Source organism: Oncorhynchus gorbuscha, linkage group LG12 (genome assembly GCF_021184085.1).
Source record: "Oncorhynchus gorbuscha isolate QuinsamMale2020 ecotype Even-year linkage group LG12, OgorEven_v1.0, whole genome shotgun sequence".
Classification (NCBI taxonomy): Eukaryota; Metazoa; Chordata; class Actinopteri; order Salmoniformes; family Salmonidae; genus Oncorhynchus; species Oncorhynchus gorbuscha.
In genome coordinates this window covers 10239209-10304546 of record NC_060184.1, presented here as the reverse complement: position 1 = coordinate 10304546, position 65338 = coordinate 10239209, and the positions used below count along the sequence as shown (strand labels likewise).

The 65338-nt window shown below is 44.2% G+C and overlaps 2 protein-coding genes across 4 annotated transcripts; both read right to left on the bottom strand.

The window, feature by feature from the left end:
- Positions 1–10350: 10350 nt before the first annotated feature.
- Positions 10351–29884, bottom strand: papola (poly(A) polymerase alpha). 2 transcript variants are annotated; one of them, XM_046291069.1, is made up of 20 exons: positions 29671–29884; positions 28218–28388; positions 25771–25837; positions 25225–25306; positions 24764–24873; positions 23398–23451; positions 23155–23266; positions 22518–22607; positions 21116–21254; positions 19536–19608; positions 18284–18404; positions 17831–17915; positions 15334–15387; positions 15040–15159; positions 14853–14962; positions 14576–14697; positions 14157–14411; positions 13084–13290; positions 12807–12878; positions 10351–12627 (listed from the first exon to the last, which is right to left on the bottom strand). In XM_046291069.1, exons 1-20 carry the CDS (start codon positions 29676–29678, stop codon positions 12532–12534), a joined length of 2148 nt encoding a protein of 715 aa, XP_046147025.1. In that variant the 5' UTR covers positions 29679–29884; the 3' UTR covers positions 10351–12531. The 2 variants fall into 2 exon arrangements, with proteins under 2 accessions (XP_046147025.1, XP_046147024.1); XM_046291068.1 differs by lacking the exon at positions 29671–29884 and adding an exon at positions 29531–29662.
- A 14826-nt stretch (positions 29885–44710) lies between these two features.
- Positions 44711–53396, bottom strand: ak7a (adenylate kinase 7a). Of its 2 annotated transcripts, XM_046293169.1 has the most exons (18): positions 53273–53396; positions 53005–53163; positions 52520–52634; positions 50404–50498; positions 50185–50295; positions 50017–50100; positions 49830–49918; positions 49610–49700; positions 49402–49479; positions 48787–48936; positions 48371–48499; positions 48065–48170; positions 47786–47914; positions 47597–47653; positions 47316–47513; positions 46902–47122; positions 45397–45555; positions 44711–44987 (listed from the first exon to the last, which is right to left on the bottom strand). In XM_046293169.1, the coding sequence occupies exons 1-18, from the start codon at positions 53357–53359 to the stop codon at positions 44952–44954; spliced, it is 2094 nt and encodes a 697-aa protein (XP_046149125.1). In that variant the 5' UTR covers positions 53360–53396; the 3' UTR covers positions 44711–44951. The 2 variants fall into 2 exon arrangements, with proteins under 2 accessions (XP_046149125.1, XP_046149126.1); XM_046293170.1 differs by lacking the exon at positions 50017–50100.
- Between the last annotated feature and the right edge of the window lie 11942 nt (positions 53397–65338).

Here is a 65338-nt window from a genome sequence, read left to right as displayed (position 1 = left end):
ACTCAGCCAGTGAGAGAGAGCAAGCGAGAGAGAGAGAGGCCTCCATCTCAGCCCCAGCCTCCTCCTCTCCTTGTCACCAACACTTCGAGCCCCATCGTCGCCCTCCTGACAAACCCCCAGAGGCGGAGCTGCCAGGCTGTGTGCCAGCAGCTGTGGAGACACTCATTTGCATATGAAGGCCTTAATTAGGCTCTGTGTAGTGCAAGCACCCGTGAGAGAGAGCACCCGTGAGAGAGAGCACCCGTGAGAGAGAGCACTCGTGAGAGAGAGCACTCGTGTAGGGAGAGTGTGACCAGCGGGTGTGAGGTGGCACACGACTAGGGGGTGGGATGGCAACTGGGCGGTGGTATAGGGACTGGGGCTGGGGGTGGGGGTATTGGTACTGAGGGATAGGGACAGTACCAGGGAGGAAGTAAGTACAGGGATAAGATGCAGGGCTATATGTATATATATATATATATGGGCTAGGTGCAGAGCAGGGGTTGATATGGGCTTGCCAAATCAACAACTCAAGGTAGGAGCTCAATATATTGTCCTGCTAACAAATAAACACACAACTTTGATAAAATATCATAATTTACCTTGACATGATGTTGGAATAATACTGTGAAATTGTGAAAATTATGATAATGCCCCTTTAGTGTAAGAGCTCTTTGAAAAGAGAGAGTCTGTAATGACTGCCTGTTTTGGTGAGATGTATTTTTGGTGACATCCCCAGGCGATAAATGAGACCAATAACAGAGTTCCAAACCTCTCGGCCAATAACAGCCAGTTTTCCCCTCCCTACTCAGACCGCTCCCAGACAGTCCTAGCAAAATTCTTGTTTGAGAAATTGTTCTTTGTTAAGAAGATATTTTTGTTTCTTTTTTAAAATTGAAAACAGTACTACAAAACAGCCCTCTGCATCCTCCTCTACATCCTCCTCTACAACCTCCTCTACATCCTCCTCCACATCCTCCTCTACATCCTCCTCTACAGCCTCCTCTACAACCTCCTCTACATCCTCCTCCACATCCTCCTCTAAAACCTCCTCCACATCCTCCTCCACATCCTCCTCTACATCCTCCTCTACATCCTCCTCCACATCCTCCTCTACATCCTCCTCTACATCCTCCTCTACAACCTCCTCTACATCCTCCTCTACAACCTCCTCTACAACCTCCTCTACATCCTCCTCCACATCCTCCTCTACATCCTTCTCTACATCCTCCTCCACATCCTCCTCCACATCCTCCTCTACATCCTCCTCTACATCCTCCTCCACATCCTCCTCTACATCCTCCTCTACATCCTCCTCTACAACCTCCTCTACATCCTCCTCCACATCCTCCTCTACATCCTCCTCTACATCCTCCTCCACATCCTCCTCTACATCCTCCTCCACATCCTCCTCTACATCCTCCTCTACATCCTCCTCCACATCCTCCTCTACATGCTCCTCCACATCCTCCTCTACATCCTCCACATCCTCCTCTACATCCTCCTCCACATCCTCCTCTACATGCTCCTCCACATCCTCCTCTACAACCTCCTCTACATCCTCCTCTACAACCTCCTCTACAACCTCCTCTACATCCTCCTCTACATCCTCCTCTACAACCTCCTCTACATCCTCCTCTACAACCTCCTCTACAACCTCCTCTACATCCTCCTCCACAACCTCCTCTACAACCTCCTCACCATCACACCATACATTATGGTGTTTCTCTTCCTGTCTCCCAACAGACATTATGGTGTTTCTCTTCCTGTCTCCCAACAGACATTATGGTGTTTCCCTTCCTGTCTCCCAACAGACATTATGGTGTTTCTCTTCCTGTCTCCCAACAGTCTGACATTATGGTGTTTCTCTTCCTGTCTCCCAACAGACATTATGGTGTTTCTCTTCCTGTCTCCCAACAGTCTGACATTATGGTGTTTCTCTTCCTGTCTCCCAACAGACATTATGGTGTTTCTCTTCCTGTCTCCCAACAGACATTATGGTGTTTCTCTTCCTGTCTCCCAACAGACATTATGGTGTTTCTCTTCCTGTCTCCCAACAGACATTATGGTGTTTCTCTTCCTGTCTCCCAACAGACATTATGGTGTTTCTCTTCCTGTCTCCCAACAGACATTATGGTGTTTCTCTTCCTGTCTCCCAACAGACATTATGGTGTTTCTCTTCCTGTCTCCCAACAGACATTATGGTGTTTCTCTTCCTGTCTCCCAACAGACATTATGGTGTTTCTCTTCCTGTCTCCCAACAGTCATTATGGTGTTTCTCTTCCTGTCTCCCAACAGACATTATGGTGTTTCTCTTCCTGTCTCCCAACAGTCTGACATTATGGTGTTTCTCTTCCTGTCTCCCAACAGACATTATGGTGTTTCCCCTCCTGTCTCCCAACAGACATTATGGTGTTTCTCTTCCTGTCTCCCAACAGACATTATGGTGTTTCCCAACAGACATTATGGTGTTTCCCTTCCTGTCTCCCAACAGACATTATGGTGTTTCCCAACAGACATTATGGTGTTTCTCTTCCTGTCTCCCAACAGACATTATGGTGTTTCCCTTCCTGTCTCCCAACAGACATTATGGTGTTTCCCAACAGACATTCAGACATTATGGTGTTTCCCTTCCTGTCTCCCAACAGACATTATGGTGTTTCCCTTCCTGTCTCCCAACAGACATTATGGTGTTTCCCTTCCTGTCTCCCAACAGACATTATGGTGTTTCCCTTCCTGTCTCCCAACAGACATTATGGTGTTTCCCTTCCTGTCTCCCAACAGACATTATGGTGTTTCCCTTCCTGTCTCCCAACAGACATTCAGACATTATGGTGTTTCCCTTCCTGTCTCCCAACAGACATTATGGTGTTTCCCTTCCTGTCTCCCAACAGACATTATGGTGTTTCCCTTCCTGTCTCCCAACAGACATTATGGTGTTTCTCTTCCTGTCTCCCAACAGACATTATGGTGTTTCTCTTCCTGTCTCCCAACAGACATTATGGTGTTTCTCTTCCTGTCTCCCAACAGACATTATGGTGTTTCCCTTCCTGTCTCCCAACAGACATTATGGTGTTTCTATTCCTGTCTCCCAACAGACATTATGGTGTTTCCCTTCCTGTCTCCCAACAGACATTATGGTGTTTCCCAACAGACATTATGGTGTTTCTCTTCCTGTCTCCCAACAGACATTATGGTGTTTCCCTTCCTGTCTCCCAACAGACATTATGGTGTTTCCCAACAGACATTATGGTGTTTCTCTTCCTGTCTCCCAACAGACATTATGGTGTTTCCCTACTTTTCTTTTGAAGGTATACAGTACAGTAGCATCCATCGTTTCATTGTTTTCACCTCTCAGTTTGTGAAAGACGTTCCCGCTTTAATCACCTGTTTGCCAAGTGGAGACGCTTGAAAACAGTCAGGAGAGATGTCTTTTCAATTTGGACAATGACAGTCAGGCAGATATAGCAGGGTAAGGAGGATAGCATCAATAGCAGGTATAGCATGGTAAAGAGGATATCATCAATAACAGGTAGAACATGTACATCATGGTAAAGAGGATAGCATCAATAGCTGGTATAGCATGGTAAAGAGGATAGCATCAATAGCTGGTATAACAGGTATAGCATGGTAAAGAGGATAGCATCAATAGCTGGTATAACAGGTATAGCATGGTAAAGAGGATAGCATTAATAGCTGGTATAACAGGTATAGCATGGTAAAGAGGATAGCATCAATAGCTGGTATAGCATGGTAAAGAGGATAGCATCAATAGCAGATATAGCATGGTAAAGAGGATAGCATCAATAGCAGGTATAACAAGTATAGCATGGTAAAGAGGATAGCATCAATAGCAGGTATAACAGGTATAGCATGGTAAAGAGGATAGCATCAATAGCAGGTATAACAGGTATAGCATGGTAAAGAGGATAGCATCAATAACAGATATAACAGGTCTAACATTGTAAAGAGGATAGCATTAATAACAGATATAACATGGTAAAGAGGATAGCATCAATAGCAGGTATAACATGGTAAAGAGGATAGCATCAATAGCAGGTATAACAGGTATAACATGGTAAAGAGGATAGCATCAATAGCTGGTATAACATGGTAAAGAGGATAGCATCAATAGCAGGTATAACATGGTAAAGAGGATAGCATCAATAGCAGGTATAACATGGTAAAGAGGATAGTAATATAATAATAATAATAATATATGCCATTTAGCAGATGCTTTTATCCAAAGCGACTTACAGTCATGTGTGCATACATTCTACGTATGGGTGGTCCCGGGAATCGAACCCACTACCCTGGCGTTACAAGCGCCATGCTCTACCAACTGAGCTACAGAAGGACCAGGATAGCATAAATAACAGGTATAGCATGGTAAATATGATAGAATCAATAGCAGGTATAACAGGTATAGCATGGTAAAGAGGATAGCATCAATAGCTGGTATAATATGGTAAAGAGGATAGCATCAATAACAGGTATAACATGGTAAAGAGGATAGCATCAATAGCTGGTATAACATGGTAAAGATGATAGCATCAATAACAGGTATAACATGGTAAAGAGCAGGGCATCTAAAAGTAAAGAATTAACTGGGAGGGAAACTTTAAGTAGTCAGGATACCAGAACATTTAACAGACTTCACAGACAGCAACTCAGAGAGGAAGAGGAGGAAGCAGGGAAGGAGAAGGCAGGGTGGGAGGAGAAGGCAGGGTGGGAAGAGAAGGCAGGGTGGGAGGAGAAGGCAGGTGGGAGGAGAAGGCAGGGTAGGAGGAGAAGGCAGGGTAGGAGGAGAAGGCAGGCTGGGAGGAGAAGGCAGGGTAGGAGGAGAAGGCAGGGTAGGAGGAGAAGGCAGGGTGGGAGGAGAAGGCAGGGTGGGAGGAGAAGGCAGGGTAGGAGGAGAAGGCAGGGTAGGAGGAGAAGGCAGGGTAGAAGGAGAAGGCATCCAAGGCAAAGGAAAGTCAGGTCTATATGTCTGTGTGTCTGTGTGTTTGTCTGTGTAGATATACAGTGGGGCAAAAAAGCATTTAGTCAGCCACCAATTGTGCAAGTTCTCCCAATTAAAAAGATGAGGCCTGTAATTTTCATCATAGTTACACTTCAACTATGACAGACAAAATTAGAAAAAAAATAACCAGAAAATCACATTGTAGGATTTTTAATGAATTTATTTGCAAATTATGGTGGAAAATAAGTATTTGGTCAATAACAAAAGTTTATCTCAATACTTTGTTATATACCCTTTGTTGGCAATGACAGAGGTCAAACGTTTTCTGTAAATCTTCACAAGGTTTTCACACACTGTTTCTGGTATTTTGGCCCATACCTCCATGCAGATCTCCTCTAGAGCAGTGATGTTTTCGGGCTGTTGCTGGGCAACACGGACTTTCAACTCCCTCCAAAGATTTTCTATGGGGTTGAGATCTGGAGACAAGCTAGGCCACTCCAGGACCTTGAAATGCTTCTTACGAAGCCACTCCTTCGTTGCTGGCGGTGTGTTTGGGATCATTGTCATGCTGAAAGACACAGCCACGTTTCACCTTCAATTCCCTTGCTGATGGAAGGATGTTTTCACTCAAAATCTCACGATACAAGGCCCCATTCATTCTTTCCTTTACACGGATCAGTCATCCTGGTCCCTTTGCAGAAAAACATCCCCAAAGCATGATGTTTCCACCCCCATGCTTCACAGTAGGTATGGTGTTCTTTGGATGCAACTCAGCATTCTTTGTCCTCCAAACACGACGAGTTGAGTTTTTACCAAAAAGTTATATTTTGCTTTCATCTGACCATATGACATTCTCCCAATCTTCTTCTGGATCATCCAAATACTCTCTAGCAAACTTCAGACAGGCCTGGACATGTACTGGCTTGTGGACAGGTGTCTTTTATACTCATAACAAGTTCAAACAGGTGCCATTAATACAGGTAACGAGTGGAGGACAGAGGAGCCTCTTAAAGAAGAAGTTACAGGTCTGTGAGAGCCAGAAATCTTGCTTGTTTGTAGGTGACCGAATACTTATTGACCACTATAATTTTCATGTGATTTTCTGGATTTTTTCCTCATTTTGTCTGTCATAGTTGAAGTGTACCTATGATGAAAATTACAGGCCTCTCATATTTTTAAGTGGGAGAACTTGCACAATTGGTGGCTGACAAAATACTTTTTTGCCCCACTGTACATAGCACTCTCCTGGGTACCACTTAGAGGAGAGGTTATTAAGGTCACTCTAAACCGGCAGGGTAGCCTAGTGGTTAGAGCGTTGGACGAGTAACCGAAAGGTTGCAAGTTTGAATCGCCGAGCTGACAAATCTGTCGTTCTGCCCCTGAACAGGCAGTTAACCCACTGTTCCTAGGCCGTCATTGAAAATAAGAATTTGTTCTTAACTGACTTGCCTAGTTAAATAAAGATTTAAAAAAAAAAAAAACCTAAGTCAATTCATAATATCACTATGGCCCTATGTCAACTCATAATATCATTATGGCCCTATGTCAACTCATAATATCATTATGGCCCTATGTCAACTCATAATATCACTATGGCCCAATGTCAACCCATAATATCCCTATGGTCCTATGTCAACTCATAATATCACTATGGCCCTATGTCAACTCAGAATATCACTATGGCCCTATGTCAACTCATAATATCACTATGGCCCTATGTCAACTCATAATATCACTATGGCCCTATGTCAACTCATAATATCACTATGGCCCTATGTCAACTCATAATATCACTATGGCCCTATGTCAACTCATAATATCACTATGGCCCTATGTCAACTCATAATATCACTATGGCCCTATGTCAACTCATAATATCACTATGGCCCTATGTCAACTCATAATATCACTATGGCCCTATGTCAACTCAGAATATCACTATGGCCCTATGTCAACTCATAATATCACTATGGCCCTATGTCAACTCATAATATCACTATGGCCCTATGTCAACTCATAATATCACTATGGCCCTATGTCAACTCATAATATCACTATGGCCCTATGTCAACTCATAATATCACTATGGCCCTATGTCAACTCATAATATCACTATGGCCCTATGTCAACTCATAATATCACTATGGCCCTATGTCAACTCATAATATCACTATGGCCCTATGTCAACTCATAATATCACTATGGACCTATGTCAACTCATAATATCACTATGGCCCTATGTCAACTCATAATATCACAATGGCCCAATGTCAACTCATAATATCACAATGGCCCAATGTCAACTCATAATATCATTATGGCCCTATGTCAACTCATAATATCCCTATGGCCCTATGTCAACTCATAATATCACTGTGGCCCTATGTCAACCCATAATATCCCTATGGCCCTATGTTAACTCATAATATCACTATGGCCCTATGTCAACTCATAATATCACTATGGCCCTATGTCAACTCATAATATCCCTATGGCCCTATGTCAACTCATAATATCACTGTGGCCCTATGTCAACCCATAATATCCCTATGGCCCTATGTCAACCCATAATATCACTATGGCACTATGTCAACTCATAATATCACTATGGCCCTATGTCAACTCATAATATCAATATGGCCCTATGTCAACTCATTATATCACTATGGCCCTATGTCAACTCATAATATCACTATGGCCCTATGTCAACTATGTTTTGAAAAGTCAACGTGGAAAATAAAATGTTCTATTCATTCACTGATAGAATCCAGGCGTGCCAATAAACCAGACGACCTAAAGACAGTACTGTACTTTCAAAATGAGCTGTCCTGAACTAAAAATACAAGTCCCAGTATGCATTTGCAGACTATTCCCTCCTGGTAACCATAGTGTGTGGTCATGGCAACATAGACGTGTGCCAGTAGGTGGTACAGAGCCACTCTGTCATTCTCATGGTACACGTGTCACTTCCTCCTTGTCCCGTCAATCTGGTGGTCTAACAACCTCCAGCAGATGGAGGCCCAGCAGGAGGACATGGGGCAATGCCCTGGGCCTGTACCCCACACAGAGAACACTCTGCTGGGCTAAGAGGGGCCACAACACCAGGGGTAACCCATGGCCCGGCACATTTCTCTCCCACAGAGCAGACACACCTCTGGATGAAGACTTAAGCTAGGGGATGATTTATGAGAATAGCATATAATTAAATACAACAGTAATTCAATGTGTTTCTATGGAGAACGGTATGGACGGATATCCACGCATATAGAAGTAGAATCACTAGAATGGACATACCCACCTACGCTCTATGGTGCAGTGTCACTGCTGTGGTTGAAACGTACACAGTGGGTTATAATGACGATCCATCTGAATCAGACCAGCTGGAGCACCACTGAGTCTACATGTGATCACGACGCCAGCAGAGACAGTCATACAAACTACCAAGTTTAGTATTTCTCATGTACCTCTGCCTCTTTATCTAAGGGATTGCTGACTGAGAAGCTGTGTGCCACATATACAGTTCGCTGTAAATACATAGGACCTATAGAGTCTAAGTTAGGCCCTGTGTAAAGCAGAGACATGAACACAGTACCATATTGAAGCAATAAATTAAAGGAGTGATACAGATGATCTGGGAGTGAATGAGGTGGTATGTGTGTGTGTGTGTGTGTGTGTGTGTGTGTGTGTGTGTGTGTGTGTGTGTGTGTGTGTGTGTGTGTGTGTGTGTGTGTGTGTGCCATAATGATATTCAAAAGGAAACAGACCACCTGCTGAGCCAGGAGGAAGACTGTTCCTAAGCAACAGGAAACTCTTGTAAGATCCGTATAACGTCTTGGGAAATTCGGACCAAATCGGGATGCAGACAGGAATAACAACAGACTACAGACACCTTTAACTAGGCCGAGTTATGAGCCTGCTCTCTGGGTAGCCAGTTTCCAGTCTTTTACATTTCCTTTGTGATATTTTAGAAACTATTGTCTCACTTGTGATTCTACTCTCTGGGTAGAAGTCTCCTCGTCTTCTAGGAGTTGAAACTTTTTCTACAATTTACTTTCTTCCCATCTCAGATTTTTAGGATTTCTTCTGTGAATTCACTGAAATGTTTTAACCACATTTTAAATAATGAAAACTACCAGCAATTATTCAAAAATGTGATGAAACATTGATGTAAGCACTGCCAAAGTAATCTCCTACAGCACCATGAGTCTCCTACAGCACCATGAGACTCCTACAGCACCATGAGTCTTCTAAAGCACCATGACTCCTAGAGCACAGCCCAATGAGACACCTACAACACCATGAGTCTCCTACAGCACCATGAGTCTCCTACAGCACCATGAGACTCCTACAGCACCATGAGACTCCTACAGCACCATGAGTCTCCTACAGCACCATGAGTCTCCTACAGCACCATGAGACTCCTACAGCACCATGAGTCTCCTAGAGCACAGCACCACAAGTCTCCTGCAGCACCACGAGTCTCCTGCAGCACCATGAGTCTCCTACAGCACCATGAGTCTGACAGCACCATGAGTCTCCTACAGACTCCTACAGCACCACGAGACCCCTACAGCACCACAAGACTTCTACAGCACCATGAGTCTCCGACAGCACCCATGAGTCTCCTACAGACTCCTACAGCACCATGAGACTCCTACAGCACCATGAGTCTCCTACAGACTCCTACAGCACCATGAGACTCCTACAGCACCATGAGTCTCCTACAGCACCATGAGACTCCGACAGCACCATGAGTCTCCGACAGCACCATGAGTCTCCACGAGACCCCTACAGCACCACGAGACACCTACAGCACAAATGAAAGAAAGAAAACCGATGAGTCGTGGTATTGGGAAACCGCAGCGGTGGGTAAGAGTCTGATGTGGCGTTATGTCATGGTGTTGGGTGGGTAAGAGTCTGATGTGGCGTTATGTCATGGTGTTGGGTGGGTAAGAGTCTGATGTGGAGTTATGTCATGGTGTTGGGTGGGTAAGAGTCTGATGTGGAGTTATGGTGCGGTGTTGGGTGGGTAAGAGTCTGAAGTGGAGTTATGTCATGGTGTTGGGTGGGTAAGAGTCTGAAGTGGAGTTATGTCGCTGTGTTGGGTGGGTAAGAGTCTGAAGTGGAGTTATGTCATGGTGTTGGGTGGGTAAGAGTCTGAAGTGGAGTTATGTCATGGTGTTGGGTGGGTAAGAGTCTGAAGTGGAGTTATGTCATGGTGTTGGGTGGGTAAGAGTCTGAAGTGGAGTTATGTCGCTGTGTTGGGTGGGTAAGAGTCTGAAGTGGAGTTATGGTGCGGTGTTGGGTGGGTAAGAGTCTGAAGTGGAGTTATGTCGCTGTGTTGGAAGCGATCACTATTTTTGTTCATGGTGGTGGGGTACTTTGAACAAGAACACAAGACCAACGAATATTTTTGCAACGTAGAGCTTTATTTTTGATGGGGGAAAAAAAAGTACAATACCTCATCCTTACAAATACACCTAAGAAACCATTTTGAACTGAAAAAGAGCATTGTAAGAACGGGAAATAATGTTTTGTCATTGAAGGAAATTATCTATTCATGTAGATTAACGTACTCTATGTTGACAGCGGTCTAAATTCAGATTCATCGTTAACATACGAGTCCCACACAATTAGCGCAAAACAACCGAGACAAAGCTACATTTTGCTAAGACATCAACAAAATATTGAGTAAGTGAAAATTCAGTACACATCGTTTTAAAACTTTTTAAAAAAAGAAATAAAAAAAAGAAGTGAAACCAAAAATAACTGTGGTCCTCTAACAATACTATCGAGTATTCAACCTGGCAACTATTCTGGCAAATTCCAATTATGTTATGACCTAGTAAATCAGAAATTAATAGCCAACAAAGAATATTTGTGCTCTTAACCTTCTGCGTGATAGTTGAGTAATTATATTTCTATTCAAATAGTCCAACAATGAGAAAGCTCAAGTCTTACATGTTCCACGCAAAAGAAAAAAAAGCTTTGTTTTTCATCATTTATGTTTTTGGTACATGACACTAACAGTTACTGTACAATGCATGTATACATAGAATCAGAATGAATAGAATAGTCAGAGGTACTACACCCACTCTATTCATTCAAACTCTATGCATATATATATATATATAACTAAATGGTCTACTCAAGACACCAGACCACTTCTCCACTCAACATGCCACAGCCCTCTAAAACCATATTTTCCTCCGATATAATCTGAACATAACCTGTAGAACTCAACACCCCGTCATCTCTAGACGATAGACCTGTATCACTATTGACTATTCTCCTCTGTCCAAATATTGTACTAGAAATTGTTACTTTCTGTTATTATACTAAAAGGTTTATTCTATTCTACTGTGACATCTACTTCATGTTCCTATTGTTATATTTTATTAAGTCTTATTATTGTTGCATTGTCCAGAAGGAACCAGTTAGCATTTCGTCAGACGATGTTTTCCATGTGTACCCTGTACATACGACTACCGTAATAAAAACACTAAACTATCCTGAAGAGACTAAGCTATTCTTTTTCCACAGAAGTTGAGCTTTTTTTTTTTTGGTCAAAGTTATTGTGTTGTGTATGTACTCGAACCTGAGCTAGTTCCTTTAGCAAGCGTTGTGTCCATGTCTTTTTGATGCATACCAAACACCCTCATACCCTTTTCTATACATCTCCTTACAGCCCCAAAGGCCACCTCACATCCCAACAGTTGACTGACTGACAGTGATTAGCTTTGGGCGTCCCAAATGGCACCCAATTCCCTTGATAGTGTACTACCTTTGGCGCAGCCGTAACCTGTCATCTGTTACACACATCGGTAGATCACAACGGTAACAGGAAGACATCTAACACCACTGACCCAATCTTCATTTTCCGTTCTGCTCTTCTTTATTACTCAAAGTACGTTTTGACATCATACCAAGGTACTTCACACACACACACACACACACACACACACACACACACACACACAGTAAACCACTGGGACAAAGAAATCCCAAAATCATTAGTCAACAGAACTTGTTCCGTCATCATCTGGACAACACAATGAGGAGAGAAGAAGAGAACCAACCAATGAGCATCCACGTCCACACACAGCACACACGTCTGCATGCACAGGAAAGATGATGTCTTTATGTCACGTTGTTTATTCCTGGTAACCAGCAGCTCTGGAAGGAGTAGGATGAAGATGCCGACATGTTGATCTAGGGTCCGTTTTGTGTTTTACTAAGACTCAGGGGAAGGTGTGCTGATCCTAGATCTGTGTCTATGGGACAACTTCTACCCTTTAACCAGTAAGGTATAGGTTGGAAGTAACCTAGGAGAATTCAGCAGAAGAGCAACATCGCCCTCTTGTGGAGACAGTTTCAGCTACGTCCTTCATGTCAACTGACAATGTCCCTGGTTGAAAAGAGATGACGGTCTGTCTAGTCGCCTGTGTTGTCGGTCTGTGTCTTTATCTGCAGCACTGTGGGCATTCCGTGGCAGAGGACTGAGAATGTCTTAGGACACCCACAGTAGAATTCAGGGTATAGGGGCCGGGGCCTGGGAGGCGAGTAGATGCGTCGGTCTGTCCTCTCTCCTACCTGCTGAGGCGAAGCTTTATAGAGTTCTTCACCACTGGAATGGGGTTGGCTGGCAGGAGGGGCACATCAGACAGATCTGCACTGACCATTCGCTGAGGGAAGAGAAGGATAATCAAGTTGTAGTTTGGCTGCCAAACTAACAACAGACAGACCAAAGTGGAAATATAGACCATTTAGAAAATTATCTGTACACTTTTCAGACATGAATTATGAAAGTGAGAGGCAGAGAGAGAGAAAGAGAGGCAGACAAAAAAATAGAGTGCATTGATACCTTAATATCTGCCTCCATCTTGCCTTCCCCTTCAGAAGCAGGCATCTCCTCGCACATACTGTCCTCATTGACCTGGGAACAGCAAGGCCCACAGAACAGTTCATCACAACTATCTAACCATGTTTACCTGACTCTTCTAATGCTAGCATTAATTAAAAATATATGCTTCTTATAATATCATCAAGATGTAGCCAAACATATTCTGAAAAGATAGACTACAACAATGAATATATTTATACATGATGATGTGACACTATGGATAAGCTTGTTTACTTACCTGTTCCTCCACAGTGGTGCACTCCTCTCCGGCAGCTGCCCCATTCTCTGTTGTCCTAGTCTCTGGGACTGGGGAGGGGTTCTCCTCCTCCAGCATTTCCTGGCGAGAGGTGTGGGGGGCCGCTGGGGGGCCCATGGTGGGTGGAGGAGAGGGGGTCAGGCTTGTGGGGACTGTGTCTCCTGAAGGCTTTTTCTCAACAGCTGAATCCTACAAAGGAAAAGAAGGTTAACTGCCTTGTTAAGGGGAAGAATGACATTTGTTTTTCTTTGTCAGCTCACGGATTCGATCTAGCAACCTTTCGGTTACTGGCCCAACGCTCTAACCGCTAGGCCACCCGCTCTAACCGCTAGGCCACCCGCTCTAACCGCTAGGCCACCCGCTCTAACCGCTAGGCCACCCGCTCTAACCGCTAGGCCACCCGCTCTAACCGCTAGGCCACCCGCTCTAACCGCTAGGCCACCCGCTCTAACCGCTAGGCCACCCGCTCTAACCACTAGGCCACCCGCTCTAACCACTAGGCCACCTGCTCTAACCACTAGGCCACCTGCTCTAACCACTAGGCCACCTGCTCTAACCACTAGGCCACCTGCTCTAACCACTAGGCCACCTGCTCTAACCACTAGGCCACCTGCTCTAACCACTAGGCTACCTGCTCTAACCACTAGGCTACCTGTCTCTAACCACTAGGCCACCTGCTCTAACCACTAGGCTACCTGCTCTAACCACTAGGCTACCTGCTCTAACCACTAGGCTACCTGCTCTAACCACTAGGCTACCTGCTCTAACCACTAGGCTACCTGCCGCCTAGTAAGTAGACTATCTTCGGTGGCTCGTCCTTGCTTTTCGACAGTCAAACAAACAGATTTCTTTAATGAAAGTAACGCAAGATAATATATAGTGTTACTTTATTTTTTATCCCAACACTGCCCACTACTATGCCCGAAATAAGAGACAAATCTGTAGACAGAAGAGGGGCGTCTCAAAATGACAGTAAAAAGCTAGAATAAAACATAAGGATACACACATTACAGTATTATCTGTAAACTCCTGGCTACACAATGAAGATGGAATACCTCAGCATCTGATTTGAACCGCTTCCTCTCTTCCTGCATAGGGGAGCCAGGTCTCTTCACAGCTGGGGCCTCAGGCTGGCCGGCTGCAGCCGCAAGGGGACTTGGAGGGGGACCCAGTGGGCCACACTTCACTGGGGTTGACGTGGGCACAGTGGCTGGCATGGCCGTGGGGGATGGCACAGACATACTGTTGTCACTGTCTAACGATAAGTCCAGACTGCTGTCATTCATCTGACGAAGCCCCTCTGTAGAGTGCTGGAGGACAGAACAGAACTACACTGGTTACAACTCAATACCGCAAGCAAGCAATCAGTCAGCTAAGAGACTGTGTGAAAAGCAGAATATAAAACTCTAGAAATGAGTGTTACACCTCTATTGTTAACAAGGAGCAGACTAAATAATTAAATGACATGTCGTACCTTCCTGCGTTTGGGCATGACCAGGTCGGGCAGTAGCTGGTGAAGTTGTCTCCTCTTCACATGCATGGCCTGGATCTTCATGTCCGCCTCAAACATCTTGCTGTTCATCGCCTGCCGGTACACTGCAGGAAGCATTTAGAAAATATAACTTTTTAATATAACATTAGCATGCTAGTTTGTGTCAAATAATAGAACTAGATACAAGTGCAGAAAACACGACAAATATCGTTTTCAAATTCTACATTCCTGAGTTGAATTGAGTAAGGTGAATTTATACCCGTGTCAGTAAAGGACTGGATGTCAATAGTCAGGTCAACGTTGAGGTTCTCTGATGCCTCCATCTTCTTAAAGATAACCCCTATCACCCACATGGTGCTGACCTCCTCTCTGGAAAACACAAGACAGGTGAGAAATAGTCCATTAAGAGCGTACTACAACCTTGCATAAGAGTATAATAAACTCACTTCTCCATGCTTTCCTTGGGTCCAGGGAATGACTGGGGGTTGACATGGGCCAACGTTATGAACTCATTCTTCTCCAGGTTTCCCACAAGGATCCTGATCTTAGACTCAACCAGACCAACCCTGGCAGGACAGAGAGAAACAGCACTTTTCCTAATGTATTCCCTAACAGTAGGTGAATAAAGGCTTTAAAAGAGTAACATTGAAATTGATTCACATGTAATACATCATGTCTCCACCCTCATTCATTCAGTCAGTCATAATCTCACCCAAAGGCCCCCCCCAGTCAGTACTCACCACTCCAGGTGCTGCTTCTCGGTGGGGGCGCTTGCTAGCAACACAATATAATGCCTTGGAACATAAGAGACAGAACATTACCATTACACGCTAAAGACAGCAGCCAGGAAACGAACCCAGGCTAGGAACCCCTAAAGACAGCAGCCAGGAAACAAACCCAGGCTAGGAACCCCTAAAGACAGCAACTAGACAACAAACCCAGGCTAGGAACCCCTAAAGACAGCAACCAGACAACAAACCCAGGCTAGGAGAGTCCCAGGCTAGGAGAGCCCCAGGCTAGGAACCCCTAAAGACAGCAGCCAGGCAACAAACCCAGGCTAGGAGAGCCCCAGGCTAGGAGAGCCCCAGGCACAGAGGGGCCCGACCAGATCACCCAGTCCTCGCCACCACCCTACAGCAGGTCATGGAAATATGTTCATTTCTAAAAACACACTTTATCAAACTAAAACAGCTAAAAAAAAAACTAAAATGAATTACCAACAGTCTGTGTTTTAAAAGGCAAGAAACTACACTGTCCTAAACTGAACATGTCTTTTACACAAACATGTCACAGTAACAGCTACAAACGCTCCATAACAAATCCAAATAGCCAGAGGAAAACCCAATCGCACTACCAAGATAATTCATTCACCAAACCCTCTTCACGTCAACTTGAGAACAAACCTAATTGTCAAATATATCTTATTGTCAGATATTCAAGTATACTGAAAGTCACTATTATTACACTAACTGCACAAACATATTCACTTACATGTCTTGTCTGCCTACATGTACAATCTCCATGCAGTTATCACAGTAGCACCAAGCATAGTCATTTGCTACAGTATACTCTGCTTTGCACCGGTTGAAAACCACACTACCTCACTGTTAGTCCAATCACAGGAGCTCGTTCCGATCAGTTCCCACGAGGTTAGAATATTATAAAATAGGATTACATTACCAAGCAGATGAATGGAAAAAGATAAGATATTTCATTTTCAGGCCATGTTGAAAATAAAAGGTCTGAGCCCAGGACAAATGATTGATTTATTCAAACAACAAGAGTACAGAGAAACGGGTGTAGTAATCAGCAGGGTGCGAGCCAGACCAGCAGGATGGTCTGGTTATGAAATATGTTCATCAAGCCTGATGTGGAAACAGTCTAACCTGGATAACAATCAACATCCGTCTCCTCTAATGTGCCAGTCCAATCCACGGGCTGGATATATACAGTCTCCTCTAATGCGCCAGTCCAACCACAGGCTGGATTTATTTTTTAAATCACTTTTAAATTGTATCCATGTTTTCAGGCTCTCCAGTGCTGTCAAATGACTGTCCAGAATGTGCTGGTGCATTTTGTCCATTCCTCTGTCAGCAACTCAAAGGATGAGAAGAGGTGCTTAAGCCAGGGTGTGCTTAAGGCAATTACACAGCAACATGTTCTGACACTTCTCTGTCAAAGAAAGGGTTGCTGGATCAAACTGATTTCCCAAAAGACTTGAGGGGATTTCATTTCAAATAGAGAGCCTCGGGAATAGAAGATGTTGGTAAAAGAAATTGGATTGGAACAAGTCAATCTACAACACTTAAAAGGAGGGGACTGGGCAACAAAAATATCAGCCTTCTGTAAATAGGTCTACATGTTGATTGGGGCTGCAAGAGGAGGAATGTCTCCTCCGCCAAGGACAAGGCCTCTTCAGTAACATCATTGTTGCCACTGTACAAGGCTAGCTTCATGCTCTTTGCATATTACTGATAAAACAATTAACAAAATGATCTTTTCATCTTTACCCCCCCCCCCCCACTTCAGATTTCAACATTCAAGTACATTTCTCCAGATTAAGCAGAACTGATAAGTGAAAGAGGATGTGGTACCCACATGTATAGAATGAAACAAAGATCCAATTACTTAAATCTTGTATTCTTCACATGGCTTCCTGCTAATGTTGTGCTGCTACAACTTACGGATTTGTCATGATCAAAACTTAAGGAACAAAAACATATCTACAAAATGAAGACTAACAAGAAATACATAGTGCAAATGTTTAACTAAAGCATTTTATTTGGGAAGTAGATGTACAGTATAATAAGAACCTTACAGCTGAAGTACCTACCTTTAGTAAGATATTAAAATATACAAACATCAAATATTGAGTTGTGCTTACATTAGAGAGCACAGTCTATAGGTAATAGCAGGGATTATACTGGACTTCAGGCTCTGCATAACATTAACATTGTATTTGTCGTTACGATCATCGTTTTGAGAATCAGAGAGGCTGCTTAGGGCAGAAGAAAGCATCTTTTGAGTCTTGTCTAAGCCTGAAGTGTTTATTTAATAACACAAATAAATCAAACTGAATGAGTGGGTTACATATACAGAGAGGAACAAGAGAACTTCACATTTACTGAAAAAGGTGAGAGTGAGGTGGTTGGTGTATTTTGAAAATCAAAATCTTTATTGAAATAGTTGGTTTGTCTCACCATGCGTGTCCCACAGGATAAGCTGCTTAATACATACTTGTATTTCTGAAAGAAGTTTGGTGCTTCAAATAGTTTGGACCACTCTGCTTTACTCTGCAAAATGTCATCTGTGATGGCCAGACCTGTAGAGGGAAGGAAAACGCGTTGACCAAAACGGAAGGAGAACCAAAAGGAAAAACTACAGATGAGGCAACGTAGCTAAAGGCTACAATGAAGACAGCCGTTAGGGAACCCCTTGAGAAAAGACACCCGAAGGAGGCGGAATTTACTTGACATAGGCATAAACAACTTACATTTGATGCAACCTCCCTTTTTGGCACTAATGGATCATTTATGTGAATGTTGGGAGTATGTCTCTTGCTCAAGTCTCTGAAATTAGGACTCTGGCCTGAAGGGTTTTGTATTAAGAGCATCCAGTTTCAGAGAGACTGGACCTAAGAGTGGATGCAAGTTTGTGTGTAAAGTTAGAATTTGAGACGGCTTTACGGACCCTGTTTGAACTCGTCCACCATGACGGCACGCGTAGAGGCAGAGACGTTGTAGGTAGAGTTCTGCTGGGGGTAGGCTGGTGTGATGATGGGCATCAGGTGGTACCGGTCACTGGGGGTCACCTGGAACAGCAGTTAGGACACTCAGAGCCAATCAAAACCCTCCACTACATGCAGAAGGGGTCACTTGGTACGATAGAACTCTGAGAATGTGTGTAACTATCTTGATAATAGTGTTACGAAGCACCTAAATGCGTTTGTACTGGAACGGATGAAAGAAGTGGGACTGACAGATGTTACAGGGAAAAAGCCCATGGCTCTAGACTTTACACGGTTAACACCATGGGATACGTCCTGGAGGAACAGGGTTAATTAACCACCTGTTTTTATTGGATATCCCTTAACTTGGCAGCTCTGCAGGTAAAATGCTTGAGGTAGTTAAGTTCATGACCGTCCTTGACATAGTCAGTGTTGCTCAGGACCGGACTAGTAACAGTTTGACTACGACATAACTACCGACACCCCGGGGTCCCAGACTGGCAGGTTCAACATTACCCCGGGGTCCCAGACTGGCAGGTTCAACATTATGATCAGCCCAGGGTCCCAGACTGGCAGGTTCAACATTATGATCAGCATTACCCTGGGGTCCCAGACTGGCAGGTTCAACACCCCGAGGTCCCAGATGATCAACATTACCCTGGGGTCCCAGACTGGCAGGTTCAACATTACCCCGAGGTCCCAGACTGGCAGGTTCAACATTACCCTGGGGTCCCAGACTGGCAGGTTCAACATTATGATCAGCATTACCCTGGGGTCCCAGACTGGCAGGTTCAACATTATGATCAGCATTACCCTGGGGTCCCAGACTGGCAGGTTCAACATTATGATCAGCATTACCCTGGGGTCCCAGACTGGCAGGTTCAACATTACCCCGGGGTCCCAGACTGGCAGGTTCAACATTATGATCAGCATTACCCTGGGGTCCCAGACTGGCAGGTTCAACATTACCCTGGGGTCCCAGACTGGCAGGTTCAACATTACCCTGGGGTCCCAGACTGGCAGGTTCAACATTATGATCAACATTACCCTGGGGTCCCAGACTGGCAGGTTCAACATTATGATCAGCATTACCCTGGGGTCCCAGACTGGCAGGTTCAACGTTATGATCAACATTACCCTGGGGTCCCAGACTGGCAGGTTCAACATTACCCTGGGGTCCCAGACTGGCAGGTTCAACATTATGATCAACATTACCCTGGGGTCCCAGACTGGCAGGTTCATGTTGCAGTCCTCTGGCTGCTTCAGGAGAACAGGGTTGGGCCATTCCCTGCATTAATACAACTCCAGTTTAGTGTGATGATACAGACCAGGAAATACCAGTAGGTCAGTCACCCCTTTAGACACACATCATCTTGTGTTCCTAAGGAAAACAGCAGTAATAGAGCTGCCACAAGCACCAAGGAGTGAGAAAAATGTGTTCACGGTTCATACACACTTCAGACTAGAGGTCGACCGATTATGATTTTTCAACGCCGATACCGATTAATCGGTCGATACATTTTGTTTTTAAATAATGACAATTACAACAATACTGAATGAACACTTATTTTAACTTAATATAATATATCAATAAAATCAATTTAGCCTCAAATAAATAATGAAACATGTTCAATTTGGTTTAAATAATGCAAAAACAAAATGTTGGAGAAGAAAGTAAAAGTGCAATATGTGCAATGTAAAAAAAGCTAACATTTCAGTTCCTTGCTCAGAACATGAGAACATATGAAAGCTGGTGGTTCCTTTTAACATGAGTCTTCAATATTCCCAGGTAAGAAGTTTTAGGTTGTAGTTATTATAGGAATTATAGGACTATTTCCCTCTATACCATTTGTATTTCATTAACCTTTGACTATTGGGATGTTCTTATAGGCTCTTTAGTATTGCCAGTGTAACAGTATAGCTTCCGCCCATCTCCTCGCTCCTCCCTGGGCTCGAACCAGCAACAAAACAACAATTAGCACGTGCTAACTAGCTAGCCATTTCACTTCGGTTACACAAGCCTCATCTCGGGAGTTGATAAGCTTGAAGTCATAAACAGCGCAATGCTTGACGTACAGGACGAGCTGCTGGCAAAACTCACGAAAGTGCTGTTTGAATGAATGTTTACACGCCTGCTTCTGCCTACCACCGCTCAGTCAGATTATATGCAACGCAGGACATGCTAGATAATATCTAGTAATATCATCAACCATGTGTAGTTAACTAGTGATTATGATTATTTTTTATAAGATCAGTTTAATGCTAGCTAGCAACTTACCTAGGCTTACTGCATTCGCGTAACAGGCAGTAGTCTCCTTGTGGAGTGCAACGAGAGAGAGGTAGATCGTTATTGCGTTAGACTAGTTAACTGTAAGGTTGCAAGTTTTGATCCCCCGAGCTGACAAGGTGAAAATCTGTCGTTCTGCCTCTGAACAAGGCAGTTAACCCACTGTTCCTAGGCCGTCGTTGAAAATAAGAATGTGTTCTTAACTGACTTGCCTAGTTAAATAAAGATTAAATAAAAGGTGAATATATATATATATATATATATTTTTTTTATATATTAAAAAATACAATTTAAATAAATAAAATCGTCAAATCGGCGCCCAAAAATACTGATTTCCGGCTGTTATGAAAACTTGAAATCGACCCTAATTAAATCGGTCATTCCGATTAATCGGTCGACCTCTACTTCAGACTAAAGAGAAACAAAGAAATCTCCTTCAAAAAGACAGAACTCAACGGCTATGAGAAACAGGTCAGAGAGCACATCCGAATGGAGAGCCACTGCTTACCATTTGGAGAATACGAGGAAGAACTTGTGTACAAGGGTGGAGGCCACGGCGTTGGGGTAGAGCTGGCAGGTCCTGGCTACCAGCATGGCCCAGGAGACTCCACCCAGGAAGCCCAGGATATTACTGTAGATGTTATGACCTGGGGGAGGAGGTGTATAGCACTGTAGATGTTATGACCTGGGGGGAGGAGGTGTATAGTACTGTAGATGTTATGACCTGGGGGAGGAGGTGTATAGTACTGTAGATGTTATGACCTGGGGGGGAGGTGTATAGCACTGTAGATGTTATGACCTGGGGGAGGAGGTGTATAGCACTGTAGATGTTATGACCTGGGGGAGGAGGTGTATAGCACTGTAGATGTTATGACCTGGGGGAGGAGGTGTATAGCACTGTAGATGTTATGACCTGGGGGGAGGAGGTGTATAGCACTGTAGATGTTATGACCTGGGGGAGGAGGTGTATAGCACTGTAGATGTTATGACCTGGGGGAGGAGGTGTATAGTACTGTAGATGTTATGACCTGGGGGAGGAGGTGTATAGTACTGTAGATGTTATGACCTGGGGGAGGAGGTGTATAGTACTGTAGATGTTATGACCTGGGGGAGGAGGTGTATAGTACTGTAGATGTTATGACCTGGGGGAGGACGTGTCCATCACTGTAGATGGCGTAGATTTAGTTATGTTGTTGTTGCCCTACATGCCAGTAAGCAGGATAGAGGCAAGCGAGTCTAGAGACATTTTCTGGTAAAGTATACCAGTAGATTCACATGTGATGGTAATTGAGCCATTTGGTACAGGTGAGAGAAACACACAGACCTAATAAGGGCATTACGTCAATGACCACAAGGCACCAGTGTAATTTTTCTGATTTTGTCATTCAAAAAGGCAATTCCTTGATGGTTCTGCCTTGCCTCCCAATAAACTTGGAAATGCTTATGCCATATAGCTTACATTTATCTAGTTTCTAAAGATCACCAAAGGGTTGGGGGGGCTGGGGATGTTTTGAATTGGGCTTAGTTATGCACCTGGCCTATTATACAAGCCAGTGAGTGACTCCACGGCAGTTGATCCCACAAGACAAAACATGATTGGACAGTTGGTTGCCAGGCAGCGTATGCAAGCCAAACAAATTCACCATGGCCACGAGGGGTGTGGTCTGTCCTGTGTAAAAAAATGCCATGACTCTGTTTATTTTAGAAGAGATAATCCCACCTGCCTGGCCACAACAGTGTTACACAGCAAGACGTACAAACTGATATAGTACAGGGACCGATTCAAAACACACAAGTACAGACACATACACACGCTTACAGGCGATGCCAACTCAACAGTTGTTTCCACCAAGGCAAATGTTTGTACTCCTATGCTTGACGCTACGCAACACTACACAGATCCAACTCACGTTTAGCCCACAGCTTGATGGTCCTCAGTGTCAGTCTGAAGTTCTCAATGTTGGGCACAAGATGGAGGATTTCATCTGTAACTCTACAACCTGACAACAACAAAAACGTCCAAGTCATTATCACTCACAATAGACAGAGGGGGATAACATAGACAATGCAGATTTACTTGAAATTCTACAACACAGTGGATGCTTTCAACTAAGTGTAGGTAGGGTCAGAGGTGAGCCAACAACCTACCACATCCAAACAAACCACAGCAAGCAACGTAGCTATGTAAATCAGCATAGAAATAAGCTAAAAGCACACCGTACGAGCAGCAGTTGTAGCTCACTATGTGCTTTTTGAGAACCTGTACAAAAAGGGTTCCATGGTATCGGGTGTATATTTTTTTATTGATATTCAAATCCTTTATTTTTTAAAATGTTTTTAACATGGATCCGATATCAACATCAGTGAAGTGGAGAAACCCCGCAGCAGATAATGATTTTATCCAAAGCGACATACATTTTACCATGTGACCCCATGTGACCCCAGCGATAATATTGAACCCACAACACCGTTGACGACGGCGGCACCCTTTTTACTAACTGAACCACATCAGGACCGGAGCTCAGGAAATATAAAGAGCTGTGTTACCATTGAGACTCCTAATGCAGCGGATGTCAAGGTTCTTCAGCAACCCGTCATCTCGGAGGTCCAGATTCTCTGGGATGGTTTGCAACGCTAACCGAGCAAACAGGATGTCGATCTGGAAATACACAAAAATCATTGGACATTTAAAAAAGCCGCAAATCTCAATTCACATTGAATGACCTGAACCAACTTCACATTTAGGCCTATAATGAAATCTTAAACAATAAATAATTTCAAATGTCATACCTCAATGCTGTCGAAAGACAGCTTTATCACGGGGACAAATGCCTCCTCAACAGCCTGGGGGAAAAAGAAGAGTTGATGAACAGTCTGCACCTCAACTTTTGGGAACACATCTTCCCCTCTTAGTCTACCAACACCAGAATTGCAAATACATTGCCTTAATTCCTCTCGTCTTCTTCTCACCCCCTTCTTAAAACCCATTGGATACGAAGGTCAGAGGGGCGAGGCCTCTTACCTTCTCATCAAATGGTATTTGTCATGTGCCATATACAGGGGGCGCCACAGAGTCAAACCAGGGGGTACAGAGTCAATGTGGACCATACCACAGAGTCAATGGAGGCTTTACAGGGGGTTACAGAGTCCGTGGAGGCTATATAACCAAGTCAATGCTATATACAGTACACAGAGTCAATGTGGAGGCTATATACAGGGGTTACAGAGTCAAATGGAGGCTATATACAGGGGGTACCGGTACAGAGTCAATGTGGAGGCTAAAATAACAGAGTCAACGTGGAGGCTATATACAGGGGTACTGGTACAGAGTCAATGTGGAGGCTATATACAGGGGGTACTGGTACAGAGTCAATGTGGAGGCTTTATACAGGGGTACCGGTACAGAGTCAATGTGGAGGCTATATACAGGGGTACTGGTACAGAGTCAATGTGGAGGCTATATACAGGGGTACCGGTACAGAGTCAATGTGGAGGCTATATACAGGGGTACCGGTACAGAGTCAATGTGGAGGCTATATACAGGGGTACTGGTACAGAGTCAATGTGGAGGCTATATACAGGGGTACTGGTACAGAGTCAATGTGGAGGCTATAACAGGGGGTACCGGTACAGAGTCAATGTAGGCTATATACAGGGGGTACCGGTACAGAGTCAATGTGGAGGCTATATACAGGGGTACCGGTACAGAGTCAATGTGGAGGCAACAGGGGTACTGGTACAGAGTCAATGGAGGCTATATACAGGGGTACCGGTACAGAGTCAACGTGGAGGCTATATACAGGGGTACTGGTACAGAGTCAATGTGGAGGCTATATACAGGGGGTACCGGTACAGAGTCAATGTGGAGGCTATATACAGGGGGTACCGGTACAGAGTCAACGTGGAGGCTATATACAGGGGTACTGGTACAGAGTCAATGTGGAGGCTATATACAGGGGGTACTGGTACAGAGTCAATGTGGAGGCTTTATACAGGGGGTACCGGTACAGAGTCAATGTGGAGGCTATATACAGGGGGTACCGGTACAGTCAATGTGCGGGGGTACAAGTTAGTCTATGTACAAAATGGGGTTTGAGAAGAGGAAAGAAGACTCAAGGAATGAAGGCAATGTAATTGAGATAGTCCAGATACCCACCCTCAAATCTTTGACCTCCTCCTGCTCCTTCAGCTTGTCCAGGAACGAGGAGAAGAAGTCTGTTCTCTCCACATGCCGAGGAGCCACACACAGGGCATCAATGTCAGCACCTACACAAGGACAGGGACAGGGACGAGGCACAACAATTCAAAGTTCATTGTGATAAAGAGTTGAGTGAAAATGTTTTACCTATGCAGTGCACCCAGGCTGTGTTTAATAAGTATATTATATAGCGTATTCTATAGTATATTAGAGAATGTCAAAGGAACCTTAAAAACCAAACCGGAGAAAATGTTGCTATTGGACAATTCCTCCTAAGATTAGAGGACAACATCAAAATGGAAAGGTTGACCGTACCAATAGTGCCGCCTACCTTCAGTGTGAACTCCTGACCAGTAGGTTCCCAAATGTGTTAACCACAACTCAACAACCTGTATCCCTCCTGAAGATGACATAATTACCTTTAGTGTGGACTCCTAACCTGTAGGACCCAAATGTGAAGATCTTCCCTCCAACCGTTTCAATCACTGAGGCAGGCAGATTCTAGGAGGACAAAAAAATAAAATTATAATCATTATAACCTGCTGCATTATGGTAGGCAAGGGCAACACTGCATTATGGTATGGCAACACTGCATTATGGTATGGCAACACTGCATTATGGTATGGCAACACTGCATTATGGTATGGCAACACTGCATTATGGTATGGCAACACTGCATTATGGTATGGCAACACTGCATTATGGTAGGCAAGGGCAACACTGCATTATGGTATGGCAAGGGCAACACTGCATTATGGTATTGCAACACTGCATTATGGTATGGCAACACTGCCTTGTTGTTGTAATATCATCCATGTCCCAAATGGCACCCATTTCCATTCATAGTGCAAAACCCTGGTCAAAAGTAGTACACTAGAAAGGGAACATTTGGGACACATCCATTGATCACCAGAGCCCTGCTGGTGAGCAGAGAGAACCGCCAGGAGGAGGAAGTAAAATCATACCTTTGTCTCACTGACATCACGGATCCATTCCTTCACCAGTGTGTTCAGTTTTCCCAACACATGTATTCTATGGAAAACAAGGCATGATTTAGAGGAAGTCTTTGGTATTTTGACAATAAAAAAATTAATCATAACTAAACTAGTATGGCACTTTATAACCACAAATACAGTCTACTTAGTACTGACCAAAACACCAACCTAAGAAGTTCCTTATTTTTTTATTGATTTAACTATGCAAGTCAGTTAAGAACAAATTCTTATTTTCAATGACAGCCTAGGAACAGTGGGTTAACTGCCTGTTCAGGGGCAGAACGACAGATTTTTACCTTGTCAGCTTGGGGATTCGATCTTGCAAACTTTCGGTTACTAGTCCAACACTCTACCCACTAGGCTACCTGCCGCCTCACCAGCCAAGAATAACTGGCTGATGTACTGACAAGATATCGGATCCAGTTATTATCCTCATCCTACCACCACCACCCCTCCTAATAGGCCTCATCCTACCACCCCTCCTAATAGGCCTCATCCTACCACCCCTCCTAATAGGCCTCATCCTACCACTTCTCCTAATAGGCCTCATCCTACCACTTCTCCTAATAGGCCTCATCCTACCACTTCTCCTAATAGGCCTCATCCTACCACTTCTCCTAATAGGCCTCATCCTACCACTTCTCCTAATAGGCCTCATCCTACCACTTCTCCTAATAGGCCTCATCCTACCACTTCTCCTAATAGGCCTCAAACTACCACCACCACCCCTCCAAATAGGCCTCAACCTACCACCACCACCCCTCCAAATAGGCCTCAACCTACCACCACCACCCCTCCAAATAGGCCTCAACCTACCACCACCACCCCTCATCCTACCACCACCACCCCTCCAAATTCAACCTACCACCACCACCCCTCCAAATAGGCCTCCAAATAGGCCTCAACCTACCACCACCACCCCTCCAAATAGGCCTCAACCTACCACCACCACCCCTCCAAATAGGCCTCAACCTACCACCACCACCCCTCCAGGCCTCAACCTACCACCACCACCCCTCCAAATAGGCCTCAACCTACCACCACCACCCCTCCAAATAGGCCTCAACCTACCACCACCACCCCTCCAAATAGGCCTCAACCTACCACCACCACCCCTCCAAATAGGCCTCAACCTACCACCACCACCCCTCCAAATAGGCCTCAACCTACCACCACCACCACCCCTCCAAATAGGCCTCAACCTACCACCACCAGCCCTCCAAATAGGCCTCAACCTACCACCACCACCACCCCTCCAAATAGGCCTCAACCTACCACCACCACCAGCCCTCCAAATAGGCCTCAACCTACCACCACCACCAGCCCTCCAAATAGGCCTCAACCTACCACCAGCCCTCCAAATAGGCCTCAACCTACCACCAGCCCTCCAAATAGGCCTCAACCTACCACCAGCCCTCCAAATAGGCCTCCAAATAGGCCTCAACCTACCACCAGCCCTCCAAATAGGCCTCAACCTACCACCAGCCCTCCAAATAGGCCTCAACCTACCACCAGCCCTCCAAATAGGCCTCAACCTACCACCAGCCCTCCAAATAGGCCTCAACCTACCACCAGCCCTCCAAATAGGCCTCAACCTACCACCAGCCCTCCAAATAGGCCTCAACCTACCACCAGCCCTCCAAATAGGCCTCAACCTACCACCAGCCCTCCAAATAGGCCTCAACCTACCACCAGCCCTCCAAATAGGCCTCAACCTACACCACCAGCCCTCCAAATAGGCCTCAACCTACCACCAGCCCTCCAACCTACCACCAGCCCTCCAAATAGGCCTCAACCTACCACCAGCCCTCAAATAGGCCTCAACCTACCACCAGCCCTCCAAATAGGCCTCAACCTACCACCAGCCCTCCAAATAGGCCTCAACCTACCACCAGCCCTCATAGGCCTCAACCTACCACCAGCCCTCAACCTACCACCAGCCCTCAACCTACCACCAGCCCTCAACCTACCACCAGCCCTCAACCTACCACCAGCCCTCAACCTACCACCAGCCCTCAACCTACCACCAGCCCTCAACCTACCACCAGCCCTCATAGGCCTCAACCTACCACCAGCCCTCATAGGCCTCAACCTACCACCAGCCCTCATAGGCCTCACCTACCACCAGCCCTCATAGGCCTCCACCTACCACCAGCCCTCATAGGCCTCCACCTACCACCAGCCCTCATAGGCCTCCACCTACCACCAGCCCTCATAGGCCTCCACCTACCACCAGCCCTCATAGGCCTCCACCTACCACCAGCCCTTATAGGCCTCAACCTACCACCAGCCCTTATAGGCCTCAACCTACCACCAGCCCTTATAGGCCTCAACCTACCACCACCCCTAATAGGACTTGATGAAACTTGTGCCCATTCTAACATGACAATTTAGCCTACTAGTGACAACCAGCTTACCTGCGCTGTAGTTCCAGCTCCTCTTCAAACACCCCGTATGGTTTCAGGGCCTCAGTCAGCCTGTGTGTGAGGACCAGGTCAGCCTCCTTGGCTTGGGCCAGGCTGATAGGAGAAGTGATCCCATAGTGCTTGGGTGTTTCCCGACCCAACAACACCTGGTTTGTAGACGGACTGAAAACAGGACAGATGTGGTTGTGATCAGAATAAGAAGACTTCATAGCCATGCAACAAAATGTTACTAGGAATTTCTCCTGGTGTTGTGCAAAGAAACACATTTTAAAAAAATAAAGGATTTGAATATCAATTTTAAAAAATATACACCTGATAACCTGTACTAAAAGGGTTCCATGGTATCAAAAAGCACATAGTGAGCTACAACTGCTGCTCGTACTGTGTGCTTTTAGCTTATTTCTATGCTGATTTACATAGCTACGTTGCTTGCTGTGGTTTATGTGGATGTGGTAGAAGGTATACGTCTAAAATGTTGGCCTCTGGGTAAAAACATGTACGTGTATTCTTCTCATTCAGCATACGTTTATATTCAAAGGTCTTTTGACAGTGTTTGGGTGTAAAGCACCAATAAGGAAATTATCATCAACTTGGTAACCTATCGTACAGTTTCATGTTAACATGACGTTGTAAAGGCGAAATATGATGTTTTGCATGTCTTATTGTGTCCCATTACAATGAACAACAACAACAAAAAGTAGGTACTCAAGACTCCCAAAACGTGATTTGTCCTCTGCTATAGCTTCGTGTCAGAGACAACAAAAACAAAAACGATGTGACTTAATTAAGTAGTCTACCAGACAAATATGATCATGTTTAGTTTGAGAACATGATTATAAAACTAGTAAACGTTACATCTTACAGACAACATGCAATATTGCAAATGTTCACGTACACGGATGACTATTTAACTAAGTTAACTACTTCTGCGGATATTCATTAACACTTCAACATCATGGACACTAGTAAAAACAGGTAGTTAGCAGTCAATTGTGATTTGGTAACTAGTTAGGTGGCACATGTGACCACAAAATAGCACATTTACTGCCGCAACTAAACGGTAGCTAACGTTGCTATGCTAACTAGCTAAACGTTAACATGACTAAACTACAACATGTAGCTAACTGACTATAAAGGTTAACATTAATAAACTGCATGTAGCTAACTAGCTTGATACCGTTTGCAACTTTTCAAGACCTCTTTAAAATGTCTAGCCTATAATGTCAGACCTAAGTAGCTTTAGCCAATAGTCTAAAAACAAAATGTGCTCCATCTTGTTTCAAAGCCATTTCCCACTACACAACCTGCTAGCTCTTCCCTTCTTTCTTTCTTTCTCTTTTTCTTTATTTTTGTTGCAAACATGGGACTGGCAACCTCGCATCGGTAGGCCCAATCAATCCCCTTTCCAAACACACTCAGTACAGTGTCCAAGGGAGATACTTACAAGGGCATTGTAACAACTTCCAGCAATTTTCCAATCAGCCCCCCGCCCCCAAAAAATAATCCCTTCTCATACTCGTTTTATCATTTTTTTTTTCATTAAATTTAGCTAACTAACCAGCGATGTTATTTCTTTACCCGGCAACCAATCAGTGGAAACTTGGCCCTTTTGTTTCCACTGAACATGGCGTGTGCCGCTTTGCTGTCACCGCAAAAAAAACGCAACCTTGACAGGGTGGGCGTGTTGCGTGCTGCGTGCTGCGTGTTGCGTGACCGTCATGACGTAAAGCACAATTTTACTTTTAGCACATGGGAACTGTAGTCCTTTAAATGTCCAACCATTCTTTATTTATTTATTTAGTTATTTATTTATTTATTTTAATTACATTTTATTTTTTAAATATTCGAATATGATTATTTACTTCTACCGCCTGTAATTCAATCGAGATCTATATCTAGCCTCATGTCATGAATATGCATAGCCATCTCCAGACTCTAATGTAAATGTAATATAAACTTATTTTTTCTCTCAAAGTTGCCGGATGTCACGAGTCCTACATAAATCAGTACACTCCTAACAATTTAAGCATTACACAACTTATATTTGATTAATAAACGGTCACGTAGCAAATAAGCCATTCATGTTTTTGTTGAACAAATTCTACATGCACTATTTGACCTCCATTCAAAAATGATTTGCTTGATGGTCAAAACAACGAAAAACCGCAACCTGCTGGAGGGAAACAGATTTTCCGCAGAGTTGGGCCTCTCTTCCTCTTTAGCCACAGTGGCCAAAAGTGAATTTTAGCATGGGCACGCTCGGATGGCACAGATATGAAGATGAATCGTCTATCTATCGCTACAGTTCCACCTCTGCTGAAGGACAAGGGGAATTTCTCGTTTCAACAAAAGTCTGGCCAAATTCCAAATCAACCCCTAGACCAGGGTTCTATTTGGTTTGATTTGGTCCCACAAATATCCTGAGCAGTCCAAAAAGCAAAATATATTTTTAATGTATTTATTGTTGGACATAAAAGCAAATCAGTTTTTTTTTATTTTGGCCTGCTGGCTGCAGGAATGTCCACCAGAGCTCTTGAAAGAGAACTTAATGTACATTTTTCTACCATAAGCTGCCTCAAACTTCATTTTAGAGAATTTGGCAACCGCAGGCCACATGTATGGCATTGTGTGAGCGATTTGCTGATGTGAACAGAGTGCCCCATGGTGGCGGAGGGTTATGGTATGGGCAGGCACAAACTACAGACAACAAACCTGCCAGCAATAATACCTGCCAGCCTCAGACTGTTTTTCTCCACGACAACACCGGATTCCTGCCGTAAACCCTGGACCACTACTCCTGATCACCACAGCTAGCTAGCTGCCACTGAGTGACCCAGCCCCGAAGCTAGCCCTGAGCCAGGCGCATCTCCTGGCTAGCAAACAAAATGGCCACAACTACAATACCTACCACAACTACAATACCTCCGCCATCTGGCCCGGTCCCCTCGTCGACACGGCGCCCCGCCGTACCACCACGACTGATCCGCAGACGCAATTCCATCCGCTGTGCCTTCAACCGGCTTTGCCGTACATCGGAGCAGACTTTTCTAGTAACCCCGGCCTGCTAACTTTAAACACCGTGTCTCCAGCATGCTAGCATAGCAACGACTACGCCGCGGCTTCCCTGTTTCATCTATTGCTGTTCACTGGACCCTATGATCACTTGGCTACATAGCTGATGTCCACTGGGCTGTTTATTAATCACGGTACTCCACTTTGTTTACCTTTGTTTATCTGTCGGCCCTCGCCCCGAACTCAGGCCCTGTGTGTAGTTACCTGATCCTCTCTGCCCATTCATCGCCATTTTACCTGTTGTCGTTGTTGTCTTAGCTGATTAGCTTTTGTTGTCTTACCCGTTGTTGTCTTAGCAAGCTCTCCCAATCAACACCTGTGATTGCTTTATGCCTCCCTTTATGTCTCATATGTCACTATGCCTTGTATACTGTTGTTTAGGATAGTTATCATTGTTTTAGCTTACTGCGGAGCCCCTAGCCCCACTCAACATGCCTCAGATTCCTCCTTTGTCCCACCTCCCACACATGCGGTGACGTCACCTAGCCTAACTAGTGCCTCCAGAGATGCAACCTCTCTCATCGTCTTTCAATGCCTGGGTTTACCTCCACTGTACCTGCACCCCACCATACCCCTGTCTATACATTATGTCCTGAATCTATTCTACCATGTACAGAAATCTGCTCCTTTTATTCTCTGTCCCCAACGCACTAGACGACCAGTTTTGCAAGCCTTTAGCCGTACCCTCATCCTACTCCTCCTCTGTTCCTCGGGTGATGTGAAGGCTAACCCAGGCCTTGCGTGTTCCCAGGCACTCTAATTAGTTGACTTCTGTAATTGAAAAAGCCTTGGTTTCATGCATATTAACATCAGAAGCCTACTCCCTAAGTTTGTTTTAATGACTGCTTTATCACACTCCGCCAACCCTGATGTCCTTGCCGTGTCTGAATCCTGGCTTAGGAAGGCCACCAAAAATTCTGCGATTTCCATCCCCAACCACAACATTTAACGTCAAGATAGAACTGCCAAAGGGGGAGGAGTTGCAATTTACTGCAGAGATAGCTTGCAAAGTTCTGTCAATGCCCAAACAGTTCAAGCTTTTAATTTTAAAATGTATCTCTCCAGAAATAAGTCTCTCACTGTTGCCGACCCCCCTCAGCTCCCAGCTGTGCCCTGGACACCATATGTGAATTGATTGCCCCCCATCAATCTTAAGAGTTCGTTCTGTTAGGTGACCTAAATTGGGATATGCTTCACACCCCAGCAGTCCTACAATCTAAGATAGATGCCCTCAATCTCACACAAATTATCAAGGAAACCACCAGGTACAACCCTAAATCCGTAAACATGGGCACCCTCATAGATATTATCCTGACCAACTTGTCCTCCAAATACACCTCTGCTGTTTTCAATCAGGATCTCAGCGATCACTGCCTCATTGCCTGCATCTGCTATGGGTCCTCGGTCAAACAACCACCGCTCATCACTGTCTAACACTTCCTAAAACACTTCCGCGAGCAGGACTTTCTAATCAACCTGGCCCCGGTATCCTGGAAGGATATTGACCTCATATCCTGGAAGGATATTGACCTCATCCCGTCAGTCGAGGACCATTCAGAAATGGTTTGTTGAGATCGGTGTGGAAGAACTTGACTGGCCTGCACAGAACCCTGACCTCAACCCCATCAAACACATTTGGGATGAATTGGAACGTCAGGCCTCATCGCCCAAAATCAGTGTCCAACCTCACTAATGCTCCTGTGGCTGAATGGAAGCAAGTCCCCCCATCTAGAGGAAATCCTCCTGGAAGAGTGGAAACTGTTATAGCAGCAAAGGGGGACCAACTCCATATTAATACCCATGATTTTGGAATGGCATTTTCGAAGAGCATACTTTTTTGGTCATGTAGTGTATCTGTGACCAACAAATGCATATCTGAATTCCCAGTCATGTGAATTCCATAGATTAGGGCCTAATGAATTTATTTATAATTCACTGATTTCCTTATAAGAACTGTAACTCAGTAAAATCATTGAAATTGTTTAATGTTCCATTTATATTTTTGTTCAGTGTGGTTGATAGTCCGTGCCCTAGACCCTGGACAGGTGCAATCAATATGGTAATAGTTTACCTACTTGGTAATAGTTAATATTGTAATATGGTAATAGTTTACCTACATATTACCTACTTGCCCTCTGATAGGCTGGGTGGAAGTTTCGCCCTATTACATAGACCTGTCCAATCACCTCAGATTTCTACAAGTGAATAGGGCGTAGTGTCATGCAGGTGAAAGAGGACCCAAAAGCGACTTGGCGAAAACAGAGTCTTTAATCCAGTAAAGTAAATACAAACAAAAAAACAACTTTCACTCGAAATGACGAGGACAAACTGGAGACTCGATCTTGAACAGCAGGTGAACAGCAGGTTGCCTCGGGAAGGCACTTGAACCAGACAGACTCAGACACCTGCTCACCACGCAGCATCTGAGGAAAACACGACACGACAGGGCGATACACAATCACAGCACGGTGAATTCTAAACAAGGAACCGACAGGACAGGAACGGAACACAAAGGAAGAAATAGGGACTCTAATCAGGGGAAAGGATCGGGAACAGGTGTGGGAAGACTAAATGATTGATTAGGGGAATAGGAACAGCTGGGAGCAGGAACGGAACGATAGAGAGAAGAGAGAGCGAGAGAGTGAGAGAGGGAGGGGGAGAGAGAGGGATAGAAAGAGGGAAAGAACCTAATATGACCAGCAGAGGGAAACGAATAGAATGGGGAGCACAGGGACAAGACATGATAATAAATGACAAACATGACAGTACCCCCCCCACTCACCGAGCGCCTCCTGGCGCACTCGAGGAGGAATCCTGGCGGCAACGGAGGAAATCATCAATGAGTGAACGGTCCAGCACGTCCCGAGACGGAACCCAACTCCTCTCCTCAGGACCGTAACCCTCCCAATCCACTAAGTATTGGTGACCCCGTCCCCGAGAACGCATGTCCATGATCTTATGTACCTTGTAAATAGGTGCGCTCTCGACAAGGACGGGAGGGGGGAGGGAAGACGAACGGGGTGCGAAGAAAGGGCTTAACACAGGAGACATGGAAGACAGGATGGACGCGACGAAGATGTCGCGGAAGAAGCAGTCGCACAGCGACAGGATTGACGACCTGGGAGACACGGAACGGACCAATGAACCGCGGAGTCAACTTACGAGAAGCTGTCGTAAGAGGAAGGTTGCGAGTGGAAAGCCACACTCTCTGGCCGCAACAATACCTTGGACTCTTAATCCTGCGTTTATTGGCGGCTCTCACAGTCTGTGCCCTGTAACGGCAAAGTGCAGACCTCACCCTCCTCCAGGTGCGCTCACAACGTTGGACAAACGCTTGAGCGGAGGGAACGCTGGACTCGGCAAGCTGGGATGAGAACAGAGGAGGCTGGTAACCCAGACTACTCTGAAACGGAGATAACCCGGTAGCAGACGAAGGAAGCGAATTGTGAGCGTATTCTGCCCAGGGGAGCTGTTCTGCCCAAGACGCAGGGTTTCTGAAAGAAAGGCTGCGTAGTATGCGACCAATCGTCTGATTGGCCCTCTCTGCTTGACCGTTAGACTGGGGATGAAACCCAGAAGAGAGACTGACGGACGCACCAATCAAACGACAGAACTCCCTCCAAAACTGTGACGTGAATTGCGGGCCTCTGTCTGAAACGGCGTCTAACGGGAGGCCATGAATTCTGAATACATTCTCAATAATGATTTGTGCCGTCTCCTTAGCGGAAGGAAGTTTAGCGAGGGGAATGAAATGTGCCGCCTTAGAGAACCTATCGACAACCGTAAGAATCACAGTCTTCCCCGCAGACAAAGGCAGACCGGTAATGAAGTCTAAGGCGATGTGAGACCATGGTCGAGAAGGAATGGGGAGCGGTCTGAGACGACCGGCAGGAGGAGAGTTACCCGACTTAGTCTGCGCGCAGTCCGAACAAGCAGCCACGAAACGGCGCGTGTCACGCTCCTGAGTCGGCCACCAAAAGCGCTGGCGAATAGACGCAAGAGTGCCTCGAACACCGGGATGACCAGCTAACTTGGCAGAGTGAGCCCACTGAAGAACAGCCAGACGAGTGGAAACAGGAACGAAAAGGAGGTTACTAGGACAAGCGCGCGGCGACGCAGTGTGCGTGAGTGCTTGCTTAACCTGTCTTTCAATTCCCCAGACTGTTAACCCGACAACACGCCCATAAGGAAGAATCCCCTCGGGATCAGTAGAAGCCACAGAAGAACTAAACAGACGGGATAAGGCATCAGGCTTGGTGTTCTTGCTACCCGGACGGTAAGAAATCACAAACTCGAAACGAGCGAAAAACAACGCCCAACGAGCTTGACGGGCATTAAGTCGTTTGGCAGAACGGATGTACTCAAGGTTCTTATGGTCTGTCCAAACGACAAAAGGAACGGTCGCCCCCTCCAACCACTGTCGCCATTCGCCTAGGGCTAAGCGGATGGCGAGCAGTTCACGGTTACCCACATCATAGTTGCGCTCAGATGGCGACAGGCGATGAGAAAAATAAGCGCAAGGATGAACCTTATCGTCAGACTGGAAGCGCTGGGATAGAATGGCTCCCACGCCTACCTCTGAAGCGTCAACCTCGACAATGAATTGTCTAGTGACGTCAGGAGTAACGAGGATAGGAGCGGACGTAAAACGTTCTTTTAGAAGATCAAAAGCTCCCTGGGCGGAACCGGACCACTTAAAACACGTCTTGACAGAAGTAAGAGCTGTGAGAGGGGCAGCAACTTGACCGAAATTACGAATGAAACGCCGATAGAAATTAGCGAAACCTAAAAAGCGCTGCAACTCGACACGTGACCTTGGAACGGGCCAATCACTGACAGCTTGGACCTTAGCGGAATCCATCTGAATGCCTTCAGCGGAAATAACGGAACCGAGAAAAGTAACGGAGGAGACATGAAAAGAGCACTTCTCAGCCTTTACGTAGAGACAATTCTCTAAAAGGCGCTGTAGAACACGTCGAACGTGCTGAACATGAATCTCGAGTGACGGAGAAAAAATCAGGATATCGTCAAGATAGACAAAAACAAAGATGTTCAGCATGTCTCTCAGAACATCATTAACTAATGCCTGAAAAACAGCTGGCGCATTGGCGAGACCGAACGGCAGAACCCGGTACTCAAAATGCCCTAACGGAGTGTTAAACGCCGTTTTCCACTCGTCCCCCTCTCTGATGCGCACGAGATGGTAAGCGTTACGAAGGTCCAACTTAGTAAAGCACCTGGCTCCCTGCAGAATCTCGAAGGCTGATGACATAAGGGGAAGCGGATAACGATTCTTAACCGTTATGTCATTCAGCCCTCGATAATCCACGCAGGGGCGCAGAGTACCGTCCTTCTTCTTAACAAAAAGAACCCCGCCCCGGCCGGAGAGGAAGAAGGCACTATGGTACCGGCGTCAAGAGACACAGACAAATAATCCTCGAGAGCCTTACGTTCGGGAGCCGACAGAGAGTATAGTCTACCCCGAGGAGGAGTGGTCCCCGGAAGGAGATCAATACTACAATCATACGACCGGTGAGGAGGAAGGGAGTTGGCTCGGGACCGACTGAAGAACGTGCGCAGATCATGATATTCCTCCGGCACTCCTGTCAAATCGCCAGGTTCCTCCTGAGAAGTAGGGACAGAAGAAACGGGAGGGATGGCAGACATTAAACACTTCACATGACAAGAAACGTTCCAGGATAGGATAGAATTACTAGACCAATTAATAGAAGGGTTATGACATACTAGCCAGGGATGACCCAAAACAACAGGTGTAAACGGTGAACGAAAAATCAAAAAAGAAATAGTCTCACTGTGGTTACCAGATACTGTGAGGGTTAAAGGTAGTGTCTCAAATCTGATACTGGGAAGATGACTACCATCTAAGGCGAACATGGGCGTAGGCTTCTCTAACTCTCTGAAAGGAATGTCATGTTTCCGAACCCATGCTTCGTCCATGAAACAACCCTCAGCCCCAGAGTCTATCAAGGCACTACATGTAGCACCCGAACCGGTCCAGCGTAGATGGACCGACAAAGTAGTACAGGATCTTGATGGAGAGACTTGAGTAGTTGCGCTCACCTGTAGCCCTCCGCTTACAGATGAGCTCTGGCTTTTACTGGACATGAATTAACAAAATGTCCAGCAACTCCGCAATAGAGGCACAGGCGGTTGGTGATCCTCCGTTCCCTCTCCTTAGTCGAGATGCGAATCCCTCCCAGCTGCATGGGCTCAGACTCTGAGCCAGAGGAGGGAGATGGTTGCGATGCGGAGCAGGGAAACACCGTTGATGCGAGCTCTCTTCCACGAGCCCGGTGACGAAGATCTACCCGTCGTTCTATGCGGATGGCGAGAGCAATCAAAGAGTCCACATCTGAAGGAACCTCCCGGGAGAGAATCTCATCCTTAACCACTGCGTGGAGTCCCTCCAGAAAACGAGCGAGCAGCGCCGGCTCGTTCCACTCACTAGAGGCAGCAAGAGTGCGAAACTCAATAGAATAATCCGTTATGGACCGTTCACCTTGGCATAAGGAAGCCAGGGCCCTAGAAGCCTCCCTACCAAAAACTGAACGGTCAAAAACCCGAATCATCTCCTCTTTAAAGTTCTGGAACTTGTTAGAGCAATCAGCCCTTGCCTCCCAGATAGCTGTGCCCCATTCTCGAGCCCGGCCAGTAAGGAGTGAAATGACGTAAGCAACCCGAGCTCTCTCTCTAGAGTATGTGTTGGGTTGGAGAGAGAACACAATCTCACACTGCGTGAGAAAGGAGCGGCACTCAGTGGGCTGCCCGGAGTAGCAAGGTGGGTTATTAACCCTAGGTTCTGGAGGCTCGGCAGGCCAGGAAGTAACAGGTGGCACGAGACGTAGACTCTGGAACTGTCCAGAGAGGTCGGAAACCTGAGCGGCCAGGTTCTCCACGGCATGGCGAGCAGCAGACAATTCCTGCTCGTGTCTGCCGAGCATGGCTCCTTGGATCTCGACGGCAGTGTAACGAGCGTCTGAAGTCGCTGGGTCCATTCCTTGGTCGGTTCCTTCTGTCATGCAGGTGAAAGAGGACCCAAAAGCGACTTGGCGAAAACAGAGTCTTTAATCCAGTAAAGTAAATACAAACAAAAAAACAACTTTCACTCGAAATGACGAGGACAAACTGGAGACTCGATCTTGAACAGCAGGTGAACAGCAGGTTGCCTCGGGAAGGCACTTGAACCAGACAGACTCAGACACCTGCTCACCACGCAGCATCTGAGGAAAACACAACACGACAGGGCGATACACAATCACAGCACGGTGAATTCTAAACAAGGAACCGACAGGACAGGAACGGAACACAAAGGAAGAAATAGGGACTCTAATCAGGGGAAAGGATCGGGAACAGGTGTGGGAAGACTAAATGATTGATTAGGGGAATAGGAACAGCTGGGAGCAGGAACGGAACGATAGAGAGAAGAGAGAGCGAGAGAGTGAGAGAGGGAGGGGGAGAGAGAGGGATAGAAAGAGGGAAAGAACCTAATAAGACCAGCAGAGGGAAACGAATAGAATGGGGAGCACAGGGACAAGACATGATAATAAATTACAAACATGACACGTAGGGTCGATTTGGGATTGCGTGTCACGTCTTGACCTTAGTTCCTTTGTTATGTTTCTTGTTTAGGTTGGTCAGGGTGTGAGTTGGGGTGGGCATTCTATGTGTTGTTCTAGTTTTGGTTTTCTATGTTTGGCCTGGTATGGTTCTCAATCAGAGGCAGCTGTCAATCGTTGTCTCTGATTGAGAATCACACTTAGGTAGCCTGTTTTTCCCACTTGATTTGTGGGTAGTTATTTTCCTGTTTAGTGTTTTTTGTCAGTCACCTTACGGGACTGTTCGTTGGTTGTTTATTGTTTTGTTCAGTGTTCTGTTACTTAATTAAAAGATATGAACACTTACCACGCTGTGCTTTGGTCATCACCTTCTTCCACTGACAACCGTTCCATTGGGCCACCGTCCTCTCTCCTCCATTCTCCATTCTGTCTTCTTCATGACCAGGAAACTGGTTGAGGAGTGTGTGGGCACTTTCTAGTGCATCACTTTAGTCAAGATGTTGGTCACTGCCTTTCAAAGTGTGTTGCATTATTTGCAGGGGCAAAACTAAGGTGGCAAGGTCGGGAACGGCATCCCAGCGATGTGGTTCGAAGGGAACGCTGAAATTTGAGTGGCCGACACAGAGATACGCACGGCCGAAAGTGGACGCATAAATTCTTGCCTAATGACAGTCAGCAACTGTCTTTACACTTTTTGGTGTTTTCAAATGTCTTTATACTTTTTTGTGTTTTCAAATGTCTTGTGTAACAGATCTCTCTTTCCATTCACCACTGTTAGGAGGCTGTGAGCTCCAAAAGTTTTGGAACAATTACAGTTTTGTTTTGGCTCTGTACTCCAGCACTTTGGATTTGAAATCATATAATCACTATGAGATTAAAGTGCAGACTGTCAGATTTAATTTGAGGGTATTTTCATCCATATCAGGTGAACCGTTTAGAAATTACAGCACTTTTTGAACATAGTCTCCCCATTTTAGGGGACCAAAAGGAGTAAATAGTTAAGTATTTGGTCCCATATTCATTGCACTCAATGACAACATCAAGCTTGTGACTCTACAAATTTGTTGGCTGCATTTGCTGTTAGTTTTGGTTGTGTTTCAGAATATTTAATGTATTAAATAATGTATTGTGTCATTTCGGAGTCACTTTTATTGTAAATAAGAATAGAATATGTTTCTAAACACTTCTACATTAATGTGGAAGCGACCAAGATTACGGAAAATCCTGAACGAATCATGAATAATTACGAGTGAAAGTTACAGAGGCATAAATATCATATGCCCCCAAAAATGCTAACCTCCCGTTATTGTAATGAAGAAATGTTATCATGTTTTGGGGGTATGATATTTGTGCATCAACTTTCTCACAGTGGTGTAAAGTACTTAAGTAAAAATACTTTAAAGTACTACATAAGTAGTTTTGGGGGTATCTGTCACGTCCTGATCTGTTTCACCTCTCCTTGTGCTTGTCTCCACCCCCCTCCAGGGGTCGCCCATCTTCCCCATTATCCCCTGGGTATTAATACCTGTCTTCTCTGTTTGTCTGTTGCCAGTTCGTCTTGTTCGTCAAGCCATCCAGCGTTTTGCTCCTGCTTTTCCCCAGTCTCTCTTTTTCTCGCTCTCCTGGTTTTGACCTTTGCCTGTCCTGACTGAGCCTGCCTGCCTGACCACTCTGCCTGAGCCTGCCTGCCGTCCTATGTCTCTGCCCCTACTCTGGATTACCAACCTCTGCCTGACCTGACCCTGCCTGCCGTCCTGTGCCTTTGCCCCTACTCTGGATTACTGACCTGACCCTGCATGCCGTCCTGTGCCCTTGCTACTACTCTGGATTATCGATCCCTGCCTGTCGTTTGCCTGCCCCTGTTGCTGTAATAAACATTGTTACTTCAACACAGTCTGCATTTGGGTCTTACCTGAAACGTGATAGGTATCTGTAAATTACTTCACTATTTATAATTTTGACAGCTTTTACTTCACTACATTCCTCAAGGAAATAACATACTTTTAGCTCCATACATTTACCCTGACACCCAAAAGTATTTGTTACATTTTGAATGCTTAGCAGGACAGGAACATGGTACAATTTACACACTTATCAAGAGAACATCCCTGGTCATCCCTACTGCCTCTGATCTGGTGGACTCCCTAAACACACATACTTTGTTTGTAAATTAATGTCTAAGTGTTGGAGTGTGTCCCTGGCTATCAAGTGCTCAGCATATGTGGGAACTCCTTCAAGACTGATGGAAAAGTATTCCAGGTTAAGTTGTTTGGAAGAGTGTACAAAGATGTCATCAAGGCAAAGGGTGGCTACTTTGAAGAATCTCAAATATATTTAGATTTGTTTAACACTTTTTTGGTTACTACATGATTCCATATGTATTATTTCATAGTTTTGATGTCGTCACTATTATTGTACAATGTAGAAAATAGTAAAAATAAAGAAAAACCCTTGAATGAGCAGGTGTGTCCAAACCTTGGACTGGTACTGTATATAGGAAGTCCCGTACCAGGAAGAGATTAATTCTACTTTCACCGCTGAATATTGGTACAATAATTGTCTGACTTTCAACTACATGTGGACTGCATGACCTTTACAACAACCATGTGATCAAAGGTCATGAACTTTCAACTGCAGTTGACTGGACATTTCTGCATTTGCTCCTCACCAACTGCATCTTGAGGTCGGAACAAAAGCATTGTGTATTTAGATCCCTTGACTTTTTCCACATTTTGTTACATTACAGCCTGATTTTAAAATGGATTAAATTGATATGTTGTGTCACTGGCCTACACACAATACCCCATAATGTCAAAGTGGAATTATGTTGTTTGAATTTTTTTTACAAATGAATACAAAATGAAAAGCTGAAATGTCTTGGGTCAATAGGTATTCAACCCCTTTGTTATGGCAAGATTAAATAAGTTCAGGAGTAAAAATGTGCTTAACAAGTCACAAAACAGGTTGCATGGATTCTTTGTGCAATACTAGTGTTGAATGAATACCTAATCTCTGTACCCCACACATCTCTGTAACCCACACACAATTACCTGTAAGGTCCCTCAGTTGAGCCCAAAAGCAGACATTGAATATCAATTTGAGCATGGTTAAGTTATTAATTACACTTTGGAGGGTGTATCAATACACCCAGTCACTACAAAGATACAGGCGTCCTTCCTAACTCAGTTGCCGGAGAGGAAGGAAACCGCTCAGGTATTAAATCCAACGGCGAGTTGAATGGCTGTGAGAGGAGAAACCTGAGGATGGATCAACACCTTTGTAGTTACTCCACAATACTAACCTAAACGACAAAATTCACTCAGTCACATGATTTTATTTCAAGTAGGATAGCAGCCTACACAAGAAATAACTAATATTGATAACCATATAGATGTCACCTTGATACATACAGTCTACTACTCAATAGGGAGGACATGAACAGAGAAAGTTTAGCGCTGTTCTGTGTTCACTATTAATTAGGGATAGCCCCCTTTTTTTCAATTTTTGCCTACAATGACATACCCAAATCTAACTGCCTGTAGCTCAGGCCCTGAAGCAAGGATATGCATATGAAAGAAAATTGAATGTAGAATATAACACAATAGATCTGGTAGAAGAAAATACGAAGAAAAAAACTAACCATCTTTGAAAGGCTACAGAAAGGTCCCACATCTAGCCATCACTCAGGTTGTAATTCCGATAGTGTCCACAAGATGGCAGCCAGCAGTGAATGTACAAAGTGTCAGACGGATAACTTGAAGTATGAGCAAACTACATGACTTTTAGCGTGAAGTCACCCAGGTACATTTGGGCAAATCGTGAAGGAAACATTCACGTTACATTTTTCTGCAAGAATTTGGTCAAATCTGTATACTTGGACTTTGATTTCTCTTTTCCAATATTAGTAGCCATATTATAAGTTAAACAATTGCAAAACACTCAGTTTTCATAACACTCCATATTCTTATAATTTTTGTCCAAAAGGAAAAGGCTTGATGTCGCACAAGGTTAGCAGCAACACTTGCGACAGATACAGGGTTTCCCGACACTCCCATAAAGCCCAGCTCATTGGCTATCTAGTTAGCTTTTATTGACCCCGATTGGTGCTTATTTGAGAAAGTTACATTCGATCAAGTGAAGACCGCCCGCGTCATTGGCGTGCCATGAAGGCGTCGCTCTCTGAACAACTTTGGTGTCCTATAGGATACACCCCTAATTATATAGTGAAGTCTGATTATGTTCTAGGATCTCTGAGGAATAAATACGGATGTGATTTGACTGGTTGAAACAAGGTTTAGGGTTAGATTGTAAATTGAACGAGTGGAAATACAAAATCGATCATACATGCTATATGGACCTTTTTAGGATATGAAAAAGGGTTTTATCTAACAAAACAACACTTCATGTTATCTCTGGGACTCTTTGGACGATAAATCAGAGTATGATTTCAGAATGTATGTACACATTTCACCTTCAGAGGTGAATTTATCAAACTTATCGAGGTGAAAAGTGTTTTTGCTGTTAGGAGCTCTCCTCAAACAATAACATGGCATTTTTCGGAGTAATAGCTACTGTAACTTGGACAGTGCAGTAATATTAACAAGAATTTAATCTGGGATCGTGACACTGTCCCGTTCATGTCACCACACCCCAATAGGGATTTGTTTTATCTTAATTATGTCACAATCAACTTTTACCAGTATGCATATTAGGTGATGTCTCATTATGTATGTAAATGTATGTAAATGTAAATTATATGTGCATATTTACATATCGCACATATCCCTTTTTCTGGATGCTGGATGGTTACACTCCAGCACCGGACATTAGTAGAGCAGATTAAAATACTAACTTATCCCCTTACACTGTGCATAAGACAGTAGTTTTGGAATTGTTAGTTAGATTACTTGTTGGTTATCACTGCATTGTCGGAACTAGAAGCACAAGCATTTCGCTACACTCGCATTAACATCTGCTAACCATGTGTATGTGACAAATAACATTTGATTTGATTTGATTTTAATGACATTCATTTTTTTTCTCCATTTTCCAAAGAAAATGTTATCTAGAATAAAACATTTACAACATATCAACAATTCCCTCAGGGCAAGTCTGGAGAATATATCTTATCATAAACAACACACACATCGGTGAGTACAGACGCTTCTGATGCTGAGAAAAAAATGTGGTGGTAAATGTCTGACAAGTACACTGAAATTAGACTCCTAAATGCCTACTTAGACCCAATCAGCACCTCTTCAAAGTAAGTTACTAAATATAGTCCAGTTTGTAACATTCTCTATGAAAATGGGATTTTAAATTATTATGGGGAAATCAATGTAGTGAGCTTTGAAAATATTGATATAATTCCGTTTTAAAGTGGTTAAAATTCATTCAAATTAAGGTAGAATATGATCAGCTAAAGAAAATATATATTTTTATCACGTTTTTGAAATGTTTATATTTTTTTGTGTGAAAATAGTAATATTAATAGACCAAAATACAAACAAATCTCAAAATTAATAAGACGCAAAAATGTCAGCCTGTGATGCCTGGCCTTAAAATGTCAGCCTGTGATGCCTGGCCTTAAAATGTCAGCCTGTGATGCCTGGCCTTAAAATGTCAGCCTGTGATGCCTGGCCTTAAAATGTCAGCCTGTGATGCCTGGCCTTAAAATGTCAGCTTTTTTCTTATTGTGAGTTTTAATCAGTTGAACTTCTTGTTCAGAAAATCACTAGCTCTGTTTTCACGCTTGTTTTTAATATTCAGCCGCTGTGCCAATCAGCTGTGGGTTTGTAACTGGATTACAATTCATGCTAGGGTGGGTGTAGAAGAGGCCTTAACACACAATTTAATCAGAATATACATTTCACTTTTTTTTAGTTAAAGATCATTATATTCATAAAATGATCTTTACAATAATTCCTCCAAACAGAGCATTATATGTTTTTGTATTTTTTGTGGGGAAAAATAAACAAGGTAGACTTGATCAACACAGAACACTGTCATGACAAAACATTTATAATACCAGTCGACAAGGTCTCATAGACGTTTGGAATGTCTTATGCACATCACACTAATCTTGTGAATTATTCCGGAGGAGATATTCAGCCTGAAATAGATAAACACAAAAATGTAGTATTTAGAAAAAAAACACAAAAATGTAGTATTTAGAAAAAAAAACAAAAAAAAGGACAATTTGGTTGGAAACGTGACATTTCTTTACTGTAGGCTTAGCTACTTCGGTACCTGACAACAATTCACATCCGTTTATTGTTGAAGTGCAACCTATATAATTGAAGAGGAGAAGTAGGCTACTACTCTATTGAATCTATTTGCTTCTATGGAAGACATTTGTTTTGCTTATTTCACCAGCCATCAGTCCTCCGTCTACTGGTCTCTGATGGATGTGTGTGAACAGTATATTTTTCTCTGTATATCTCTTACCGGTGACAAATCTGATTTCTCTTTGTGGGATTAATAAAGTTTATTTGATTTTTTAAATGAAATAAAAACATTACCAGGAAGTCTACCGGGTCGTCTGGCTTGGCCTTGCAGCACTCCATCATGCCCTCAGTGAGAGAAGGCATTACGTAATTCATCAGGTAGTTCCTCAGGGGGGCGGAGCGAGCCTCCAGCAGCTCGTGCTCCTGCCTCTTCACCTCAGTCACGTGACGGTTCTAGAGATACCCACACACAACGTATGTACAGCTCAGCTAAACAGAAACTACAGCTCCAGGGTTTACGTCGTTGCTGGTGGCCCACTCTTCCATGGTATACAAAGAGGGGTTTTAAGAGTTTATAGATCTGAGAGGACTGGATAGGGGTAAGCAATGTGGAGATGAGTTTATAGATCTGAGAGGACTAGATAGGGGTAAGCAATGTGGAGATGAGTTTATAGATCTGAGAGGACTGGATAGGGGTAAGCAATGTGGAGATGAGTTTATAGATCTGAGAGGACTGGATAGGGGTAAGCAATGTGGAGATGAGTTTATAGATCTGAGAGGACTAGATAGGGGTAAGCAATGTGGAGATGAGTTTATAGATCTGAGAGGACTAGATAGGGGTAAGCAATGTGGAGATGAGTTTATAGATCTGAGAGGACTGGATAGGGGTAAGCAATGTGGAGATGATGATCTGAGAGGAGATGCAAGAGATGAGTTTTAGATCTGATGTGGAGATGAGTTTATAGAGGACAATGTGGAGATGAGTTTATAGAGGGGATAGGGGTAAGCAATGTGGAGATGAGTTTATAGATCTGAGAGGACTAGATAGGGGTAAGCAATGTGGAGATGAGTTTATAGATCTGAGAGGACAATGTGGAGATGAGTTTATAGATCTGAGAGGACTGGATAGGGGTAAGCAATGTGGAGATGAGTTTTTATAGATCTGGAGATGAGGACTGGATAGGGGTAAGCAATGTGGAGATGAGTTTATAGATCAATGTGGAGATGAGTTTATAGATCTGAGAGGACTAGATAGGGGTAAGCAATGTGGAGATGAGTTTATAGATCTGAGAGGACTGGATAGGGGTAAGCAATGTGGAGATGAGTAAGATCAATGTGGAGATGAGTTTATAGATCTGAGAGGACTGGATAGGGGTAAGCAATGTGGAGATGAGTTTATAGATCTGAGAGGACTGGATAGGGGTAAGCAATGTGGAGATGAGTTTATAGATCTGAGAGGACTGGATAGGGGTAAGCAATGTGGAGATGAGTTTATAGATCTGAGAGGACTGGATAGGGGTAAGCAATGTGGAGATGAGTTTATAGATCTGAGAGGACTGGATAGGGGTAAGCAATGTGGAGATGAGTTTATAGATCTGAGAGGACTGGATAGGGGTAAGCAATGTGGAGATGAGTTTATAGATCTGAGAGGACTGGATAGGGGTAAGCAATGTGGAGATGAGTTTATAAGGATTCCAAAATGGAATCAAATCTCAATGAGTAATGTGAGAGAGATGTTTCCTGAAATGCCACCCTATTCCCATTCTAGTATACTACTTCTGATGCAGCCCATCTCTTACCCACTCCTCGAGCTGTGTGGCCATCTTGGCAGCGGTCTCAGCCTCCCTCCTATTCCACTCTGCTGTCTCCAGTACTAGGCGCTGTGCTGTCTCCTCTACGGACTTCCTCTCCATCTCCTCTCTCTCCTCAAGGGTGGGTCCGTAGTTCCTGGGACGCCCCACCAGCCTGGTGATTTTGTCCATCACAGCACCGTATTCAGGATCGACGGCATTGTTCACCTCTGACAGACAGACAGACAGACTATGAAAGACTGACATACTTCCTCTCAATGCGTTGAGTTCTAATCAAATCACTATTTACTACAATTACTGGTTCTGATAGTTACAGTTGAATATTAGGGTTTCAAAATGATTCAAAAATCTATCACATGATTCTGTTTTGGTAAATCAATATCTACAGTATTTTGTCCTTACCAATGTGCTCTGGGTGAATCTCCAGCTCGTCAAAGTAGTTCAGAACCGTTGCATCTTCCACGTTGGCCTTTCTAAACTTCTTCAGCCGGGTAAGGTACTCATCTTTAGAGTAGTGCATTTTCTCTGCCACACTCTCAGGCAGGTTCTGCACCCGCTCCTTTAAAAAGTCATCCGATGCCTCCAGGGAGAAAATGAACTCTGCAGAAGAGACGGACGAGGGGGGGGGAATCAGTGATAGACATGCAATACTGTGCAATTCAGTTATATTAACAATCACTTACCAGGAATGATCTTCTTGTTGAAGGCAGGCATTTTGGACCTGGGATCGTCCAGTACATCTGGAAAACATCCGTGTTTAAGAGAACAAGCAGGATGACAAGGTTATCTTTTCCATCGTTTATTTGAAAAGTATTTTACAATATCATCAACGCTTTAATTGTAAAAATAACGTTCATTTGATTTATGTTTACCATAGAAGATCTCCTTGGCCTGATCGTAGGACTTGGGGAAGCCGTCCAGGACGAAGCCGTGGTTCCTGCATGGCGTTGAGTTCAGCTTATCACGCATGATACGGTACACAAGCCCGTCGCTCAGGCGACCTGCAAAAATTATGATGACATTCATGAAACCACTGCATCTTCACAATATAAAATCAAACAAATTATAGAGATGAGGGGCGGAGTCTAAATTAAATTGACAAACATGCTTTCGGGAACAACTCATGGCTGTGTTGTGGAATATTATTGTACCTCCATTTTGCTCCATGCTGTCCTTCAGAGAGTCCAGTTGGTCCTGAGCGTTACTGAGCGCCTCCTCACTCTCTCCCTCCTGCTCAGTGCCATTCACAGCCTCCTCCTGACATATAATGGACAACTCAAATGAATACCTGGATTCATATACTGTAGAGTGTACATGTATAGTACAGAGACCTGTAATATCAGAAAATAACAAGGGGTGCATTTCTTTTGATCTACCACAAGGGGGAGGCATTTCCTATTTTACAAGAGAGAATAAATATGAAGCGCTTTACAAGTGTCATCGCTGCTTTTACTGACCAGATGTTGCATCTTCTCATCAATGACCTCTTTGAGGTTGATGTGGTGCAGTTTGTAATGTTGACACAGTTTCTCTGCCACGCTGCTCTTTCCTACTGCTGGAGGACCCAGGAGACAGATTCTGATGGGCTGATGGGGAAACCAAAGAGCATGATAAATATTTTAACCATTTCTGGCTTGAAAATGAGTATATAATATCATATAAAATAATATAATGACACTATCTATAATATATATCTATCTATAAGCCTAAACACGGTGCTCATTCTATGTATTGCTGTGTAACGAAGCTTTCCTTCCAATAAGAGACAATACACAGGTTCACATTCTAAATTGGTGCTGGGAAAATCTATTCAGTCCCTAGCTAATATAAGAACAGAAGATGTAAACATACAGTAGTTGGTTTGGTCCCTCACCAGTAGTAATCTCAACAGTTTGTATTCCTCCACCACCCGGTTGATGTTATCAATGATGCCAGCCTCCGACACCCAGTGAAGGTTGAAGGTTTCCTTCAGAAAGACTGGCTCTATCCGCAGGTTGACACTCAGGTAATCCACATCAGCGTTCTGGAAAACAAGGTGAAATTGATGCTCCAACATCGACCAGACCCGGATCTACTGCTGTTCTGTCAATTTCCCATGGTCAAACAAGACCACACAAACAGATATGGGACCAGGCTAGTTAAGATTCCCATGGTCAAACAAGACCACACAAACAGATCTGGGACCAGGCTAGTTAAGATTCCCATGGTCAAACAAGACCACACAAACAGATCTGGGACCAGGCTAGTTAAGATTCCCATGGTCAAACAAGACCACACAAACAGATCTGGGACCAGGCTAGTTAAGATTCCCATGGTCAAACAAGACCACACAAACAGATCTGGGACCAGGCTAGTTAAGATTCCCATGGTCAAACAAGACCACACAAACAGATCTGGGACCAGGCTAGTTAAGATATGTTCCAACTGACAACGGTCATTTCTGAATTAGCTTTCCTAAACCTGAGATGAGGGATGAAAACAGACAGACCGTCAGAACTGTGGTGAGGTAGGCCTCCTCCTTAGGGACTTTCTTGATCTTCCCTGGACCGAGCACAAAGCTTATTATCTAGCAAGGGGGATACAGAAAAATACACCAACCATTTTGTAGATCTACAAATCTATTTAAAGAAAGAAAGAAATGCAACAATTTTACCAACTTGAAATGATCAACAAGATGTCTGGCTTAGCCTATTTACCTTCACAATATCCTCAACAGTATTATTGGAATCATCCACAGCGAGGAAATAATGTATCTTTGGCTTGTGGTCGATTACATTCTGAATCACCCTTGTAGACAAAAGTAGACAACATCATATAATTAGTCTTTTTTTTTTCACCCAAACTCTAGCAGATGCCCTTAAATAAGCAATAATTGAACATCAATACAATGGAATGGACTCATTGAAAAATACAAACCCTGCAAGGTCGTTGACGTGAATGGTAGGGATAACATTAGTGCCAGGCCCAAAAACAGGAACTTTTGCTAACTCCCCCAGCCAAGATGTCTTGAGGAGTCAAGCCAGAGGAAAGAGTGAGACAGAGAACATCCATCGATGTCTTGATAGAACAATAATGTCTCACGTTATATATAGTTCAGATGTACCTTGAAGAAGTAGTGGAGGAGGTTTTCTCCCATTCCATACTGAACACCTGCCGCTACAACATAACTAGACAGCTTGGACTTTTTCTGTATGGTAAACAAAAGACTTGTTGGTTTTGTTGTTGTTGACATTGTTGTTGACAATTGCCGAACCCTACCCATTATACTTACGGTTTTGCCCAGTTTGAGCACCGTTTTCTCTGCATTGGCGTGCTCCTTGAAGTTAGGATGATGTCTTTTCCTCCTGTAGTCGTCCTCTGTCAGAGGAATCTCTGGGTCGTTCTAAAGGACAGAAAATATACGAGTAATGTTCAGAAAAGTGTATTGACACATATAGATATAGATCCAGATATAGTAGTTAGGAAACACAAGATTTGAATAGAAACTTACAGGATCGGCAGGCTTGCTCATTGCCCAGGTCATGACTGTTGATATCAAAATGAATATCTTCGGAGACGCAAAACTCTCAATATCTGAGTGAAGAGCTGCAGCATAAAAGGAAGAGGAGACAGCGTCTTACCGTAGGTACAGTAGGCTATATAGGGCTGTCAGTCTGAGGAGACAGCGTCTTACCGTAGGTACAGTAGGCTATATAGGGCTGTCAGTCTGAGGAGACAGCGTCTTACCGTAGGTACAGTAGGCTATATAGGGCTGTCAGTCTGAGGAGACAGCGTCTTACCGTAGGTACAGTAGGCTATATAGGGCTGTCAGTCTGAGGAGACAGCTTACCGTAGGTACAGTAGGCTATATAGGGCTGTCAGTCTGAGGAGACAGCGTCTTACCGTAGGTACAGTAGGCTATATAGGGCTGTCAGTCTGAGGAGACAGCGTCTTACCGTAGGTACAGTAGGCTATATAGGGCTGTCAGTCTGAGAGTAGGGCTGTCAGTCTGAGGAGACAGCGTCTTACCGTAGGTACAGTAGGCTATATAGGGCTGTCTGAGGAGACAGTACCTAGGTACAGTAGGCTATATAGGGCTGTCAGTCTGAGGAGACAGCGTCTTACCGAGGTACAGTAGGCTATATAGGGCTGTCAGTCTGAGGAGACAGCGTCTTACCGTAGGTACAGTAGGCTATATAGGGCTGTCAGTCTGAGGAGACAGCTACCGTAGGTACAGTAGGCTATATAGGGCTGTCAGTCTGAGGAGACAGCGTCTTACCGTAGGTACAGTAGGCTATATAGGGCTGTCAGTCTGAGGAGACAGCGTCTTACCGTAGGTACAGTAGGCTATATAGGGCTGTCAGTCTGAGAGTAGGGCTGTCAGTCTGAGGAGACAGCGTCTTACCGTAGGTACAGTAGGCTATATAGGGCTGTCAGTCTGAGGAGACAGCGTCTTACCGTAGGTACAGTAGGCTATATAGGGCTGTCAGTCTGAGGAGACAGCGTCTTACCGTAGGTACAGTAGGCTATATAGGGCTGTCAGTCTGAGGTCTACCGTAGGTACAGTAGGCTATATAGGGCTGTGTCTGAGGAGACAGCGTCTTACCGTAGGTACAGTAGGCTATATAGGGCTGTCAGTACCGTAGGTACAGTAGGCTATATAGGGCTGTCAGTCTGAGAGTAGGGCTGTCAGTCTGAGGAGACAGCGTCTTACCGTAGGTACAGTAGGCTATATAGGGCTGTCAGTCTGAGGAGACAGCGTCTTACCGTAGGTACAGTAGGCTATATAGGGCTGTCAGTCTGAGAGTAGGGCTGTCAGTCTACCGTAGGTACAGTAGGCTATATAGGGCTGTCAGTCTAGGTACAGTAGGCTATATAGGGCTGTCAGTCTGAGAGTAGGGCTGTCAGTCTGAGGAGACAGCGTCTTACCGTAGGTACAGTAGGCTATATAGGGCTGTCAGTCTGAGAGTAGGGCTGTCAGTCTGAGAGTAGGGCTGTCAGTCTGAGAGTAGGGCTGTCAGTCTGAGAGTAGGGCTGTCAGTCTGAGAGTAGGGCTGTCAGTCTGAGAGTAGGGCTGTCAGTCTGAGAGTAGGGCTGTCAGTCTGAGAGTAGGGCTGTCAGTCTGAGAGTAGGGCTGTCAGTCTGAGAGTAGGGCTGTCAGTCTGAGAGTAGGGCTGTCAGTCTGAGAGTAGGGCTGTCAGTCTGAGAGTAGGGCTGTCAGACATTAAGAAAGGAACACATCTAGTTCATCGCAGAAATTGCTGTGATTAATCACAATGGCAAATTCTGAATTTGCTCAAATTGAGCTGTAATTAAACGTTTATTTTGATACAAAAAACATGACAAGAATATGGACATCTTGATTTTGTCCAAAGTAATGTTTTGCAAAATCAAGCAAATTGATAAAGGTCACTTTTAACTTCAATGTCAACTTGCTTTGACATTACACTGTTGTTTTTATCTGTGTAGATGATGTGTATTTTGAATGTTTTCAGACTGCGACTAAAACACTTTTTTTTTATTACAAAAAGTTAACTTGAGTAAAACTGATTAACTCTGGCAACCCTATCTGAGAGTGAATTTATCATGATGGTTTCATCCAACAGATGGACTGGTCCATAGCCTACCTGAAATTGCCCAAGTTGCCTCATCTATCAACTCTGCTGTTGCATGTTCTGAGATGTTGTAAACCACCACATCACATTTCAAAAGGCTTGGCAGCAGCTGATCTCTCTTCTGTGACTGGAATGGACATGGACAGACGTCAATGACAGGCCTAGATGAAAACTGCATAGCTCTGAATGATGAAGTGTGTGGTTATATCAATATTGTATATTTAAGAAATAAGGCAAGAGGGGGTTCGGTATATGGCCAATACACCACGGCTAAGGGCTGTTCGCACAACACAACGCGGATACAGCCCTTAGCTGTGGTATATTGGTCATATACCACAAACCCCTAAGGTGCATTATTGCTATTATAAACCGGTTACCAACGTAATACGAGCAGTCAAAATAAATGACTTGTCACCCGTGGTATACCACTGCTGTCAGAACATCAGCATTCAGGGCTTGAACCACCCAGTTTATAGTTGGTTATTAGCTATACTCACTGCATAACATTGTAATGCAAAACTGGGTTTTTCCCCTTCGTTGTTTGAGATAGTTCCAACAATTTGAAAAGTCCCATCTTGAAGTGTTGTCTCATCCTCAGCGGGACCTTCTTCATCTGCCTCCTCCAAGGAGCCGCCAACCATGCAGGTTGACAGAAACTATACACAGTCGCAAAAAAAAGTGTAAACAAAAACATTGTCAGCTACATTATGTAATATTTCGCCACATCAAACTCTGATACAAAAACGTATATCGTTGCTACTTTACCTTTGCGATACATTTAGACGAATACGTATCAATATTGTTGACGAAAACCCGTTTAGTTCGGTAACTTCCTGTCTTTTCATTTGCCATGTTTTGCCGTTGCTGGGGAAAGAGGGACGCTTTGGGGTTGCTAACGTCACCTCAACCAATGAAATAAGTGCATTTGCAAAAGTGAGCAATGAGCAATGACAGCATCAAAAGCGTCTTGCTTAGATACCAGTAAATTATTAAAAAATACATTTAAAAAAATACATCATTCAATGATTAATTTCATATGGTAACAAATGCAATGCATAAATGCCAACTTTTTTACACAGGCTATTTTGGTGGAGTTTTGTGCAGAAGATAGCACTTGTTCTCCAGTTGTGTGAAATATTTGCTTTTTTTGTCAGTCACAGTAACAGGAGTGACTCCAAAACGAAACAATACATTATTTACCATTCATTTCTATTGGCACAAAATAATCTGAAACACAACCAAAACAAATAGCAAATGATACCAACAAATTTGTAGAAAAATGTGTCACTGTCCCAATACTTTTGGAGCACACTGTATGTGCAATGCAACCCATAAACACACACACACCCTCCCCAACCCCCACACACCTATAGCAGCACAGTACAACAACAGGGTTAGTTAGCGTTGACATGGAAACTTCCAAAGCACTTCACATATTTATAGAGCTGACACTATCTGACAAACTGCTGGCACGGCCTTATCTGCCTTCAAATGGCTCAACTACCTACTACAGGCCTCTCTTTCAGCACACTGTAAAACACAACTGCACAATGGAATTACTGTCAATGACAACACATTGTAAAACACAATGACACAATGGTATGACTGTCAATGACAGCATGCTATAAAACGTAATTACAGACATGGCACCTGGCAGTAAATTGTAACACATATTCATAGAATAGCAAGGTAGAGTGACAGAATTAGGCAGTAGATGTCACTGGCAAACTATATAGATATTTCGATTGAGACTTCAGTTCTTATTCAAATAGGCAATAGACTTAAATAACTCAAATAGAATACCATAACTCAAAAGTTATTTTCACCCTTTTCAAATTGCATGATTTCATGCTCCTGTCATTCACCTAGTCATTCTTTACACACTACTCAACAAGTGGTCTAACTGCATCTAAATCCTGTCTTTACACACTACTCAACAAGTGGTCTAACTGCATCTAAATCCTGTCTTTACACCCTACTCAACAAGTGGTCTAACTGCATCTAAATCCTGTCTTTACACACTACTCAACAAGTGGTCTAACTGCATCTAAATCCTGTCTTTACACACTACTCAACAAGTGGTCTAACTGCATCTAAATCCTGTCTTTACACACTACTCAACAAGTGGTCTAACTGCATCTAAATCCTGTCTTTACACACTACTCAACAAGTGGTCTAACTGCATCTAAATCCTGTCTTTACACACTACTCAACAAGTGGTCTAACTGCATCTAAATCCTGTCTTTACAACACTACATCAACAAGTGGTCTAACTGCATCTAAATCCTGTCTTTACACACTACTCAACAAGTGGTCTAACTGCATCTAAATCCTGTCTTTACACACTACTGTCTTTACACACTACTCAACAAGTGGTCTAACTGCATCTAAATCCTGTCTTTACACACTACTCAACAAGTGGTCTAACTGCATCTAAATCCTGTCTTTACACACTACTCAACAAGTGGTCTAACTGCATCTAAATCCTGTCTTTACACACTACTCAACAAGTGGTCTAACTGCATCTAAATCCTGTCTTTAAATCAACAAGTGGTAACTGCATCTAAATCCTGTCTTTACACACTACTCAACAAGTGGTCTAACTGCTAAATCTAAATCCTGTCTTTCTAAATCCTGTCACACTACTCAACAAGTGGTCTAACTGCATCTAAATCCTGTCTTTACACACTACTCAACAAGTGGTCTAACTGCATCTAAATCCTGTCTTTACACACTACTCAACAAGTGGTCTAACTGCATCTAAATCCTGTCTTTACACACTACTCAACAAGTGGTCTAACTGCATCTAAATCCTGTCTTTACACACTACTCAACAAGTGGTCTAACTGCATCTAAATCCTGTCTTTACACACTACTCAACAAGTGGTCTAACTGCATCTAAATCCTGTCTTTACACACTCAACAAGTGGTCTAACTGCATCTAAATCCTGTCTTTACACACTACTCAACAAGTGGTCTAACTGCATCTAAATCCTGTCTTTACACCCTACTCAACAAGTGGTCTAACTGCATCTAAATCCTGTCTTTACACACTACTCAACAAGTGGTCTAACTGCATCTAAATCCTGTCTTTACACACTACTCAACAAGTGGTCTAACTGCATCTAAATCCTGTCTTTACACACTACTCAACAAGTGGTCTAACTGCATCTAAATCCTGTCTTTCAACAACTAACATCTAAATCCTGTCTCAACAAGTGGTCTAACTGCTAAATCTAAATCAACTGGTCTCTTCTAAATCCTGTCTTTACACACTACTCAACAAGTGGTCTAACTGCATCTAAATCCTGTCTTTACACACTACTCAACAAGTGGTCTAACTGCATCTAAATCCTGTCTTTACACACTACTCAACAAGTGGTCTAACTGCATCTAAATCCTGTCTTTACACACTACTCAACAAGTGGTCTAACTGCATCTAAATCCTGTCTTTACACACTACTCAACAAGTGGTCTAACTGCATCTAAATCCTGTCTTTACACACTACTCAACAAGTGGTCTAACTGCATCTAAATCTAAAGTGGTCTAACTGCATCTAAATCCTGTCTTTACACTACTCAACAAGTGGTCTAACTGCATCTAAATCCTGTCTTTAAACACACTACTCAACAAGTGGTCTAACTGCATCTAAATCCTGTCTTTACACACTACTCAACAAGTGGTCTAACTGCATCTAAATCCTGTCTTTACACACTACTCAACAAGTGGTCTAACTGCATCTAAATCCTGTCTTTACACACTACTCAACAAGTGGTCTAACTGCATCTAAATCCTGTCTTTACACACTGCATCTAAACTCAACAAGTGGTCTAACTGCATCTAAATCCTGTCTTTACACACTACTCAACAAGTGGTCTAACTGCATCTAAATCCTGTCTTTACACACTACTCAACAAGTGGTCTAACTGCATCTAAATCCTGTCTTTACACACTACTCAACGAGTGGTCTAACTGCATCTAAATCCTGTCTTTGAGAGAGTATAGAGCAGGGGTGTACAAACCTTTTGGCTCAAGGGCCACATCAGGATTTTGAAATTCAATGGAGGGACGCATTTTTGGGGGGACCAATTGTTTGATAAAATCAATTTGCAGGGGCCTCTGGAGTGGTGAAGCGGTCTAAGGCAATGCATTGCAGGACTTGAGGGATCACTACAAACCTGGGTTCGATCCCATGATGAGTCACAGCCGGCCGTGACCGGGAGACCAATGAGGCAGTGCACAATTGGGCCCAGTGTTGTCCGGTTTAGGGGAGGGTTTGGCTGGCCGGGATTTTTTTGTCCCATTGCGCTCTAGCGACTCCTTGTGGTGGGCCTAGCACCTGCAAGCTGACTGGTGTTTCCCCAGACACATTGGTGTGGCTGGCTTCCGGGTTAAGCCAGCAGTGTGTCAAGAAGCAGTGCGGCTTGGCAGGTTCCTGTTTCGGAGTACGCATGGCTCCCAACCTTCGCCTCTCCCGAGTCCGTAGGAAAGTTGCAGTGATGGGACAAGACTGTAACTACCAATTGGATACCACAAAATTGGGGAGAAAAAGGGAGACTCCTGATACTCCAAACTTTTTGAATTTTATAATTTTTAAAATCCATCAGATATTGACTGAATTATAGCACATAAAACATCTTACTGGTACGGAGTTCAGTGATTTTGGTGGGAATACTGAACAGAGTTCAGGGATTTTGGTGGGAATACTGAACAGAGTTCAGGGATTTTGGTGGGAATTCAGGAATTCAATTTATTGCCACATTCCCCCTTTTTTCTTAGCATGCACTCAAATATAAATGTTCTAATGATATAAGGTATTTTTTAAATATTTTGAGTTAAAATAAAGATAATGATATGCGCCTCAATTGCGTAAACACACCGGGATCATTTGCATATATGAATACATTAACATAAAGGGGTGGAACAGAGCTGCCACCACCAACTACTCGCTCTGTTTAGTCCTTCCTGCACTCGCCTGTGCTGTCTAGAGTGTGTCATTAATTACAGTTGTTGTCACATACTGTTGCATCATTCAACAAGTCTGTCGATAGCAGGATAGCCTCTGATTTAAAAAATAATAATAATCATCACGCTAGGCTCTAGATTACACCTCTAGACTAAGGGCGAACTTGTGGTGTAGATATTGAGAGGGATGAATATGTAGACAGGGGGTTCTCCCCCCGTATCACTATAATCTGTGTTCATTTTCAGGAAGTTGCTTTCATTTCAACCTGTCTAATTTGTAAAAATTTCAACTGTAGTGATTATAACTTCTTCTTTTTTATTCCCCAAAAAATGAACACCCATCAAAACAAAGTTTTCTCTCGCCTCTTTCTTGTGATGTAAGTGTTGAGACATTGCATTAAATCCCTGATGAAGCTTTAGCGTTCTTATTGTATTGACCTGACTAGATCTTAAAGGAACAATTGTCCAGACAGAGGGTTGAGTTTACGAATTGACGGTTTATTAACCCAACTTAAACAGGCTACTGTTTGGACGTAGCCCACGCCAAACAGATGAAGGATACCCTATAAAACAACCGTGGCCTTCTCTTGTGAAGGCCAGACATAAGAGAGAGAACAAAGGCTAAACCTGGTCTTAACTTCCAATGCTCCATACAACACCCCTGCTCAACACACAGCTGACCCTCCACGCATAGACTATTCCACATTTCATCCATTAACCAGGAAGTTAACAGACACAAGCGTCAGAACATTCCAGGCATTTTTCCACTGAAAAACACAGATCCTCATGCTACTGCTAAAAAACATTTGAGGCCAACAGAACAGCTGCCTATGGTGATGACCACTGCTGCCATGCGCACACACACACACACACACACACACACACACACACACACACACACACACACACACACACACACACACACACACACACACACACACACACACACACACACACACACACACACACACACACACACACACACACACACACACACACACACACACACACACACACACACACACACACACACGCCAGGCCAGGCAGCTGTCAGGGACAGACATATCCTGGGTCTCCTGTGTTACCTTATAAGGAAGAAGGTCCCTTAAAATGATGCCCTGTTTCAGACCTATTCTGATTATCCTGGTCAACTCTCACTGGGCTTGGTGCCACTTGACCGTGAAACAAGTAATAAAAATAATTTTAAAAATTCAAATGGTGATTCAAAGTGATTTCCTTTTCCTTTTTCACCCCCGTTGGTAAAGGAATATACGGTATTTGTTTAGCCTCATTCTTGGAGTGGTATTCATTATTGGAGTGGTATTCATTATTGGAGTGGTATTCGTTATTGGAGTGGTATTCATTGTGTATCATTCCTTTGTTGTTTATCTGTTATCTGCTAGCTCAGAATGCAATGGTTTATGTATTTATGATAAATGTAAAAAATAAAGTAGTTTGGCTACGTATACGGTCTAATTCATGTTGTTGAATGTCTGATATGTCTCCTCTGTGTCTGTCATGGAAGGATTCAACATGGATGTCAGTGCTGGAACTTTTGAGGAACATAAAGGCTGAATTTGGTGAATAACCTTCACATTTCACAGGAAACAAACTTATGGTGATTCATACCGTTTTTATTCTCAAAAGTAAATTATAATTGTTTTTTTGTTGTTTGTTCTTAGATTTTAAACAGAAACCGTTGACCCTAGCTGTTGTTCAGATCATCCCTCTACCCTCCCTACAGACAGTGATATGTTGTTCTTCATCTACATGGTTCCTCATCCCTCATTAAGATCCAGACTACAGTACAACTACAGGGGATCCTGAAGGGTTGTGTTCACAGGCTCTCTACTTACCACTGTGATAAACCCCAATAAATATAGCCCCCTAGCCTCTCCACAGCACGGTAAACTAGTAAATATAGCCCCTAGCCTCTCCTCAGCACGGGTTCCAATAAATATAGCCCCCAAGCCTCTCCACAGCACAGTAACTAGTAAATATAGCCCCCTAGCCTCTCCACAGCACGGTAACTAGTAAATATAGCCCCTAGCCTCTCCTAGTAAATATAGCCCCCTAGCCTCTCCTAGTAAATATAGCCCCCTAGCCTCTCCACAGCACGGTAACTAGTAAATATAGCCCCTAGCCTCTCCTAGTAAATATAGCCCCCTAGCCTCTCCTAGTAAATATAGCCCCCTAGCCTCTCCTCAGCACGGTATCTAGTAAATATAGCCCCCTATCCTCTCCTCAGCACAGTATCTAGTAAATATAGCCCCCTAGCCTCTCCTAGTAAATATAGCCCCCTAGCCTCTCCTCAGCACAGTATCTAGTAAATATAGCCCCCTAGCCTCTCCTCAGCACAGTATCTAGTAAATATAGCCCCCTAGCCTCTCCTCAGCACAGTATCTAGTAAATATAGCCCCCTAGCCTCTCCTCAGCACAGTATCTAGTAAATATAGCCCCCTAGCCTCTCCACAGCACAGTAACTAGTAAATATAGCCCCCTAGCCTCTCCTCAGCACAGTATCTAGTAAATATAGCCCCTAGCCTCTCCTAGTAAATATAGCCCCCAAGCCTCTCCACAGCACAGTAACTAGTAAATATAGCCCCCTAGCCTCTCCTCAGCACAGTATCTAGTAAATATAGCCCCTAGCCTCTCCTAGTAAATATAGCCCCCTAGCCTCTCCTCAGCACGGTATCTAGTAAATATAGCCCCCTAGCCTCTCCTCAGCACGGTATCTAGTAAATATAGCCCCCAAGCCTCTCCACAGCACAGAAACTAGTAAATATAGCCCCCAAGCCTCTCCACAGCACAGTAACTAGTAAATATAGCCCCTAGCCTCTCCACAGCACAGTAACTAGTAAATATAGCCCCCTAGCCTCTCCTCAGCACAGTATCTAGTAAATATAGCCCCCAAGCCTCTCCACAGCACAGTAACTAGTAAATATAGCCCCTAGCCTCTCCACAGCACGGTAATTAGTAAATATAGCCCCCTAGCCTCTCCTCAGCACGGTATCTAGTAAATATAGCCCCCTAGCCTCTCCTCAGCACGGTATCTAGTAAATATAGCCCCCTAGCCTCTCCTCAGCATGGTATCTAGTAAATATAGCCCCTAGCCTCTCCTCAGCACAGTATCTTGTAAATATAGCCCCCTAGCCTCTCCTCAGCACGGTATCTAGTAAATATAGCCCCCTAGCCTCTCCTCAGCACGGTATCTAGTAAATATAGCCCCCTAGACTCTCCTCAGCATGGTATCTAGTAAATATAGCCCCCTAGCCTCTCCTAGTAAATATAGCCCCCTAGCCTCTCCTAGTAAATATAGCCCCCTAGCCTCTCCTAGTAAATATAGCCCCCTAGCCTCTCCTCAGCATGGTATCTAGTAAATATAGCCCCCTAGCCTCTCCTAGTAAATATAGCCCCCTAGCCTCTCCTAGTAAATATAGCCCCCTAGCCTCTCCTAGTAAATATAGCCCCCTAGCCTCTCCTCAGCATGGTATCTAGTAAATATAGCCCCCTAGCCTCTCCTAGTAAATATAGCCCCTAGCCTCTCCTCAGCACGTTATCTAGTAAATATAGCCCCTAGCCTCTCCTAGTAAATATAGCCCCCTAGCCTCTCCTAGTAAATATAGCCCCCTAGCCTCTCCTAGTAAATATAGCCCCCTAGCCTCTCCTCAGCACGGTATCAAGTAAATATAGCCCCCTAGCCTCTCCTCAGCACAGTATCTAGTAAATATAGCCCCCTAGCCTCTCCACAGCACGGTATCTAGTAAATATAGCCCCCAATCCTCTCCTCAGCACAGTATCTAGTAAATATAGCCCCTATCCTCTCCTCAGCACAGTATCTAGTAAATATAGCCCCCTAGCCTCTCCTCAGCACAGTATCTAGTAAATATAGCCCCCTAGCCTCTCCTCAGCACAGTATCTAGTAAATATAGCCCCCTAGCCTCGCCTCAGCACGGTATCTAGTAAATATAGCCCCCAATCCTCTCCTCAGCACAGTATCTAGTAAATATAGCCCCCTATCCTCTCCTCAGCACAGTATCTAGTAAATATAGCCCCCTAGCCTCTCCTCAGCACAGTATCTAGTAAATATAGCCCCCTAGCCTCTCCTCAGCAAGGTATCTAGTAAATATAGCCCCCTAGCCTCTCCTCAGCAAGGTATCTAGTAAATATAGCCCCCTAGCCTCTCCTCAGCAAGGTATCTAGTAAATATAGCCCCCTAGCCTCTCCTCAGCAAGGTATCTAGTAAATATAGCCCCCTAGCCTCTCCTCAGCACAGTATCTAGTAAATATAGCCCCCTAGCCTCTCCTCAGCACAGTATCTAGTAAATATAGCCCCCTAGCCTCTCCTCAGCAAGGTATCTAGTAAATATAGCCCCCTAGCCTCTCCTCAGCAAGGTATCTAGTAAATATAGCCCCCTAGCCTCTCCTCAGCACAGTATCTAGTAAATATAGCCCCCTAGCCTCTCCTAGTAAATATAGCCCCCTAGCCTCTCCTAGTAAATATAGCCCCCTAGCCTCTCCTAGTAAATATAGCCCCCTAGCCTCTCCTAGTAAATATAGCCCCTAGCCTCTCCTAGTAAATATAGCCCCCTAGCCTCTCCTAGTAAATATAGCCCCCTAGCCTCTCCTCAGCACGGTATCTAGTAAATATAGCCCCCTAGCCTCTCCTCAGCACAGTATCTAGTAAATATAGCCCCCTAGCCTCTCCTAGTAAATATAGCCCCCTAGCCTTTCCTCATTAAGGTATCCAGTGAGACTACACTGTGGTTGCATCCCAATGCCACTCTATTCACTAGAGTGCATTACTTTGGACCAGGGCCATATGCTCTTAGGGAAATAGGGTCTAGGGCTCTGGTCCAACGTAATACACTACATAGGGAGAATGGTCCCATTTAGGACGTAGCCAGAAGCAATGCTCTCACATCATCGTGATGGAACCCAGTCAGGCCAATACCTCATGGTGTTGATTCACTGTCTGAAACGGGACATAGTGTAACACACAACACCTAGCCATCCTTCTATCCTTCTAACATCTCTCCCATTCAGATGACTAGACAGGTGTAGGTATCTATACTGTCATGATACATTTCTAAAACAATGTGACCCTATTGTACTTAAGAGAGACTCCAACAATGAGAGTTGTGAAGTAGTGTTGTTGTGTGAAGAGATTCACCAGGAGATTTCTCAATATGTATTCAACCTAGCAATTATTCTCCAACATAGGTACAATAAGAGTTGTAGGAAGCCTTGGTTTTAAACAGTTATCTTCTTGTGTGAATTCTGAGAATAGACATATTAAAGTAGGTTGGCTACAGATACTCCCTTTGGGTACATCAACATCCCAACACACACACGACAGCAGCTACAAATGGAATACCGCAGTCCAAAATGGTGACGGTGGGTGGGGGGGGGGTCCTCGCATTCCTATTGGACCTTACCGGCCCAAGATTCTATTCTGAAAAAACCCTCTCTGTCTCCTGATAAGATAAAAAGCCAGAGTGTATGGGGGGGATGGAGGTGACTAATAAGGAGCTGGGGCAGAGAACGATACTTCCGGAAGCCACCACAACGTGCAGCCGCCGACACCTGTTACCCAGCATGCCCCTAAAAGGAGAGAGAGGAGCCAATCGGAAAGAGGCTACCACCCGGCTGCTGCCACAGGCTGGCTCCAAGACACGTTGAGCCAAGCGGACGGAGAGAGAGGAGGGTCTGGACTCTGGGCACTGATTGTTATCCCCCCTCCTCTCTCCTCTCGCTTGGCTTCCAACCCCCCCACTCCTCTCTCTCCCTGGGTGTCTCGCTCTCTCTTTCACTTCCTCCCCCCCTTTAACTTCTAACCCCCCTTTGCCCTCTCCCTCCAGCTGTCTGGCATATTTTTGGGTCCTCACTCTCAAACATTCCACAACAACTCTTAGCTGGCAAATCTACACAGGCACTATCCCACCACAGACACAATCCCACCACAGACGCTATCCCACCACAGACACAATCCCACCACAGACGCTATCCCACCACAGACACAATCCCACCACAGACGCTATCCCACCACAGACGCTATCCCACCACAGACACGATACCACCACAGGCCTTATCCCACCACAGGCCCTACCCCACCACAGACACAATCCCACTACAGGCCCTACCCCACCAAAGGCCCTATCCCACCACAGGCCCTACCCCACCACAGACACGATCCCACTACAGGCCCTACCCTACTATAGGCCCTATCTGCAGACCCCCAAGGAGGTCTAAAGTTACACCCCCACGCCATCTACCCTCTCTGATAGACACCCCACGCCATCTACCCTCTCTGATAGACACTCCCACGCCATCTACCCTCTCTGATAGACACCCCATATCTGAGCTTAGTCATTATAATGCGACTGTATCTCTGTCATGGATGGGAGGACAGTTTCAGTGAATGGAGCTGAGATTTCAAGCTTCAAGTTTCAGTTTTGGTATGTAAATAAAATACAGTGTCTGTGTTAAGTTGTGACTTCAATATTTCACTCCGTGTTGGGATGAGATGACAGCCAGTAAGGAGTCAGTCATGGTTGACGTTAATAAATAGTGGCTTGGTTGTCTGTTATCAGCCAAAAGGTGTGGGAGAGAGTAAACAAATCATCCATTGGTTGTCTGTTATCAGCCAAAAGGTGTAGGAGAGGGTAAACAAATCATCCATTGGTTGTCTGTTATCAGCCAAAAGGTGTGGGAGAGGGTAAACAAATCATCCATTGGTTGTCTGTTATCAGCCAAAAGGTGTAGGAGAGGGTAAACAAATCATCCATTGGTTGTCTGTTATCAGCCAAAAGGTGTGGGAGAGGGTAAACAAATCATCCATTGGTTGTCTGTTATCAGCCAAAAGGTGTGGGAGAGGGTAAACAAATCATCCATTGGTTGTCTGTTATCAGCCAAAAGGTGTAGGAGAGGGTAAACAAATCATCCATTGGTTGTCTGTTATCAGCCAAAAGGTGTAGGAGAGGGTAAACAAATCATCCATTGGTTGTCTGTTATCAGCCAAAAGGTGTGGGAGAGGGTAAACAAATCATCCATTGGTTGTCTGTTATCAGCCAAAAGGTGTAGGAGAGGGTAAACAAATCATCCATTGGTTGTCTGTTATTAGCCAAAAGGTGTGGGAGAGGGTCAATAAATCATCCATTCATCAAAATGATAACAGCCCTGACAGATAAACAAGCTTCTGTTACATTCAGTGATAACACTTGTAGGCTATTTGAGACATACATTCATGTACACAATAAAAATAACACTCTCAATGTATGCTTTAGTCATTTATAATCATTGTCGATATGCAAATGAATATGCAAATGATGTAAAACATGGAGATTAATTGTGTGTCCTCCATTCTTTTCACTTCATTTTCTCTCCTTTATAACACAATAACAAACAGGGTCAAATCTGATACAGCAGTAAATTATTTTCTCTCCTCCAATAGGAAGGGCCAGAAATTCCTCGACAGTTTCAATGTATCTGAATACGGTCACAAATACTGTCTGAGCTAATCACAGGTCTTCAAAAGTCAGTCTGTTCACACCTACTTCATCATGACACAACTATATTCAACCGTAACACTGTAATGGAAGAAACCATCTAGAAATAATCCCTTTCAGTTCACTCTGCCAACCAATTCTTATTTTTGTACCAGCCAGACAGTCAGGGGCGGGACTAGATCCCTCCGTCTCCTAGGTAACAACACTCTGTTAGATGGCGTCCCATCACAAAGAAGGCCCTGCGTGACACAGGATATACTTTCTAGTGAACCGTTATCTAGCAGCTCTTATTTGGGCTTCTGTGAACTCCTGGTCCCGCCCACAGGCCCCCGGCCACCGGCCCCCACCGACAGGCCC

Excerpts from the sequence above, each read along its gene's own strand:
- papola (XM_046291068.1), bottom strand. The coding sequence starts at position 29,607 with ATGCGAGGTTGCCAGTCCCATGTTTGCAACAAAAATAAAGAAAAAGAG. Across the intron at positions 25,838-28,217 it reads GAGCTGGAACTACAGCGCAG|AATACATGTGTTGGGAAAAC; the intron begins GTAAGCTGGTTG and ends TGTTTTCCATAG. Across the intron at positions 15,160-15,333 it reads GAGAAGCAGCACCTGGAGTG|GGTTGGTCTGGTTGAGTCTA; the intron begins GTGAGTACTGAC and ends CTGTCCTGCCAG.
- ak7a (XM_046293169.1), bottom strand. The coding sequence starts at position 53,359 with ATGGCAAATGAAAAGACAGGAAGTTACCGAACTAAACGGGTTTTCGTC. Across the intron at positions 45,556-46,901 it reads CCACACAGCTCGAGGAGTGG|AACCGTCACGTGACTGAGGT; the intron begins GTAAGAGATGGG and ends GGGTATCTCTAG. Across the intron at positions 44,988-45,396 it reads ACGACCCGGTAGACTTCCTG|GCTGAATATCTCCTCCGGAA; the intron begins GTAATGTTTTTA and ends TATCTATTTCAG.